Source organism: Macaca nemestrina, chromosome 2 (assembly GCF_043159975.1).
Source record: "Macaca nemestrina isolate mMacNem1 chromosome 2, mMacNem.hap1, whole genome shotgun sequence".
Taxonomy (NCBI): Eukaryota; Metazoa; Chordata; class Mammalia; order Primates; family Cercopithecidae; genus Macaca; species Macaca nemestrina.
Genome location: NC_092126.1, coordinates 48,928,918 through 48,990,783, shown reverse-complemented (window position 1 = coordinate 48,990,783; position 61,866 = coordinate 48,928,918). Strand labels below are relative to the sequence as shown.

Here is a 61,866-nt window from a genome sequence, read left to right as displayed (position 1 = left end):
TTTTATTTTCGGCTTCATTTGTGGCAGTGTCCTGCTTTATTTCACAGATCACAAACCTGTTATTATACCAGGTCTACCCCTATGCTTCTAGGTTTTGGGATTTAATATTTGGAGACTTATATGCACTGAAGTGAAGAGCAATTCTGAGTTACAGCCACATGTGGACTTATTTGTGTTCCGTTGGAGGAAGGTCTTAGGAGAAATTTGCTCTACAAATGAAGAAAGAGAATAAATAATTTGAAACATGTCAAGTGCATTGACCGGCTTGCTCACTAAGAATCTCAGTCTTCTTTTTTCTCTTGCTGGCTCAAGTCAGAACCAGTGTAGCTTATAAATTATGCAGTGCATAGCTGTTCCAACTTGGTCTGCTAAGTGGAACCATGTATAACCAGTTCCATCAATGGGAAACCCGGAAACTGGAATGATGAAAGTTTATTTTCTGATGACTGTGATAACATCAGTCATAGCAGTCTTCACTTAGGTTGCTGTCCCTGTCCTCTCTATTTACCAGGAATTTCAGCCACCTGCAGGCTGGGTGGGTGGAGAAAAAGGAGTCACAATTTATATAAATAAGAAATAAAGAAAAAAAAACCCACAAAAACACTTTGTGTGGGATTTGGATCAGCTACATTCATTGGCCAGTTTTCTAATCTGTGACTCAAAATCTAAAATATCACCCTGGAGTCTAAAATATCACCCTGGACACTTGAATTCTCAAGCAATTCCTACAGATTCCTATTGGTTTTCTTGTTTAATATTACCCATGCCAGATCACACTCTGACTTCTAGGCATGAATGATGTGAACAAGATTCTCTCAGAGAAACTCCTCATGGAGGTGCCAGCCAGAATGGGTAGAACAAGGTAACCCTGATGCCAATAGAAGATTAAAGACAATATCTTATATCTATGCACTTGTATGTCTCTGAGAGCTTTGTTTTATGACTCATATTGACCAGAACTGAATCTGTTAGCCAGGGCTCATGACTCAGCTGCCTGCTGGGGCCAGGCAAATAATATAAATACACGATACTGTAGATGTCTTAAAAGACAGACAAGAATAACAAAGGTAGGACACTGAAAGTGCAGCTCAGCTAATGTCCCTCAAATTAAAAACAAAGACACAAAACTATTTTTCTGGCTAAGCCCTCACCTGTTCTGGCCTGATTTGACCCAAAGGTCCCCATTTGCACTGACCTACCAATTGTGTTGTCCCACCCATTCACTACTTTCAGGAGCAGATGACTTAAAAACACATGCAAGTATTCATAGAACTAATTACCTTCAAAATTCTGAATGGAATGTTTATTGTTGTGGTTGCTTGGATCGGCCCATCTTAGACTCTTCCTAACAGCAACTTTGAGACACAGTGGGTTGTGGGCCAGGCAGAGGACCAACGCGTTTCAACTTACCTGTCAGGTACCCAATTCCACATGTAGTTTCCAGAAACTATTCTGTTTCAAATGTTGATGTCCATAACTGACAACTACCCTGTGTTTATGTCTATAGTCCTTTTCATTTCTGATCTAATTGAGATTTTATGTAACTCGCACCAAGAAATAGTAGTCTTCAGGCTAAAGAATCTATAACCTTTCTGATGCTTCATTGCTGCTGATCTAATATGAGATAAAATCCTGCTCTTTTTTTGTAGAATATGCCTAGGTTTCTGGGTTTAATATACTATAAATATGAGACACCCACATATATCTTTGGTATACAAAGTAAGAAGCAGATATTTATGTTTGTATCTAGGGAACACAGAAATAAACAACATAGATGCAGAGTAAAAAAGCCTTCAACCCCATCTTTCTTCTGATTTATGATTAAACATTTGAGTAAAATATATATGTACAGGCCTCTTTTTTCTTGCCTTGATACATTTTCTCCATCTATACTCCCCACTCTTCTTCCATGACCCATCACAGCTGCTTCTGCTGTTTCTCTTCAGGATATCTGAGTTCTCTTTTTAGCTCTTCCATTAATAAATCTAAGTGACCACACAATATATCTAAGGGTTATGTTTTTGATCTATTAAACTGAGATGAGAGTTGAACTAGGAATAATCTATAAGGTCCCACACTGAACCAACTACAAATCTTGTTTGTATGTATGAGATTTCATGAATTCAGCCAGAATTTTCTTCTAGAATTAACAAACCTATAATTTGGCTGAAGCATAATACAATATGCCTATTCTCTCTAAGGATTCAGGTAAATTATCTATTTTATATAATTATGTGATCATCATTGTTGTTGAAGATCCATGACATAGAAAGTATTTAAATCATGACAATGTTTAAAAATTGTTTGTATTTAATGTTCACCAGCAGCAATATATCGCTTTATTAAACTAGAGATAATCAATACTAGAGCAACAATTTAAAGTTGAGATTCTTTGAGAAAACATTTGAAAGATAACCAATTTATCAGCATGATTGCTTTATGTCTTTTTGCTTGGTTACGAGTGTTAAAAAAATCAACACAGCGTTACTTAGCAAACATTAAAAACACATATATTTATATGTACATATACAACTATATATATATACAATATTATACTGTATGAAACCAATACATTTATTGAAAATATAGAAAAATTAATAAGTGGGTAAATGAAAATTTTTAGAAGTGTATTTGTCGTTTATATATTTGTATATTAACCAGTGCACACAGATGCTATATTTTGATTTGTTTCCTAGTAATAGTCTCCCTGCATATGTTGATTATTTTACACAAATTTAGAGTGAGGGTATCTGAAAATCTGCTCCTCAATAAAAGCAATCAGAACACTGGTAAAACTTGTCAACATCAATTTTCAGAACTTGGAAAATTAACCAAAGGCTTGCAACAATCCGAAGAAGATTTATTCAAGAAAAATGGGAAAATCTCAGTAAGAAGAGTGAGCTTTGTAACATTTCGATTTACTTTATTTCCATCACCTTCTCTTCAGCATTACAGAAGCCTTGAAAATCAACTACCTTGAAGTCACAGTAGCCAAGATGTGACTGATAGAATAATGGTCCCCAATGATGTGCATATCGCAATCCCCCAAAGCTATAATTACTTTGTCCTAAATGACAAAAGTAACTGTGCATGTGTGATTAAGTTAAGGCTCCTAATATGGAGAAATTATCTTGTATTATCTATGAGGCCTTGATATAATCACAGGTATCCTTACAGGATGAAGGCAGAAAGTAAAAGAGGGAAGGAGACACTACGCTGCTGACTGTGAAGATGGAGGAAGGGGGCCACAAACCAAGGGATGCAGGCAGTCTCTGGAAGATGGATAAGGCCACAAAACAAAACAAAACAAAACCTGCAACAAAACATAGTTTTTCTTTCCTTAGAGGCCCTAGAAAGAACAGAGTCCTGCTGATTCAATTTAGATTTCTTAACTTCATAACTGCAATATCATACCTGTGTTGTTTTAAGCCACTAAGTATGTAGTGTAGTGATGTGTTATAGCAGCAATAGGAAATGAATACAGGTTTTGGTACCTGGAAGTGGGACATTGTTTTCTGTAGCAAGTACCTAAAAATACATAAGTCGCTTTGTAATTGTGTAACGGGTTAAAGCTGGAAGAACTTTGAGGAGCATAATGGAACATTCCTGGATTACTTTACAAGACTGTTAGTGGAAATATATTTATTAACAGTATTGTATGTGAGAGATCAGAAGGAAGTTACAGGAAACATGAACAAACTGTATTCTTCTTATATAATGATAGAATGCTTAGCTGAACTGTGTCATAATGTTATTTTGAAAGATAAATTTGATTTTTAGTTGAAATTCCAAGCAAAGTGTTGAAATTGTGGTTTGGTTTCTTCCTTTTGCTTATAGCACAATGTGGGGGATAAAAAAAAAGAAGAGAGAGAGAGAAAAAATCTTGAGAGAATATTAAGCAAAAAGGAATCAGGACTTGATGATTTAGAAGATTTTCATCTTATCCAGATTGCACACGACACTAAAATGAGCACATTCAATGTCAGGAAACTGTGCTCTGGAGAGAAGGCAAAGGGAGTGGCTGGACAATCTTCTGCTAGTGCTGCTGAAGTAGCAATATTTCAGAGTATTCAATCACACAAAGGACTCTTTGAAGAATTTAGGTGTGTGACTTTTGGATCTAAGCAGAAACCAGGAAGGGAGTTGGCATTATGAAGGAAATATCAATGGAGGAGCAAATGACAGGGGAAGGAAGAAATAAAATAAATTAACTAGAATTGCAAATGAAAACTGCCTAATAATATTACTTAGCTGAAAACACATGCTTCCCCTTAAGAAAAATGAAGAATGATTCTGAGAGCAGAGCTGCAGGACAAGAGGGCAGAATCCTGAAGCCAGAAGGTGACACTGACAGCCACAGGATTATTTCAAGTCCTCAAAACCTAATAGAACCTCACGTGCTGGATTTCAAAATTATTTGGGTTAATGATTCCTTTTTTCATTCTGTATTCTCCCTCTTTGAACAGAAATACCTCTAACAGGGAAACTATGCCTGTCCTACCGGTGTGTTATGAAAAGAGTAACATGTGTTCTTATTTTACAAGTCAAAGTATGAACAGAAATTTTGACCCATAATGGATCATACCCACAGTCACAACTGATACAAGATTTACATGGTGAGATTTTGGATGTTTAAGCTGATGAGGTTTATTTGAGATTTTGGACTTAAGTAGATACTGGAAAGTGTTGAGATTTTGGAGATTTGATATGGGGTTTGTATGCTTTGCATGTGGGATAACTGTTCCTTTGGGGGAACCAAGAGAGAACTATTGTAGATGAAACAATGGCTCCCCAACATACCTATATCATAATCCAGAGAGCCAATAGATATATTACCTAGATGAAAAAAGGTATTTTTCAAACATAATTACATTAAGGATCTTAAGATCTTTTAACACAGGGCAAATTATGCTGTGTTATCTGAGTGGATCAAATGTCATTAAAAGGCTCCTAATGAGAGAATACAAGATCAGAAGGTAAAACTAGAAAAGAGAAAGAAAAATATAATTCCTACAGCCTCCAGCACGAAGGCAACCCTGAGGACCCATCGCAGACTTCTGACCACCAGAAATTGTAAAGCAATACATTTGTGCTGAATTTTTAAATTGATACTTAATATTTTACATATTTAGATGGTACATGTGAGTATTTGTTAAATGCGGAGAATGTGTAATGATAAAGTTCAAGGTATTTGGAGTTATCCATCACCCTGAATATTTATCATTTCTTTATGTAGAAAATATTTCAAATCCTCTCTTCTAACTACTTTGAAATATACAACACATGTTGCTAACTAAAGTCAGCAAGCTTTCCTTTTGAACATTAGAACCTGTGAAATGGAGTAGCCACTTTGGAAACATTTAGCAGTTTCTCATAAATTTAAACATACAGTTGCTATCTGACCCATCTAAAATAATAACAATAGTAACTCTTAAGTTTGTATCATCCTCTCTTTTGCTAGGATTCTTTCTTTACTTCTCTTTACCTCACCTCTTATTTCATAGTCAGTATGTTTGGAATGCAAACCTGCTATTTAAAATTTACTCTTGTTTTTGGCAGTAAACATTTTTCAAAAGTATGTTTTCTTCTTTGTCATTATTTATATTTGTCTCTTGTCTACGTGTTGTGGCCTCTTAGTTAAAAGTTCAATTTTTTTTTTCTTGTAGCTATTTGAGAGTAGCTCATACAATATTTGCCACAAAATAATGCAGGTTCTGCAATATTTTCAATGTATTTATAGGCACTGTTAAAATCCTCCCCTTAAATTTTGAGCTGGAAACAGGGTTTGTAGATGGATTTATTTTATAAGTTTTATTCTGAGCAACCTAAGGAAAACACAGAGAATAAAAAAATCCTAATTAGGGCCAATTAGAAAATTTGGCTCCATAGAGATTCATTCTAATTTTGTTAGAATCGTGGTGCTGGAGACAGAGACCTACTCAAACCTCATTTTAAGATGATTTATCTTGTCTTTACTTTGGATACAATGTTTCCACATTCACCAATGCTCATTCTTCAAGATTGGTGTGGGTAAAATCCAGCCATTTTCAAATGATTCCGAAACATAAAGATTTAATTTTGTTTAAATAGATTAAAGTCACATGGGAATATCAATTTGCACTCAGTTTATCATGACTGTATTAACTGATACTTGTACTCCTAAAATTCCTTTTTGGTACTTCATAAGAGACGGACTTCATATATAAAGCCACATATATTAAAAACAATTTATAAAATAAGAGATGAATCATGTTTACACCATTAAATGTAGAAAAGCTAAAACTGTAGTTGTATATTCCTGTCTCTAACCAAGTTAATACGTTTTGATAATGTTAGATGTTAAATATTAAAGGCTAAATATTTTCAATTTGTCATACTCTAAAGCACTTACATAATCCAGATTATGGCTATTTATGACCTACGACCCTGGTTGTCTACACCAGAGACAATAACCAGCTGTCCACCTGGATTGGAGTACTTGTATCAGGTATGGCAATGTGCTTCTCAACTTATTTGATCCACAATAACATGAATTTAGATCATTCCAGAATATAATTTGTTATAAACATTTTTGACTATGGATTAAAATACTATGACCTTACCACTAAGATTTTTGTATTTTATTTACATTTAAATTTTTATTTTTGATTGAGATAGTAAACTTACACTTTACGTATTATAATATTGTTACTTACAAATTTACTTCCTAGGAATCTCATTTAAAAATAAATACCTACTTTTGGCCAGATGCGGTGGCTCATGCCTGTAATCCTAGCACTTTGGGAGGCTGAGACAGGTGAATCACGAGGTCAGGAGATCAAGACCATCCTGACTAACACGGTGAAACCCCGTCCTTACTAAAAATATAAAAAATTAGACGGGCATGGTCGTGGGCGCCTGTAGTCCCAGCTACTCGGGAGGCTGAGGCAGGAGAATGGGGTGAACCCAGGGGATGGAGGTTGCAGTGAGCCGAGAGCGCACCACTGAACTCCAGCCTGGGTGACAGAGCAAAACTCCGTCTCAAAATATAAAATAAAGTAAATAAATAAATGCCTACTTTTAAAATAGGAAATTGTATTTTGAGAATGTAACTTATACTAACCTCGAGAATCCTCACTTCATCTATTGCTTGTGCATTAGAAGCCTGGTATGAAAATGTAAAATATAAACATTAATATTAGGAAAATGTCTCTTATTCTGTACTAGATTGAATACAATTAAATTAAAGCTTATGATGTCAATTCTGATTTAATTTCCTGTGATATTGTCTCTTGAATAATTAACTTTGACAATTTAGTTGTCTGTAATCGTTGGCCACATTTTATTTTGTAATACTTTAAAAATAAAATAGTATATATGTAACTTCTTGAAAAGGTTGTTTACATTTTCAATGCTTAATTATAAACTTGTCATAAATTATGATATAAATATAATAAAACCTTTTAACATTTGGGTAAAAACTATATTAAAATATTCAAATGATAGTATAGATATTATCTGAATTTCAAAAATATTTATAATATGTATTTTAAATTTTTGTTAACAAAATTATTGCGTATGTTAACAATTGAGACAAGACAAAACACCTTATAGACTGTAATAATAATTTTTCATTTGCCTGTTCCATGGTGAAGTAAAATAAAATTTAATTTTAGATTACTATGATATACAAGACAAGTGACAGAAAAAATCAGAGATGTTGACAATGGATCAATTACTTTAAATATCCTAAATGTAAATAATAAGTTATCTGTTGATATGTGCTTTAAATGTAGTCTGAGTACTTCATAACCACCTTCTTTATTTTTACTCTAATAGATAAATCAGTTAACAGTGTGCCAATATTTTGATCCTCTGGGAGGTATGTACCAAACACACTGATATATTAATTCTTGAAGTTATAACTTATTTTGTTGTAGTTAGATCAACCCCCATAAATTAAAGTGTTTCTTAAGGAAACTAAACCTTGCAAACATGAAGAGAGTGTATAGAAGGTCGTTAGATAATGAGAAGGTAAATGCAGCAATAGTCTTCTCATGGGAAAGGAAAAAAATACTTTTTTTTCTTATACTTTGCTTTCTCTTAAAGTAGATCCTTTCAGGATCATTCCTGCCCTTTTAGTATGCTAAACATAGGTACAACTCCTGAAATGGTTTGCCCACCCTGATTTCTTCAAATACAGGTATTTTAGAGAAACAATAATTCTAAATTCTTCAGAAATTTTGTTAATAGAAGCAGAATGCAGGTAAGTTTCTGGATAGTCCAATTGTGCTCCCAAGTCTGAAAAATTAAACTGTCCTTTAGAATTTAACTGTTTACCTTTATCTCAACTTAGTATGAGTATTTCTTTTATGTGGATGAAACTAAAATGCATGGAAATGAGTATCTAGTTACAAAAAAAAAAAAATAGTACTATCATTGCCTTTCTTATGCGTTAGCGATCTAAAACTAACATGGGCATTGATGATTTGTTTAACTCATGAAAGCTTTTCCATTTTGGCATATTATAAAAGAATGCTTTCTTTTTTTTTTTTTTCTTGCTGAATTTATACTAAATTGCTTTAATTTATGAAAGATCATTTACTACAGAAACACCATATGTTATTACAACAAACAAGGCATATGATACTCATTTTGAGAGAATCAAGGAAGAGTCAGATCCAGGCTTGCACTGAAGAACTTCCTCTGAAGTGTGAGGAATTAATATATTTGCTGTAGTTTCAAGGTGTTCGCCAAAGTTCATGTGCTGGAAACTTAACCATCAATGTAATGGTGTTGACAGGTTGAACCTTTAAGAGGTGATTAGGTCATGAGGGCTCTGCCCTTATGCATGAATTAATGCCTTTATCTCGGGAGTTGGGTTAGTTACTGTGGGAGTGGATTCCTGATAAAAGGATGCATCTGATCTCCTTCCTCCCCCTCTCTCTTACACATTCTTAGCATGTGATGCCTTCCACTACCATATGATGGAGCAGGAAGGCTCTCACCAGGTGCCAGCCCCACCTTCTTGGACTTCACCGCCTCCAGAACTTTAGAAATAAATCTCTCTTCTTTATATATTACCCAGTCTGTGGTATTATTTTATTGAAATACCAAACAGACTAAGATAGAAAATTGATACCTGAAAATGTGGAAGCAGCTTTGGAACTGGGTCATGGGTAGAGGCTGGAAGAGTTTGGAGAAGGAAGCTAGAAAAAGGCTAGATTGCCATCAGTGGAAAATTAAGGGTGATTCTGGTGAGGACCCAGAAGAGAATAGCTATAAGGAAGTCTGAGACTTCTTAGAAATTACTTAAGTGACTATGATCAGAGCATTGGTAGAAAGATACACAGCAAAGGCAATTCTGATGAGTCGTAGATAGAAATGAAAAACAAGGTGTTGCAAACTGGGGTGAAGGCCATATTTATTATACAATTGCTGAGAACTTGGCAGAGTTATGTCCATGCCCTTGAGCTTTAGGGAAGGTAGAATTTAAGTATAATGAATGAGGATATCTAGCAGAAGAAATTTCTATGCAAAATATTGAAGGAGCTGCATGATTAGTTTTCACCACTTTCAGTAAGATGCAAGAGGATAGAAATGACTTAAAAAGGAATTTATAATTAAAAGAGAAACAGAATGGAAAACTATGGAGATTTCGCAGAGTACCCATATAAAGAGTAAAAAGGTATGCTTAGGAGAGCAAACCAAAAGTGTAGCCAAGCAGTGGTTTGTTAAGGAGATTAGTAAAAATAGAAGGGAGCCAAGTACTATTCATCAAGACAATGGGAGAATGGCCTTGAAGGCATTTCAGAGAGCTTTGAGGCTTCCCCTCCCATCACAGGCCCAGAGTTCCAGGAGCACCAAATGTTTTTGGAAGATGGATCCAAACAACACTCTACAAGCTCACTGCTCAGGGCTGTCTTGGTTCTGTTAAATATAGTGAACTCCATGTTTCTCTTCAAAGAATCAGTATGTTAGTATGTTCAGCTCTCTTATTCTTTGTTCTCCATTTTAAAGTTTAACTTCCTGGTTCTCTTTGCCCTCTTGCTTCTAGTTTCAGTAAACAACTTTCCCGCCAGTTCTAATCAGTAGTTCACATCTGTTCCCCTGGTTACCTATTCCGTTCTGAGTCACCCCTGCTCACCTGCTCTGACCTGAATCATCCTGAGTCACCTGTTCTGTAACTGTCCTTCCTGACAAACTACTCACCCCACCACTCCAACTAACACCCCTGCTCTCTTTAAAATAGCCAATCAGAATTAGCTTAGACTGTGCAGTCCAACCCTAGCCAATAGGGGAATGACACAGCAGTAGGGGCTATCTGCATCAGGAATAAGAGCCTCTTCCTCTCCCTTGTTCAGGTGTGCTCTTGCCATTGCTCTATCCACGAATCATACCCTTTTATAGAAGTAAAATTGCCTTGCTGAGAAAATTAAATTTATGTTCGAGTGCTATTTCATTTGTGGCACCGAAAATTTATTTATGATAGTTCTCTAATCCCAATACCTCACTGAAGTACTCCTTGGCCACCTCAGCCATGGCTCAAGCAGGCCCAAGTGCAACTCATGCTGCAACTCCAGAGGTCACAAGTGGTAAGCATTGGTGACATCCAAATGGTGCTTAGTCTTCAGATGTGCAGAGTGAATGAGCTGTGGGGCCATGGAAGCCTCCATGTAGATTTCAAAGGATGTCACAGACAACCTGGGGGCCCAGGGAAAGACTTGTCACAGGAGCAAAGTCAATACAGAAAGCCTGCACTAGAGCAATGCCCAGTGGAGTGGTCAAAGTGGTCAGCATCGGAGACCACATAACTGTAGGTTCACTAGCAAGCAACTCCAGCCTGAGAAAGGTGCAGGCTTCAGAATGCAACTCATGAGAGCTACTGCATGGACTGAAACCAGTAAAGCCATAGGGATAGGGTTGCCTGAGATCTTAAGGATCAAACCTCCCCACTCCGAGTATGCCCAGACTGCAAGACATAGAATCAAAGGAGATTATTCTCCTGCTTTAAGACTTAATGTTATTTTTCCTATTGGACTTAGGACTTACTTGGGACCAGTTAACCCCTTTTTTTCTTGCCTATTTCTTCCTTTCGAAAGGGAAATGTTTGTCCTATGCCTATTCCACCATATTTTTTTGGAAGTAGATAACTTTATTTCATAGGCTAGTAGCTGGAAAGGAATTTGCCTTGGGACAAATTGTGCCTGGAGTCTCACCAATGTCTGATTCAGATGACCTTGTAAGGTGATGCTTGAGTGAGTTAAGACTTTGAGGCTATTGGAGTGGAATGAATGTTATTTCACATATGAGAAGAATGTAAATTTCGGTGGCCAGAGGTGGAATGCTGTGGTTTGAATTGATCCCCCAAACTTCATGTGCTGAAAACTGAATTTTCAATGCAATAGTGCTGTGATGTGGGACCTTTAAGAAGTGATTAGGTCATGAGGGCTCTTCCTACCAGCATAGATTGTTGCCATTATGGTAGGAGCATGTTTGTTATTGAAGGAGTGGATTCCTGATAAAAGGATGAGTTTGGACCCCTTCCTTCTTTCTCTTATATGTTCACTCACCATATGATGCCTTCCATCATATTATGATTGTTATAAATAAAGTTTTGGTGCCTCAAAAGAAATAGCACTCAAATATAAAATTTTCTTTGTAATTCTCAGCAAGGCAAGGTACTTCTATAGAAGGGTGTGCCCTTACAGATGGAGCAATGGTGAGTGCACATTTGGACAAGGGAGGGAAAGCAGTTCTTATTCCTGACACACGGGGTCCCTACTGCTGTATCATTCCTCTATTGGCTAGTGTTAGAACACACAGGCTAAACTAATTCTGATTGACTAATTTAAAGAGAGTGACGTGGTGAGTGGTTTGGCGGGAAAAATGGTTATGAAATGAGTCAGGGTGGAGTAGGTAATCGGAAAAGGTTGCTTTACGAAGAAGTTAAGTTTAAAAGTAGAAGGCAAGGAATTGAACATACTGACATATTAATTCTTTGAAGAGAAATTTGGAATTCATATTTAACATGATGCAGTAAGAAGTCCCTTACCAGATGCCAGCCCCTCAGCCTTGGACTTCCAAGCCTCTAGAACTGTGAGAAATAAATCCAGTTTTTAAATAAATTATTCAATGTGTGATATTCTGCTGTAGTGACACAAAATAAACTAAGACAATACTTAAATATGTAGTATAGAGTCCTAAAAATAATGAGACAGGTAAAAACTAATTGTGGAAATTCAAAGGAGAGAAATAGCCACAGTAACTCATAATTTAAGTCACTAAAATAGCAAAAACATTGGGAATCTAAACATCCTTGAATAGGGAACAATTTCTCCAAACCAGTGACTCTCCAGGTATGATCCCTAGAACAGCAGCATCAACATCACCTGGGAACATGTGAGAAATGCAAGTTCTCAAGCTCCATTACAGACCCATTGTTGATTCAGAAAATCCAGTTTGGGGTCAATAATTTGCTTTATAAAGCCCTCCAGGTGACCTTGATGCAGGCTTAAGAACTACCACTCTAAATGAAGGCACTTTCATGTAACTTAACACCGTGAGTTATTTAAAAGAATTAGACAGCTCTACAGATATGCCAGGAATATTTTCAGAGTATACTGCTAAGTATAAACAACAATTACAAAATAGAGCATATAGTTAGGAGTGTGCATGTGTGTGTGTGTGTGCATGTGTGTTTACAATATGTGTAGTTTTTTTATATGCTTTGTGTATCTCTGAAAGGATGCATATGAAATTCAAAAGGATGGGGAGAGGGTAGGGCTGGAAGAAGAAATTATTTCTAATGTTATACTCCCATTTGCATTTTTAAAATTTGTGCCATACATATGTAATTTCTACTTAAAAATTGATTTTTAAAGCAGAAAGTATTATTTTAATGAGTTATGAATCATGATCTGGTCATCAATATCAAATGAAAATGTGTACCTTTTATATATGTTGGCACGGGATAGAAACAATTACATTTAATGCCTGCAGAATCATTAAAAATAAAGAAATTCTATACTCAACCTGTTTCAAAGTTTAGCCTTAAAATAGAATGTTTAGGCTGGGCACAGGTTCATGCCTGTAATCCCAGCACTTTGGGAGGCTGAGGTGGACAGATCATGAGGTCAGGAGTTCAAGACCAGCCTGGCCAATATGATGCAACCACGTCTCTACTAAAAATACAAAAAGATTAGCTGCGTGTGGTGGTGTGCGCCTGTAGTCTTAGCTACTCAGGAGGCTGAGGCAGGAGAATCACTTGAACCTGGGAGATGAAGGTTGCAGTGAGCTGAGATTGCACCACTGCACTCCAGCCTGGTCAACAGAGCAAGACTCCATCTCAAAACAAAACAAAACAAAACAAAAAAACAAAAAAAAACCCACCAGAACGTTTAATGTATGTTAGAGTAACATGTACTCGTTAAGTGTATACTCATTTCAAAAACAACAGTGAGAGAAAAAAAATCATCCATGCACAACTACTGATACATTTCCTCTGAAGAGGTTTTTAAAATTATTATTTTGTTAGAGTTTTTAAAAAATCACTTTTAATTATCATCCACACTATTTTTCTTAGTCACTTAAGGTTATTTTTTCTTTATCATAAAAACCCAGCATTTTAAAGAGCTACACAGTAATCCTCAATAGGGGATAATAAGTATTGCCTCTTATTGGACACTTTCTTTGTTTTAACTTTGTTTTTTCTGTTCTAAATAGTGCAGTAGTGAACATTTGATGCCTAAAACTTTCTTTCTTAAGTTTTAGGATTGTTTTGTTTGCATAATAACAGAAGTAAAATTATTAAAACAAAAGATAACAATATTCTTATTTGCTTGCAAAAGGGGTAAATTTGATTATTACCTTATATAAATAATAGAGTATTTCCTACTTCCCTCAATTTAGTGTAAGTACAATTTTTTTATTTCTACTATCCAGAATGGAGTTCTAATGAAATCTTTTTAAAATTCTGTAATAAGGAAAAGATGAAGAATACAATTTAACATAAAACATAATTGTAATGGGTTAACTTACTTGAAGTTCAAAAAGGTTAACAAAAAGCTATGCATAGAATTTTAGCAGTAAATGGAGCCAAAGAGTACCTAGCCTAGCTCTCATTTTTCTTCATAAGAAGACTAAGATACCAGTGAAAATTAGTTACCTAAATTCAAGCAGTTTATTATCTATTGGGGGAACTCGCCCCCAATAATTCAACATTATTTCATGTAGGTTCTTTTCTATTTCCCTAAATGTTGGCCGGTCTGAGAAACAAAGGGAAAGAGTACAAAAGAGAGAAATTTTAAAGCTGGGTATTTGAGGGAGACATCACATGTCAGCAGGTTCCGTGATGCCAGCAAAGTTTTTATTAGTGATTTTCAAAAGGGGAGGGAGTGTACGAATAGCGTGTGGGTCACGGAGATCACATGCTTCACAAGGTAATAAACTATTACAAGGCAAATGGAGGCAGGGCGAGATCACAGGACCGGGGCAAAATTAAAATTGCTAATGAAGTTTCGGGCATGCATTGTCATTGATAACATCTTATCAGGAGACAGGGTTTGAGAGCAGACAACCGGTCTGACCAAAATTTATTAGGTGAGAATTTCCTCATCCTAATAGGCCTGGGAGCACTACGGGAGACCGGGGCTTATTTCATCCCTTGTCTACAATTGCAAAAGATAAATGTCCCCTGAGCGGCCATTTTAGAGACCTCCCGCTAGGAACGCATTCTCTTTCTCAGGGATGTTCCTTCCTGAGAAAAATAATTCAGCGATATTTCTCCTATTTGCTTTTGGAAGAAGAAAAATATGGCTCTGTTCCGCCCGGCTCTCAGGCAGCCAGACTTAATGGTTATCTCCCTTGTTCCCTGAACATTGCTGTTATCCTATTCTTTTTTCAAGGTGCCCAGATTTCATATTGTTTAAACAATTTGTGCAGTTAACACAATCATCACAGGGTCCTGAGGTGACATACATCCTCAGCTTACGAAGACAACGGGATTAAGAGATTAAAGACAGGCATAGGAAATCACAAGAGTATTGATTGGAGAAGTGAAAAATGTCCATGAAATCTTCAAAATTTATGTTTAGAGATTTCAGTAAAGACAGGCATAAGGAATTATAAAAGTATTAATTTGGAGAAGTAATAAATGTCTATGAAATCTTCACAATTTGTGCTCTTCTGCCATGACTTCAGCCAGTCCTTCTGTTTGGGGTCCCTGACTTCCTGTAACAATTATCCAATATAATTTCCATATTTGAAGGTAATTTGATACCTGTTTACATACATCTTACATCAGTATTAGTAACAAATTCATACATTATTTTATTCTCTAGTCCTCAGAAAATTTGAAACTAGTAAAACCTATGAAATCTTGAACAATCAAGGACAGATAATTTATTTTGCAGAAGAGAGAAATAATTGCTTCCTTCGACACCTTTGTGGATTTTCAAGGCCTTTTACTATTACAATTTATGATAATGTAGGTAGAGATGTACTTGCTCTGCATAAGGCTCTGAAATGTAGCTGCTGCTGGAGTAGATGCTGCCTACAAAAGGTAAGTAAATATTTATACCATCATATCAAAAAAGCCTCGGTGCTGGACAGTATGATAAAGTCTAAACATTGGGATTGGCTGCAAAAGATTTTCTGGAATGAAAAATGTCAGAGAGATCATTGAATTTTTGTACCATGTACCTATAGGCTGAGAATCATGCACAACATTGCAAATTTTTTCTAGGCAATGAAGGTCATAAGATCTTTAGATGTTTTCTGTTCTAAACTATCTAAGCATCCATGCAAGGCTTTTTGTGACCTAAGAAATCTTTTCCTATTGCGAAGTGGCAAAAACTCTATCTCATGTTTCCTATAAAAACTCTATATTTAAATCTACCTCCATTTTTAGTTAATTTTTGTATTCATGTGAGGAAAGTGTTGAGAACCTTTTTTCCCACTTTAATATTTAGTTGTTTAAACACCATTATTTGTAAAAGACTATTCTTTTTCTACTGGATTGCTTTGGCAACATTTCTGAAAATGAATTGCCAATGTATATGTTTACTTATTTCTAGAGTCTACTCTCTTCTATTATTCTACCTATGTGTATACATACAAATATATATACACATGCAGAGCTAAGATCATAAGGACAATATAATATTGGCATAATACCAGCTATAGAGTAAGTCTTAATATCAGGTAATACAAGCCTTCTTATTTTGTTTTGCTTTTGTCAAACCTATTTTGGCTCTCTTAGTTCCTTCACATTTTTATATAAATTTTACAAAAAAAAAAAAAAAAAACCTCTCATATTCAAAAATCCTGCTAAGATACTGAGGGTATTTAATCAATGGATTAATTTGAAAAGAACTTATGTCTTATTAATATTGAATTTTCTGCTCAATGACTATGGTTTATTTCTCCTTCTAGTTAGATCTTCTTTAATAACTCCCAGTAATAGTCATATTCAGTACTTAGGTCTTACAAATATTGTATTACAAATTAATTTAATTATTGTATGTTTCCAGATACAATTATAAATGGTACTTTTTATTTAAACTTTACATTTTTGTCGCTTTTATATAGTATATTGTATATAGAAAATTATTGCTCTGTGTATACTTACTTTACTCTGACCTTGCTAAAACTTACTTATAAATTCTAGTAGCTTTTTGGTGGATTCCCTAAAGTTTCCTACAATTATAGATATGAAAAATGAAAATATAGATTTTACTTCTTCCTTTCTCTTTTTTTTTTTTTTTTTTTTTGAGACAGAGTCTCGCTCTGTCGCCCAGGCTGGAGTGCAGTGGCCGGATCTCAGCTCACTGCAAGCTCCGCCTCCTGGGTTTACGCCATTCTCCTGCCTCAGCCTCCCGAGCAGCTGGGACTACAGGCGCCCGCCACCTCGCCCGGCTAGTTTTTTGTATTTTTTTTTTTTTTTTAGTAGAGACGGGATTTCACCGTGTTAGCCAGGATGGTCTCAATCTCCTGACCTCATGATCCTCCTGTCTTGCTCCCAAAGTGCTGGGATTACAGGCTTGAGTCACCACGCCCGGCCAACTTCTTCCTTTCTCATCTGTATGCTTTTTATTTGTATGTATACATTTATGAATGTATGTATTTATTGTCTGGATTCTGGAAATGTCAGAAACATTTTATCCTTGTCACGTGTTTCACTACATCTACTTATATTTTGAGGCTTGAGGCTTTGTTTTTCCATCTAATTTTGCCATTTAATTTTGTCTAAAGAATTTGACAGTAGTTTTGTTTCGTTTTGCTAGCACACTTGTTCTGTCCTTTTCCATGATAGTTTTTGGGGGGATTTATAAGCCATACCACCATTATCATCAGATTGACTTAGCAGTCTTCCTTTGCCTTTTAATGGCTAATACTTACATATGGTAAGAAAAAGAAAAGGAAAGGAAGGAAAGAAGGAAGGAAGGAGGAAGGAAGGAGAAAGAAAGAAAGAAAGAAAGAAAGAAAGAAAGAAAGAAAGAAAGAAAGAAAGAAAGAAAGAAAGAAAGAAAGAAAGAAAGAAAGAAAGAAAGAAAGAAAGAGAGAGAGAGAGAAAGAAAGAAAGAAAAGAAGGAAGAAGAGAGAGGAAGGAAGGAAAGAGAGAAGGAAGGAAGGAAGGAAGGAAAGAAGGAAGGAGGAAAGAGGAAGGAAGAAAGGAAGGAAGGAAGGAGAAAAGGAAAAGAAAAGGAAAAGGGAAAGGAAAGGAAAGGTCAGAATTCTCTACTTTTCAGAATAGAAAAGGACAGAATATAATGGAAGCATATTCAGGAGAAACAATTTCTCTCAAATGCTTGCTTCCTAGGCCTCCTACATCCCTTTTTAGATACAACTACCATTATAAGTTTCTTATGTATTCTTCCACAGTTATGTTGTGAATATTTGTATAATGTATTATATAAATATAGCATGTTTATGCTATGTGTGTGTGTTTTAACATAATTAGTAGCATATTATTCTACTTTTTAAGCACATAACACTGTAATTTGAGTATTACATCTATGTTTAGAACTTCTTTGTTCCTTTAAATGGCAGCATAATAACCCATTACATGGATATGCCATAATTTATTCAACAAGTCTCTGTTGAGTCTGATTAACTGAGCTTTAAATAAAAATTGGGACAAAATTTAGATTTGCCGTGGCAAAGAGTTATGAAACTGCTTCGCATATTGAGTAATAAGCAGTTTTGGATGAGATTAGAGTTTATGTTGTATTTCATGGGCATTACAATTTAAAAAGTAATTCTCATACATGCCTACAAAGGAAATTATTATTATCCCTCTTTTGCAAATGGAAAGTAAATTTCAGAGACTTTAGTGATTTGTTCACATTTCAAGCAGTTAGTAAGCAGTGAAGTCATGTCTTAGCTCAGGGGACTTTAACATATAAATTCTCACTTCTATGTTTATTCTCAAACATGAGGCATCCCTTAAATACAGAAAGTTCTGTCTAAATATACAAAAAGCTCATTTAAGAGGTCGTACAGAACTAAATAAAGTGTTGCTTACAAGTCTAACATATCCGGTCGGATCAATGATATATTTTCAATCTTTTGTAGCTAAAAGTTGAAGCTCCACCTGGTGAAACAATTGGGTATGTTTATCAATACTTTCACCCATTCTTGCCAAAGTTCAAAATAAAAAATGAGAATAAGGAGGAGGTAATGAAAATTAGAGGCCCATGGTTGGTCTTCAGCTGTCTCAGGGATCTAAATTTTAATGTAAGTAATTAACAATATTTTAATGTCATATTAAAATTAGTTTATTATATTTTTATAATAGATATAATTAGTGAATATGAATAAAGAAAAATAAAAGAATATTATTATGAAAATATTGTAACTATTCACTTTTTTAAAAAATTGGATTACTAATTCACAGCATCCTTATTTAAAAGCTCTATAAGTTTATGTAGCTTATAAGGCAGGTTTTAAAGGTATCAAAAGTTAGTTATTTAACATCTCAAAGAATATTGACAGAGAAATTTAAACTTTATTAAATGGACAACGACCTAATCTGGTACTAATTATAGCTAATGTGTTATATTAATGTTAATTAACACAGTTTCTGCTTTTTATAAAACTTTGAAATTTAATATGTTTTAAAAATTTTTCTATGTGCTTACTAATTTACTTCTCAGATTATAGCCAACATCCAGATAATAATTTGGGAAATTAGCTACTAAACATACTTCATATAGTTAATAAAATTAAATAACTTGTTATATTTATTTAAACCTGAAGATTTCTAAGCAATAGAGAATATTGTGTTGGTTTAACATTATAGTAGATGTGCAAAAAGTCATACTTCCCTAACTTTCATCTAAAACCTGTTTGTTTGTTTGAATATCTAAAATATCTAGTAGAAAATTTGCATACAGCCTAACTAAAATACTACCTAATTTTCCTTCCTTTCTTAGAATTATGTCAATTCATTTTAGTGATTCTGATTCTTACTGGCATCTGCATATACTGATTAAGAAAAATATACTTAATACATTACAAATTAATTGTTAATAATATGGTTAGTTCAGAAAGTAATAATATGACTCCATGGGGCTCTATTTTAAGTTAAAAGCCAAAGTAACAGAGTAGACTTCCAAAGTAAGCATAAAACTCTGGAATCCAAAGCCATTTTTTACTGACACCAAATAATAAAATGCTTTTTGTGCATTATTTTGTATTTCAGAGTATAATATAGCAAATCCTACTCATTGTAATATTTGCAAAACTTTGTCAAAGCTATATAAAACTCTTCCCATTTTTTCTGTTTGAAGCAAAACAATTTTAAAGCTGGTACTCTTGGGTAAGCTCCAAGTAAGAGGAGCAAGAAAGGGAAATCATGATTTTCTAAGAAAGTCATCTTTTCCATGAATGTGGACAATCCTTTTAATACTTTTGGCTATGAATAAGAGGAAAGAGATAAAGTAGTAGCTAGTTACAGGGCCAGAACTAGAATGAGGCAATTGAGGTGTTCATCTCAGGTACAAAATTTAAGGGAGCAACACAAATCTTAGTATTAATGGTAAGTGATAAATGAATGTGTTGCAGTTTTTTTTTAATTAAAATTAATGCAAAACGTTTTTTATGATGAAATACACCAAAAAATTAAGAAAGGAACTGACCATGTACTTGTATTACTTATATCTCTGCAATACCCCAATCCTGTTTCTGGCTTGATGAAGACACGGGTGGAAAGTGAGGTATTTTTCTGAAAAGTATGTCATTATCCCTTTGATTGTAAAAGAACAGAGCCAAATGAGAGAAAGTGTGGAGATACAAAAGAGGCTGAATACTTGGTGAACCCGGTTTCTTATTTGGTATGGGACTAAGACACATGTAGAGAATTAGCTTCGTATAGAGATGGCCCATTCACCATAACAGGAAGGAGGCCGGAAATGTTGATACGAATACGTTCTGTTTGTAGGGCTGGTGTCTGAGTGTGAATTCCTGTTCCACAGCTTTTATTTTTTCTGTAATATAAGAGATAAGATATTTTGTTGAGAATGAGGAGGAATGATGGGTTCAGAGTTCTGAAAAGGGTGAAGAACTTTGGGCATATTTAAAACACTTTGATATTTCTCATTTCCCATATTCCTTAGCACTACTCACAAGGCTGTGTATGAGCAGCCCTGCTAACCTCTCTGGTCTCACTAATTTTCTGCTATTAGCCGCCTCCCTCACTTCACTCCAGCTATGCTCCCTCCTAACTCGGGGCCTTTTCACATGTTAACTTTCTCTGGAATGCTGTCTGTCTTCCTATTTCTCTTGTCACTAATTCCTTCTGGTCCTCTAAGTCTCAGCTTAAATGATGCTGTCCCCAAGCAGCTTACTCTAAAACCATGCCCCTACCGTTTGTGTAGTCTGCTTATTAGCTCCCAATTGTACTACATGATAGTACCCTACCCTTCCCTTATGGCCCTCATTACAAGGCAGGTACTATGATTCATCCCAGGTTTGTTGTTTTATATTTACATGAGTATCTCTTATTCTGAAGGAATTAGTGTGAGTTGGTATGAGAAATGATGCTCTAGGAGGTTTAGATAAGTAACAGAGAAAAAAAATGAGGAAAAAGTAAAGACAACCAGAAAATAAAAGAACTTCTGAAGGAGTTGGGAAGCTGTGTAATGAGCTGAGAAGCTAGTGGTTTTCATTTTATAATGAAATTCATGCTCATGTTAAATTAAAGCAAATTATATGAATTAACTATATATGTGTGTATACATAGACATAGAAATAGATATAATCAGTTGTATGCAATTTGAAAATCTACTTTTAGATAGGAATTGCCTATAAATTTTACCAGGCTATTATGTGTCCATGTTGCATATTTTGTAAATTCTTGGGTACAATCAGTATGATTATAATTCATAAAGGTCATAATTAGTTAATAAATTTGGTACAGGAATAACTTTTTATCTCATAGATAAAGGTTATATATTTTTCCATTTTAGTTATTGACTGTGGATGAGGAAATGGTTATTGGAAAGATTTCAAAACAGTACTCTGGATTTGTAAGGGGAATATTAACCAATGGTGAGAAATTTGGGATCCAGTTTCCATTTGATCTTGATGTTAAAATTAAAGCATTGATGCTTGGAGCAACTTTCCTCATTGTGAGTCTATTTTTACTCTATTTAGCTGAAAAAATTATATTTTCTGAGATTACCATTGCACTTTTGCTAATATTTCTCCTTGAATCATCTGAATTAACTGCGAATTGTGCCTTTCTGGCCATCCTCAGTCCCCAAATGACATCATGGATTCAGTATTCACATTGCAAAGGAAGCAAAAATTAGAGTGTTCTAGAAACATGATGATTCAGGTTTAAATCCTTAGCCTTCATGAAAAATCAGACTGTCACTGAAAATAGGAAAAATATGGTTCATTCAATGTGACTTATAGTTATCTCTTACAATGTAAAATTAATACATGCTTGTTACACTTTATTGAAATGGTAATATATTGTTAATTTGGAAACTATAGATATTATTTCATTTAGCTCTATCTCTTGAGCAATACAAAGACCTTAAAAACATCTTAATTCTAATCTCTCTCTCACAACTTATATACTTTTGTTGACTAGTGTTTTAGTTTTGCTTCTTTTTAAATTCACAAATTAAATATGTGCTATTAGTTTATTTTTCTAATAAAATCACAGATATGTTTAGCATTTTATTTATTCTCAAATTTTATTGAACTTTAGATGAGCACTCCAAGGTTATGTTCCTTTTTCCTAATCCTCACTTAATGTCATTGTATTAGTTCATTTCCCACTGCTATAAAGAAATACCCAAAACTGGGTAATTTATAGAGGAAAGAGGTTTAATTGACTTACAGTTACACATGGCTAGGGAGGCTTCAGGAAACTTACAATTATGGTAGAAGGTGAAGAGGAAGCAGGCACCTTTTCCACAAGGCGGCAGGAAACAGTGAGTACAAGCACGGGACATGCCAGATGCATATAAGATCATCAGATCTCCTGAGAACTCACTGGCTATCAAAAGAACAGCCCGAGGGAAACCACTCCCATGATCCAATCACTGCCCTCCCTCCCAACTTGGGGATTACAGGACCCTGCCTCGACACATAGGGATTATAATTCAAGATAAGATTTGGGTGGAGACACAGAGCCAAACCACATCTGTCTTCGATGGGCTCTTGGAAACTGCAAATTTAAGCACAATGATATAGAATAAAACTAATTATTTTTGCCATCAACATTATAACAAAATGACACTGAACAAAATGACATTTTTGTAAATTTTCTGTAATTACCAGTTGACAGAAATTGTTAAATTGGGCTGGGAGCGGTGGCTCATGCCTGTAATCCCAGCACTTTGGGATGAGGTCGGGAGTTCGAGACCAGCCTGACCAACATGGAGAAACCTGGTCTCTACTAAAAATACAAAATTAGTCGAGCAGGTGGCACGTGCCTGCAATCCCAACTACTCGGGAGGTTGAGGCAGGAGAATTGCTTGAACCTGAGAGGTGGAGGTTGTGGTGAGCTGACATTGCCCATTGCACTCCAGCCTGGGCAACAAGAGTGAAACTCCATCTCAAAAAAAAAAAAAAGAATAGTTAAATTGGATTTTTAGAGTGTCTGTAGTCTCTTTTAAAAAGACAAACCTAAATTAATGACCAAAAAATTGAAAGAAAGAGAATATGGATAAATACCACAAGAAAGCTAGGGAAGCTAAATTAATAGCAGGAAAAAAAAAAAAAAAAAAAAAAAAAAAAAAAAAAAAGACATTAAGACTCCAAAAAATAGAAACAGAAACAAAATGGGTTCCTATGATGATAAAGTTTCTATTCAAACAAGGTGTAATAATTCTAGGCTTGTATGCATGTAATATTAACTTCAAAATATAGAGACAAGTGGCTGGGTGCGGTGGCTCATGCCTGTAATCCCAGCACTTTGGGAGGCCAAGGTGGGCGAATCACCTGAGGTCGGGTGTTCGAGACCAGCCTAACCAACATAGAGCAATCCCGTCTCCTAAAAATACAAAATTAGCCAGGCATGGTGGTGCACACCTGTAATCCCAGCTTCTAGGGAGGCTGAGGCAGGAGAATCACTTGAACCTGGGAGGCAGAGGTTGCAGTGAGCCGAGATCACGCCATTGCATTCCAGCCTGGGCAACAAGAGCGAAACTCCGTCTCAAAAAACAACAACAACAAAACAAAATATAGAGACAAGTGTTAAAAATTAGAGTGACAAACCCATCATAAAAATGGGGAATTTACTCATATCTCTTCATTTATACTAGATATAAGAGACAGAACATTAGTAAAGTTATTTAAAATTTGAACAACAAAATGAATACGCTTGATTTAATGGTCTTATTTAGACCTTTTTTTGTTGTTGTTGTTGTTGTTGTTTGAGACGGAGTCTCTGTCACTAGGCTAGAGTGCAGTGGCACAATCTCAGTTCACTGCAACCTCCGCCTCCCGGGTTCAAGCGATTCTCCTGCCTCAGTCTCCCGAGTAGCTGGGACTACAAGCGCCCGCCACCACGCCCAGCTAACTTTTGTATTTTTAGTAGAGAAGCGGTTTCACCATGTTGGCCAGGATGGTCTCAGTCTCTTGACCTCGTGATCTGCCCGCCTCAGCCTCCCAAAGTGCTGGGATTACAGGCATGAGCCACCGTGCCCCGCCGAACTTTTACCAAACAATTAGACAATACACACTTTTCTCAAATAAACATTGTTTACAAAATTGATATAATAGTGGGCCAAGAAGCAAGTCTCAACAAATTACAGAGAATCATTATCATTTAGACCTTAGTATATGAGCAAACGACACTCCCATGTAATATTTTATTACATATTTTAAAGTATTTAAAAATTTTTGTTATGGCTTTTTAAAAATAATTGGGGAATAAACCAATTATTTTTAAAAAGCCATAACAAAAATTTTTAAATACTTTAAAATATGTAATAAAATATTACATGTCAAAACTCTTGGTATGCAACTAAAGATATTAAAATATATAGCTATAAATAATTATTGAAGAAAAGAGAAAAATTAATAAGTTAAATTAATTAGCTAAAACTATAAAGTTAGAAAAAAATAAGAAAAAGAATAAACCCAAGAAATTGAAGGAGATATTGAACAATTAAGCAAACAAAAATAAACAGAGTACCCATACTTGGACTCTAGACAAATAGGTCTTTTGAAGCAAGAAAATCATAAAGTAACAGACTACTACATTTAAATAGCTTAAATTTCTGTACCCCATAAAACCTCATAATATTAAATATTTAAAAGCAAATAATAAATTAAGGAAAATATGGGAAATAAGGAAAACAATAAATTAAGGAAATACACAACAAATATGACCAACGAATAATATTCTTATGTTAATAAAAATGATATTTAAATAAGAAAAATATCAAATACTTAATGAAAATGTACAAATATTATGAAAAATAATTCAAATAACTATCAAAGAGGGAATAAAAATAAACACTCAACCTAAGAAAGCATTTCCAAAAACACACAAGAGAAGCAAAAAATAAAGGATAAAATACCATTTTTAAAATCATATATTAATGTTTTCATTTTTAATGATGTATGCTCCATGCTGATGAAGATTTAAGGAATCAAGTGCTCATGAACTCTAGGTACAACTTTTAGAGGAATGAATTAAAAACATTTGTCAAAAATGTAATGTTTATATTCTTTCAGATGCAGACAAATAATGATGTACAATCTTTATAGTAACTAGCAATATATACTCTATGTAGCAAATTTCACTCAAATAAACAGTAAAAGTTAAAACAACATAAAATGTGTGAGTGTGAGATTTACTAAATACATTATGAGACATCTCTAGAACAGAGTAATAAACAGATATCAAAATAAACTAAAAAACTAAATACTTTTAAGGACCTTTAATGACACAAATACTCAGAATAGTTTACGCAGTGAAAAAAGCCAGGGTATGAGCACATTATAACAGCAATTATGTACGTCTTGGAGGAATTTGTACCAAAATACTTACGGTAGATTTTGGTATTGATTGAAAATATAAACGTTTTCCTTCTCTTTTCCTCCAGTTTTCTAAGATGCGTATATGAATGAAAAAACATATATAAGTAAAATGAGGTAGTATTAGTTGCTGATCTCTAAGGGCCTTTAGTGATGCACAAATCTATTATTTTGATGTATTTAAGGGCAAACAGTCATTCTTATGCCCTTGGAAATTTGTTCCTCACGGGTCTGCTCCTCAGACACTTGCTTTTTAATATGTTTTGTGATCATGATATTATAATATAGGGACCTTAAAAAGCATTCTCATGTCTAATGCCTGCAGTTGTTTCTACTATTAAACCAACCTAATTGTATTTTTCATTTTCATTCTAGGACTACATGTATTTTGAACTGTGGCCATAAGAACTACCCTGAAAGAATATGTCAGAGGCCACTGGCATTTATTTTTGCCAGTCCTCCACAAAACTAAGCAACTTTAACTGAAAATATCTAAATACATTTTATTTTACTAAAACTGTTCATATATATTCTTTCTGCATAATAAACTGTACCAAAATTTTTTAACTTCAAATAATCATTGTGTTTAGCTTAGGATTCTGTTGTATAGTTCTCCTGTTCAGAACCTGGCTCACTCATGCATTTTGAGTCAATTATCAGATTGGTTGGGATTGTCTCATCCCAGATGGCTTCATTCACATGTCAGGCTATTGGCTGAGGGAATGGGGGCAATAGGTCACATATTTTTCATCATCTAGGAGTCTAGCCAAAGCTTTTACACATGACTGTGTTACAAAAGCAACAAGAAAGCAAGTTCAAATGTTCAAACTCATTTCAAGCCTCTGCTTCTATTATGCTTAGTAATATCCCATTGACCAAAGCAAATCACATAGCCAAGCCCACATTCAAGGGGTGGAAAAATAGACTCAATTTTTTTAATGACAGTTGCTGCAAAATAATGTGACCTTTCTTCCTCCAACACAATTTATCACTGTCTTCTCTCTGGTTCCAATTATTTACATTCTCCCCAAACACAAAATATCCTTAACCCCATGAAGACTCCCAACAAGTCTCTTTCAATTACAGCATTAAGCTCAAGTCCAGTATGATGTGATCTGTTACCTTCTGTAAATGTGAGTGAGGATACTTGGATGCAGCTTCTCTTGATTCAGAGACTTCAGAACAAAAAAGCCCACTTTACACGTAATGCTGAGCAAAGGTCAAAATAGCCACAATGAACAAATAAAATTCATGTAGTAGTAGCTGGTCAATAGAAATTATAGAAGTCAGAAGGGATATGTTTCTAGTTCCCCTTACTCTGGTGACAGAGAAAATGCTGCTCCCTGGGAGTGGCTTTCTAGTCCATTGTTCTACTCTGATCTCTGGAATTTTGTGTCTGCCTTCTGAAACAATTTTTTCTTTTCTAAATGAAATTACCATGTTTTTAGCTGAGTAACTTTTATAGGTTTCTGTCTACAAATATTGAAAACAGAGATCTCTTCACTTTAGAATGTCTTAGTCTCTTTTAGTTTATGCTTATACAACTCCCTTAAAAACTGTGTGGATTTCTACTTACCAGATTTAGTCCACTTCATTGGAAAAAAGTCACATCCATTATTCTTTTTAGGACAGGCTTCTTTCTCTGGACTTATTCACACCTAGCTTAGCTTCATTATATCACAGGTGGGTTGCAAACGGAGCCAGAGAACACATCCTTAATGCACAAGCACATTTCAAACCTGTTTGCATCATGTCTGTTAATGTCCCATTGACCAAATCAAGTAACATGGCTAAATCCCCGTTCAAGGGATGTTGAAAGAGATCTCACTTCTTGATGGGAAGAGCTCTAAAATATCATGGACTTTTTTTTTTTTTTTTTTTTTTAACAATCTAGCACACTATTTAACAGGTGATTTTTTTAAATTCATATTACCTATGAAATATCTTTGAATTTGGAATATTTTCAATTATATATCACTATTTAATTAACTAAAATATTTATGATAATTCATAGGTATTATTGGTTTCAATGAATGATAATATCCAAATAACAGGTCATCCTACATCAGAACTACACAGACACTCTCTTAAAGGGATCAAAAGAGATAAAGACTCAGTGAAATATAATAAAACAAGCCGTGGATACTTCCATAGAAAAGCTATTCTTCTTTCTTATAAAAGTATCTGGATAGAGCAGTCCTAATTATACAAGTGTTACCATTTAATGTTTTGGATAAATCCCCCCCTTGTGGTTAGGATTTCTGCCCACAGAAGAAAATAACAGATTTTTGTTTGCAAAAGTTTATGCTTAAAAGGGTATAGTCTAGGTCATTCTAGAAAGACTTGGAATCAAAAATTTAAAGCCAGCAGAAGTGGTTCACTCAAAGGGAGAGGCAACAGACTTGAGGCACATGTTGCCAAGGTGCAGGGATCTGTCCCTTACTCCCCTTCAAAGATCCAGAGGCAAATGGACCCACATGTATGCCTGAAGATGTTTGTTGGGTGCACTGTCCTGGTAGACTCACATAAAGAACCTCATACTCTGGGGTGGCCAGGAGGAAGTGGAAATTCCTATCTTCCAGGGGACTACAAGACCCTAGTCTATAAGCTTACCCCAGTTCTCTACGCTTTGTAACATTTCTTAGGAATCTTTTAGGACATTTTATTGGGAAAATGGCACACACCACTTTTTCTCAAGAAAAAAAATTTAAAAATCATAAAATGGAATTTCTCATACATTAATGAAAAGAAACTTGAAACAAAATTAATTTAAACAAGAAAATAAATAACATATTTTCTGCTACAGAATTCTCGGGAAGCAATCTCATTTCCAAATTATGTGTCTTGTTCATAATTTCTTTTATGAAACTTCCCTGCCTACATCCCCTGGAAGACAGACGAATTTTTCCCTCTCTATACAGATCTGACAGAATCAGGGTTTGGAATATAAAATTAGGTAATTTTCATTATAATGCATGATACATACTGAATGCTTAGTATATATTAGACAGTGTTATTACAGTCATGTTCAATTGAATGCTGATACTTCAGATATGCTAGCTCACACAGAACATTTGTACATGACGAAAGTTAGAAATTTTCACATACGGTTATCTTGTTGGTTTGCCCCGTTCATAGAGATTCAAACTTTTTTTAGAGGAAGAAAACTTTGGTTGAAGTTGTTAACAGAATTTTTTAATGGAACATTTTCTGCTTGTTTTTTGGTCAAGCTTGCAAACACTAAGCACAGAAGATAAAATTTCATTGCTCACATTCCAGAACAAGGTTCTAAACCATTTATATAGGTTATGTTAAAAAAATGAAGTTGTCCTCAGCGCAACTATTCCAATACAGTTCATGTAACAAAACAGTTACAGGAGGGCGAGAAGAAAGTATATACTATGGTGTCTAGTCTCATCCTTTGTGTTTTGAGTATTGAGGATTAGAAGTTGGTAACATTGCTCAAGAAGAGACCACGTAGCCTTCTTGACACAGGTGAAACTGTTTCAGGGACAAAGTTTACCTCTCACATTGTAGATTAATTGATGCTCATCTAGCACCCTAAGGATTGGAAGCTTTGACAGCACTTATACCCAGTGACATTCCCATAACAAATCATAGCACAAGTGAAGTTTCTTCAGATGACTTGGTAGGCATTAGGGATGATTAAGTGGGAGCAAGGGCACAAGAAGCAAAGACAGCCTCTAGCAGGGGGAATTAGATGTACAGACTGGCTTTTGAAAACATAAAATACGCCATTCACTGAAATAGTGATTTTCAACTTTAGCATGTATCAAAATCACCTGGAGCGTCTTTCAAACCACAGATTGCTGCATCTCATCCCCAGAATATTTGATTCAACATGTCTTGGGTGTGCTGATAATTTCCATTTTAACAAGTTACCAGGTGAAGCTGCTGCTACTACTAATGGGAACCACACTTGAACATTTTGGCACTCGAGCAAATTACCAGACTTCAGCCAGAATTCTGTGAGCTGCTTGCTAAAGGCAGCAAGTTGAGAAAATTATGAAGGCTTATGGAACATTTTAGAGGACCACTGGAATCATCTAAATCACCCCATCTGTATGCAGTATGGCTGGGGATCTTCAGGTATATCCTCCTTCTTTTATCTTCAGTCTCCCTCTCTGGAATATAATGTCACTCTAAGTGTGGCTTTGAGTCAGCAACATTAATGTAATCTGGGAACTTCCAAAAAGGCAAACGAATGAGTCCTCCCCTAGACCTAGTCAATCAGTAACTCTGAGGATGAGACCCAGCAATCTGTTTTTTATTAATAACAAATTCTCAAGATAATTTTTATTGTGAGAAATGTTAGAATAATGCAGCGCTTCTCAGACTTAGCTATACATTGGAATCACCTGGAAGCTTTAAAAAACTATTGATGCTTTGGTCTTAACTCCAGAGAATGATTTCATTTATCTAAAGTACAATTGGGGCATTGGATATTTTTAAATAAGTAGTTTTAGGCTCACAGCAAAATTGGCTGGAATGTACACAGATTTCATATATATTCCTATCACCATGCCACATACAGGCACTAAAATTTTTAAAAGTTTTCCAGATGATTCTTGTGCACAGCCAAGTTTGGGAACGTTTTTTATTTAAACGTGCTGAGGACCTTATTTTAAACAAAGTTTCCTTTGATCGCATAGCTACCTTCACTTTTAACATTTTTGTTGTTGTTGTTGTTTTCATTTTAAGCTTCTTCAACTTTCTCTACTTTCTTTTTCCACTTCCTTGCCTCGTATTCACCACAAGTCTACTGTGATTTCTCTTGCATATCTACGATGACCTTATTTTTACCAAGGGGTACTTTTAAATTTCACCTTAATTGGATTCTGTACAGCATTTAGTATTGTTGACCATTCCTTCCTAAACTCTTTCATTGGTTTACAGAAAGCTCATTCTCTGAGATTATTTTATTCTTGCCACGCATCCTTAGGCTCTATTAAATCTTCTCGTGTACCCATTCATTAAACACTGATGTTTCTCAACATTGTATCTTTGGATCTTTTCTGGACTATCTAGCTTATCACGTAGCAGGGAAATTGAAGGTACATTAAAAACTTTTAAAATTAATTTTTATTTATCAAAGTAAAACATTTGAATAGTCTAAAATGCCAAACACTGCTGAAAGACTTATTACACAATCAATAGCATCTGGCTACTCCCCTCTACCCACTTTCTACATTACAAACAAAAAACCCCAGTAGAACTTCTATTTGGATTTTTATTGAATTTTTAGATAAATTTATGGAGAAATGGAGAACTGATATTTTGACAATATTGAAACATCTAATATGAAAACATGATATATTTCTCTTTTACTTAGGGCTCCTTTAATCTCCGTCATCTAAGTTTTGTAGTTAGCACAGTACAAAAAAAAAGTTCCTTACATATTTCTTATTACTTTTATTACCAGATATCTAACGTTTTCATGCTTTTGGACATGGCATCTTTCAACTATATTTTCTAGTTTTTTATTTCTAGTATATGGAAATACAATTGATTTTGTACATTGGCTAATACTGTTACCTTTGTCAACCTAAATAGCAAACTAAAAAAAAAGAAAAAGATATGTATTTGGGAGTAGGGCATTGTAATGGGTGTATGTGTGCCATAGTAAACTATGTGCATATTCAGGGAAGTAAAGGAAGACAAAGGTTTTTAAAGAAAAAATGAAGACGATCACATAATTCTTATATAAGTATCTTTAGCTACAAGAATCAATAACAAGAGTGACACTAGTTTGATGTTGAATAGGCAGTTGTTAGACAGATGTCTTTTCAGAATTATTCTTTGTGTGAAGTTGTAATAGCCTTTGTTCAAGGCTGCAGAATTTGCAGTCTTTTGTGATCATTTTTATCAGGCATTTATACATGGGAACCCTCTCTTCGTAGCCTTTCCTGGCTCAATTTTTAAGGTTTCATTTTTAACACAAGCAACTCTATTTTTATTCTGACAACTTTCTCATTTCCCCCTGTTGATCAAGCTATTTCTCTGAAAACATCATTGATCAATCATCCTTGTTATCTCTTAGTGCCAGAATGAACCTATTCCAGTTTATTGGTCTGGTCCCATGTTGGGAAGAATGGTGCGTAGGAGTCAGTGTCAGAACTCTTTTAACTGCATTTGAATAACAATGGTGGTTTGAAAGAAGTGGCTCTCAGGCTAACCCTACCTAGAGTTCATTATTAAGTTCAATTTTGTCTCTTCTGTAGTCTTTTGCTATCATCTCAAATAACTGGGCCAGTATTATTTTGTTAAGAGTTGCACTTCTGCAGAATTTTAGCAAGTGGCAAATACAAAGTTTAAAACTGGAAAATACAAAGTGAAATTAATAGTCATGTAACAATCTCCATCTGCATAATGGTTTAGAGCCATGAATCCAGACTTAAAGGCAACTAATTGAGTGAATCAGATATCTATTATCCTGCCAAGTGAAAAAGGTGCATTAAGAGGGGTAAGAATCTCATTATGACATGGAGTCTTGCTCTGGCATCCGTGGAAAACTGTCTACTGCATGAAAATGTCAACTTCTTGTCCCAGTTTGCAATTTGCGTGTCTCTTGGTTATGGCATCAGGTGAGTTTGGTAAACATTTTGTGTGGCCAATACATTAGGTACAAGTCTTGCTCCTTAAAATTATTATAGTTTTAGCATATAAGGCATTAGGAACACAGCAGTTCCCATTTTTAATAACTCCATGAAAGAAAGTTAGATTGGAAGAATCTAAAAGAATTCAGGATCTAGTCTAGTCTATTGTTAGATAACAAGAACTTGAAAACAATGCCCAGGGCTACAGCTTAATAATAGGTATTATTGTAGCTTTTCTTTGGAAATATGATTTTTTCCCATATGTTGATTATAAAGGAATCTCAGAAAACCTCTTGAGACTAGAAAGCCAAACCAAGGCAGACTTTAGATTTGACATATACTCTTTAAGGTTTCTGGGCCTGCCAAGAAGTAACCATTTTTATCTGCTAGGAAGGTGGCTGTACTGTAGGAACCCTTGAAACCAGGCATTCTCAAATGTGATATTTCAGTCGAAGACTTGGTAATATAATCAGTGTTTCAAATTGTATCCTGCTATACAGAGAGAGCAGATTTTTACTGGACTTATGCAAGTAACTATATTGTCATAAGAATAATCTTGAACATTTTTGAATTTTGGTGGAATCAAAGAGAGAGAAAAAGCAAATTCTTCTATCTTTGTTTTAAAAAGTATATTTTACCAAATTTCTGTAAAGTTCAAATAGTTTGAGAGAACAAAAATTTCTTAAATTTGGAAAAAAATAACATTTAATAAAGAATCAACAATGTTTTAAATGTCATAAAAACATTATATTCATTAGTTGTTCAATCTCATGTAATTAATTTTTGTTCTGCTTGTTCTTGATTAGAAATTTTATAAACTCATCAGTTTCTTCATTAAAGTTTTGAAAAAAATTTATTTTGCCCATTGATCTTAAACATATTAGAAACCTATATTTAAGAGGACATATAAGTACCTGTTAGTCTTTTCCGTGAATCTGATTGCAAATACTTTTAGAGAATAATTCAAAATAATCCCTGTGGGTGACAAAAACTTAGAATAGCCATGGTTAAAAATCTGGTGGAAGTTTATTATAATCAGCATTTGACAAGATAATTTAGTTATTTTTGTGGCATACAATATGATAGCCACAATTATGATGGATAACATCTTAGGTTTCTAAGAGTTTTATCCAAATTTGGAATATGCATAATAATAACATATCCATAAGTGTAATTGAAACATCTGGATAGATACTCTTATCAGGTTGAATACATTTAATTATATTTTTCAATTGCTGAGATTTTTATTAACCTGATTAATGAGTTTGAAGATTGATTCTATTACTTATAAAACTATATATAGTTATAAAAATTGTTCTAAAACTAGAAATTTAGATGTATTACATATTAAAATATATATAACATTTATTAACGTGGAAAAATTATTTTGTTACAATGAAGATGGCCTCAATCACATTGTGTCATTCAAGAGACACTAATTTCACATATAAGCGCAGTATTCCAGGACAAAGAAAATCAAATGAGAAAAGGGCAAAAGGCATTTTATGATCCTGCTGTCTGATAAATCAATTTGTGGTTGCCTACCTAATTATCAATGGTTTTTGTCAAATGCTATTGGAGAAAGATTTATGCTGATAGTGATTCACTTTACCTTATGCTAGGACATTAATAAGTGGATCAGTTTCTCTTTAGCTAAAACATTAGCTAAATCGCATTGGGAAAATAAAACCCAGAAGCGGAAACTAATGGGAAACATTGCTTTTAGGTAATGAAGCACTTACATATCTGTTTTGAGGATTCATTAGTTTTAGTTTGGGGAAGTTTCTACATAACTCACCTGAAAAAATGCATAATAGTCATTGAAATATATACTGCCAAAGTTACTGAATAAAGGGGGAACTTTGGCATTTTATTTCATTTCATTTTAATAAACACTCATCAAAGTTTGGGCTAAATTTCAGGCTCTAAAGATAAAAAAAAAAAAAAAAAAAAAAAAAGATGATCAAGGCTATATCCTACTACTTAAGGAACCTAGTAGGGGAGGAGAAACACAATTAAACCAACAACAACTCTACCAGGTAATAAGGGCTATTAAAGACATTTGCATAATGTGCTACAGAAACACAATGAGATCAAAATTGTACATTCTTTCTAGGTGGGAGATATAGTCTATTGATAGTGTTTTAACACCTCTTTGTCTCTCTTTCCCATAGGCTTAGTATTTTGAAGATAGATGCAGGAAGGGCCAAAGTATCCCCTCAGTAAACTAGAGGAAGTTAAAACTGCCCCTGTGGTTTGCTAAAAGGTTTGCATAAACCAAATGAAGAGCATTCTAGGCAGGTACAGAAGGGCTCAGTAGAGTATTTTCCTTTGAAGAACTTTCAGGAAGCATCATTATGGGTGGAGAGCTCTTCAGCAACGAGCAAGCACATTTGGGGTCAATAAGTGCAATTGTCATAGGTAACAGAATCTGGTATCTGAGACATGAAGCTGTTTTACTAATAATGAAAAGAAAAGGATCAGTCATGGTTGTCCCATGACAATTTTTCTTATTAATTAGAACAGGTTGTATCACATTCATTACAAACACAGAGACTATTTAAAGAGATGTTAAGATATTTTCCAGAAGCAGGACTAGCTACATAATTTGTTGAGCTCAGTGAAAACTAAAATGTGATGTTCCTTCTTCAAATATTATGAAGAATTCAGAATGGAAACAGCAGCACATTCATGCAAGCACAGGGCCCCATGTGACTTCCTGGCAGTCAGGCCTATGAAGCCAGCAGCAGTCAGAGGGCAGTATCGGTTTGTATATTGTAGCAAGCTAAATATTTCTAGAATGAGAAACCATAACTTTGAACTACAGCAAATGCAGATCTGAGTTCTAGCTCTATCACATATTACCTACTGTATATTGAACAAGTTATAAAACTTTCTACTTCCTCATTGAAATGTGGCCATGCAAATTAAAACTTCCACTTAAGCTCCAATATTATATACAAATGCACATGTAAATTTTCTTCTGCTGAATATACAAAAAACTGATTTTGTTATTTAAAAAAGAATGTATCCAAATTAGTGGCTTTCAAATATTGCTGCTGATTTTAGAAATATAATTTTATTAAAGTAAAACCATTTGTTCATTTTCAGTTATTATTTTAATTTCCTTGGCCTTTGATTCCACCACTCACCCCAGTTGTACACTAAAGATTCACCATTAAAAAGATTATTTTAAGATTGGATTTGTAAATATTTAAATAGCTAAGTGCAGTGGCTCATGCTTGTAATCCCAGTGATTTAGGAGGTAGCAGGATCCTGTGAGCCCAGGAGTTTGAAATTAGAGTCAGGTATGATTGCACCACTGTACTCCAGCCTGCACAACAGAGTGAGACCTCGTCTCTAAAAATAAATAAATGAATAAAATACTTAAATAGAATTAATCTATTGAAGATTAAGAACATAATATTCATGTGTGTTTTATAATCTCCACACAGAAAATTGCATTCTTCATTTTAATATTTCATTATTACTTTTTGATATTCAGAGATAGACTCAATTAATTTATGTAATGCTTTACCATTTTAACAATATATTACTTACATTTTGTCCTTTAATTATATGAAGAGAAGGAATGCTGGAGCATTTTCTCTGGGTGGCCGGGCAAATTCCTTCACCATCTCCAAGTGCTAGACAGCTGGCTTTTGCCAGCACATCATTAGAAAACTTGCTCTGGGCCGGGCGCGGTGGCTCAAGCCTGTAATCCCAGCACTTTGGGAGGCCGAGACGGGCGGATCACGAGGTCAGGAGATCGAGACCATCCTGGCTAACATGGTGAAACCCCGTCTCTACTAAAAATACAAAAAACTAGCCGGGCGAGGTGGCGGGCGCCTGTAGTCCCAGCTACTCTGGAGGCTGAGCCAGGAGAATGGCGTAAACCCGGGAGGTGGAGCTTGCAGTGAGCTGAGATCCGGCCACTGCACTCCAGCCCGGGCTACAGAGCAAGACTCCGTCTCAAAAAAAAAAAAAAAAAACTTGCTCTGAACCTTAAAGTATCTGTTCCCCTGAGAAACATCATTGTTATACTTACTCAATTAAAAATAGAAAGCAGCAGAAGGCAGATGACCTCTGTCAGCACCCAGTCCCATTGTCTAAGCACATCTCTCCAGACTATTGCAAAAACAGAGACCTGTGTTCCTGCTCACCCTTAGCCTGTGAGTGCCTACCTGCATTATGTGATGTTTGCTGTCGTGTACCATTAGTACAGGCAGGAGGCAGAGAAATTCTAGGCAGATAGGGGCAGATCTCCAGTGAAATCCCACATTCAAGCCAAAGTAGCCTGAAACCTGTGGCCCAAAGTGAGAATTTCTATTCTTGTTTGCATATTCTCTCCTGATTGGTACTTTCTGAATAATGCAGTTTTACCAATTGAATGTTGCCTTTTCCAAAACTACCTATGGCCCGCCCCATTCCCATCCTTTGCCTATAAAGACCCTAGACTTGGTCAGTAAAGGGAGAGAGGCAGTTTGACTTCAGCAAGATGGCTTGACTTTGGAGATAAAATGGCTGGACTTTGCCAACGAAGAGATGGCTTGATTTTGGGGAAGACATGGCTGGACTTCAGCGAGAGCTGTCTGCCCTTCCCGTTGCCTCTGCAGCTCTCCTCTCCACTGAGAGCCATTCCCATTGCTCAATAAAATTATTCACGTTCAGCATCCTTCAAGTGTCCATGCGACCTCATTCTTCTTGGACACCAGACAAGAACTCAGGAGCCACTGAGTGCAGGTACCCAAAACAGGCTGTCACACCAGCCCTTTGCCCTCTCTGGTGGAGGGCAGCTGCCCCACACAATGAGACAAGGGACAAACTCAGCTGTTAACACATAGCCATCCATAACCAGTGGAACTAAAGGAGCATTGTATCACCTCTTCTGGGGCCTCAGGGTCACAGGCACCCCACCTGGTCACTTCCGCACAGAGCTTGCTCATGTTGGCTCCCGGAATGGCTGGCTTGATCCCTCACACACTTGCTCATGTGCTCCCTCCTTCAAGGAGGAGCATAGTTGGCCAAGTAAATGGGGCTCCCCTGTTGCGAGCCTGATGAAGAGGCCGAGAAACATTCTGTACCACCATGAACCTTCACAAGAGAAAAACCTATCAAGTCATTGTGGGATAATGGGGACAGGAATTATTAATCTCATTTTACCAGTGAAAAATATAAAGTCACATGGATCATGTAAAATGCCCAAGATCACAAATCTAGTGATGCGCCTTGATGTGGCACTTGAACTTCCTATTCAAAGATAAATTATCAGTGATATAGGCCTCTGAAAACAAAACAGCTAGCACATTATTTACTTTCTACCAGCTCCTTTCATGAGTACTTCACATTTATTGACACAGTTAAGCCTACAATAAACCTCTCAGGTAACAATGTGACCCCTTTTTTACAGTGGAAAATACTGAGACAAAAGAAAGTTTGGTGACTTCCTCAAAGTCACCTTACTGTTAGTGAGTTGGAAAGTAGGGGGTTAAATCATCCAGAGTTCGTGCTCTTTTTTTGTTGCTACGCTGAAACTCACATGCCGACTTAGAAACCCTTTCTCAGAGCTAGGAGAGCTACCCAAACATTGCTATCCATGAGCCGTATAACCAGTTGGTTTTGAGAAAAAGAAAGAGAAGAATCTCCTCATCAGTGGTCAAGTTGGCATGTAGGCTAATTCAAGATGTATTAACTGGGAGTTTTTGTAATATTGAAGCTCTTTTTGTGGTTTTAATTGAGATCGACTCTATGACTAAAACTACAAATGTTTCAGTTGTTAAACTGTGTACCTATTACTCACAGGTCCTTAAATGTTAACACAATATCTTGGGGATATATAGGACTAACAGTAAAGTAGCATGTCCAACCTGTAACACAGCCAGAAGTATGAGATATTATGGGATATTAACATAACCAGAAGTATGAGATATAGGCGCAATAGAACTAAGAGAGAGGCAGAAATATTATACCACTTTTCTTAATCTGAAAAGCATCATGCTACACCTATCTCTGAAAGCAAGGACTTTATTTTTCTATTCTTGGGTATTCAAACTCGTCAAAACTATAAAAACATAATCCATAATTTATATTTTTATGAATTTAGTGATAAGATCATTGTATTTTCTTCAAATTATTCTCTATAAAGTATCATTTATAATTATTTTAAATACATACATTTTGTAGACTTAAATACTTCTTCTCTCTTTTCTTACCAGCATGAAGCTTAGTCACCTCCTGATTTACTCAATTTAAGATGTATTCAGACCTTCAGAAAATAAGAAATATTCAAAACAAAAATATTTTATAATGGATTTCATCAGCTCATGGGTGAATCTCAGTCTTATTTTGTGGTATACATGGTAACATTTCTCACAAATTTTTCTGTGTCCCAAAGCATTATAATTTTGTTAGCGTCCACTTCGTGTTAAATAAAAAGGAACCTTATCTTTGGATGGCTATCATAGTAATGAAGAGAGAATTATCAGACAAATTGACATAGAAACATTTAATTTAACAATGATTCACTCAGTGTGTTGTTAGTTTTCAGAATGCATTTTAACATGTTCTTTATCTTAATAAAAGTAAAATGAGGTGTGTTTTAGTCCATTTTCATGCTGCTGTAAAGAACTTCCTGAGACTGAGTAATTTATTAAAAAAAGTTTAACTCACAGCTCCTCATGGCAGAGGAGGCCTCAGGAAACCATCATGGCAGAAGGCAAAGGGGAAGCAAGGAAGGCACCTATTACATGGCGGCAGGAGAGAGAGAGAGAGAATTAGGGGAAGTGCCACACTTTTAACCATCAGATCTCGTGAGAACTCACTCATTATCATGAGAACAGCATAAGGAAACAGCTCCTGTGATCCAATCACCTCCCACCAGGTCCCTCCTTCAACACATGGGGATTTGGGATGAGATTTGGGTGGGAACACAGAACCAAGTCATATCAAGATGAAATGAAGAAAAATGGAACAAGCAATATGTCTTGACAATGGGATAGTCTAGCCTAAGTTTACGTAATAGAGTAGCTGACTGCCTGAAGTCATAGGAAAAGAAAACAAAACACCTCACATGCTTTTTCTTTTCTTTTAGTATAATAAATTCTAAAATTATGCTAACATTAAAGATAAATCAACCTTTCAGTGGCAAAGTGCCAGTTTTGTCATTTGTATGTTCAAGTAAACAAGATAACCTGAATGGGGAAGAAACAGCTGCCACCTGGATTCCACATCTCCTTGAGTACCCACCTTTATTTGTCTATTCTCAGAACCCCAAATTTCTCCTTTCTTTTTGCTTGCTGCAGAAAAATGTTAAAAGAATAACTGTAAGCCTCACCATGTGCCCTAATTCTGAGGATTTCCTAAGCTTATGGAAAACTTAGAAACTGAGAGACTAAAGATAAACTAAAGATAGACTAAACTAAAGGTAGATATATCTATGTAGCTATCTTTATATAGCTATCTATCTACTTATAGTGTTCGTTATGTTTCTCTGGAGAACCCAAAGTAATACACATTATGAACAAAACAAAAATTGATGGGATAGAGATACTGAAGAAAAACATGACTAAATTTAATAAATAGAAAATGGACAGAGATTCTTTCTTTGTAACAATTCAGACAGCAATAAACTCATATGTAACATGTGATAATTCTAAAAAAAACTTTAAAAATAGAATTAAATTCTACATCTTCACTGGAAATAAACAACTTAAAATATTCCATTATTTTTACTCTTTATTTCTATAACCTGCAGACAATTTCTAAACTACAAAATATTTTGAATCTTTGTTCTTCAAATTCACAACACACCGCTGTATAATTAGGATGAAAAAAATACACTGTGGGTTGAACAAGAGAAGATATTAGCAAACCCTTTTAACACTTGTCATGTATTTGTGAGTCTAAAGCATTGAGAAGCTACACTTTGAAAGCTAATCAAATGGACTGAATTACTCATGGAAATGGACTGGAAAAATCACTTCTTGTGCAGAATCACTAATGTGGAAAATAATCAGATTCCATTACTTTGAATTATCATTTAAATTATATTTTCAATATTTTCCTTGCCTATTGTGGAAAATATTGGGGGAGGTTATTTCTCCCATAATTTGAATATCATTTTAGATAATTTTTTAAATGCTGGGATTATTATGTATTAAATTAATACATTAAATTTGAACGAGTTCACTTTATCTTTAGTGATCCTATTCAAAAGCATTGGTTACATTTTCAACATTCATTAAAATTTCACTTTCTAATGAATATCTTCATTTCTAAGTTTATTCTTAAATTCTAAATCTGTCTTTCCAGTGCATGAATTTTTATTTTTATTTTATTTTTGCTTTTCTAGACCTGTAGAAGCTTGTATTCCTTGCGGGAGGCAGAAGACAAATTTAATAAATACCTTTGTAAGCTAAACAAATTTTAAAGAAACAAGATATATGGCGTTTGACAAAACAATCTGTAAAAGTACTTGAAAAAGTTATAAGTGCATTAGGTAAAAAACAAGAAACCAGGAAAACCCATACACTGTGGGGTTGTAATTTTAAGTGGAATGATTGGGAAAAAGTTTTATATTTAATGGAAAATTTGAGGAGGACCAGAGAGCAAAACGTGTGGGCATCTGGGAAGAGCATTCCAATCAGAAGATGTAGCATTTGCAAAGACCCTGAGGTGGGAGTATGCTGCAGATGCTCACAAAACAGAAAAAGGCCAATGTGGCTAGAGTAAAAGCAAGAAATTAGAGAGAATGAGAGATGAGGTCTGAACTGCGAAACTGTGCAGGTCGTTATAAAGATATTGATATGTATTCTGAGAAGACTGTATAATAAAAGCAGGGGAGTCACCTGTCTCCTTCTGAGGAAGTTGGAAGAAGATTTTCAACACCCAAATCTACTAGGACTTTCCTAGACAGAGGGGCATGAAGGTCAAGTTCTTGTGATCTGTGCTATGCAAGTCCTGGCTTACAGAGATTATCAAGCCCAAATGATACATGGTTCTGCATTAGTTGTCCAAACCAACATCTCACATACACACACACCAGTGGGCCTAAGAATTTCAGGAAAGAGTTCTTAGGAACTCAGGGAGGAGTCACTGACGCATATAAGTAGGTAGTGGAGGAAAGGGTACTACTGTGCAGTCACCATCTTCATAGAATCCTGTGTTCCAGAATTTCTAACTATATTTAGCTCAATTCAATTCCACAAATTCTCTTCATTTCCCTTTCTATATCCTGGAGAAGACAAAAAGTCACAAATCAAAATTATTTCTGTATTTTAACAGATAGCATTCAAGTAATTTATTTGACCTTGGTACTCTAAATTGAACTTTGTACAAAACACAATATTGTTCAACAAACAGTATTTTACTTTAGATGACTTGCAAACCAGCAATCCAAAAAGTCTTGGCTGTGTACAAAGAAGCTCTAGCTCCTTCACAGAGCTATTCGTGACTGTGGAATCACCGTTGTTTGAAATAATGAACATGAATATAATAAAAATGACAAATATTTTTAGCGCCTTCTGTTTGCCAAGTATTCTGCTAAATATTTTATATATGTGGTTACCTCAATTCTCAAAACAATGCAGTGTGGTATTACTGATATTTTACTACCACAGAGGAGGAAATATATAGATGCAAACACATGCCAGGTGGCAGAGCTGGTCTTGTCTTACTCCAAATCTAGGAGACTTAACGCCTATTCATTGTTTACAAAACCACTGAAAAAGTTGGAGTTATCCAAATGAAAAAGATGCATAGCATTTACAAGAAGCTGTATTGCAAAGTTCTCCAGTCTAGTTGACCTATTCAGATAGACAAGAAGAGCAGTTCAAGGCTTATTTTAGTGAGCATGATGCAGCTTTCTACAAAAGAAAGTCGTGAAGAAACAGCTGTCTATTGTCTATTCTATTTTCAAACCATCCTCTGCAATGATACTGCAGAGCAATTACATTTTTAGTTGCAGGGCACTTAAAGATGCAGCTTCTGTACAGAGGACACTTTACTCTGTCTCTGCTTTTTATTCTGTCTCCTGAAAACCAAAGAGTATTTTTAAATGGTGAAATGTATTATATCAATTTAAAATTCTCAAAAGAAAGTGAGAAAAACAATAGAATCTATGCATTTTCCACTTTCCTAAATGTGAAAACACCAGCTTTGGCATAATTTATTCACATTATTGTTATCATCATCATCATCATCATTGTCATCAGTATTTGTAGATAAGTTCATTCCATGATTAAAGTATTGTGTCTGATCTACTGCACTAAGAAGTGAAGCGCTCTCATCTTCCCTTCTCAGATAATTTTGCCAGGGCTGGGCAGGGACCACGTATATCCGGAATCCTCTGTATAATATACTTGCTAGGAGGCCCTTTGTGATTATGCATAAGGCAGTCATTAGTTTTTAAAACCTAAATGTCATACTTCTTAGTAATTTAATTTTATGTCATGAGTTTCCCTCAACTATTTTAGTGCTAGTAATAGCTGTTTGGAAACAAAAATAGATAGGGTAACAATTTGATTAAAGATACAATAACCAAATTGATTGGACTGACAGAGAAGCAACTCAAGTCTTGTTCATTAAAACTTGAAGTCCCAAAGAAGATGGGGGATAGGAGGCAGGACTAGCTTGCATCTCCTTCTTGGACAGACCGAGCAGCGTGTGGAGATTCACATCGTGAACATCTAAGACTTACCACAGGAACATACCAGGAAAGCTGAGAGAATCCAAAGACACTTTGAAGAAACTGGATCGCCACTGTAGGCTGCCTGAGATGCCGAAGGACTTGCTTTCTCAGTGGGGAGGCTGATGATCTGGGGCAAGTTCTCAGCCCTGGTCACTGGCTGCCTGGAAATACACTCGATACTGTTGGAGGAGCAAGGTGGGAGTGAGATCAGCCTTTGGGATTGCAGGCTGTGTGGGAGTGGGGTGAGGCCTGGGACTGCCGGCTTTCCCCCACTTCCCTGGCAACCTGTATGACACAGCATAGGCAGCCATAATCCCGCTGAGAACATAACTCCTCTGGTCTGGGAATCACACTCCCATTGCCCACAGCAGCCACAGTAAGCCCCGCTTAAGAAATTCTGAGCTCAGACATGCCTATACCTGCCCCCACCTGGTGGTCTTTCTCTACTTACCCTGGTTGCCAGAGACAAAGGAAATAATCTCTTGGGAGCTCTATGGCCATACCCACCACCTGAGAAACATGAATACATAACCAGGCAACCTAGGGCAAGTTTGCATCTTCTCTATAGTACTGCAGCTGATGTGCTGTTGAAAACACCACCTCCAGGCTGGAGGTTAACCAACACAAAATCAGCACACTAAACAAAAACACAACAAAGGACACTCACAGAGTTCACTTCATTCCCTTGCTACCTCCACCAGAGGAGGTGATGGTATCCATGGCCAAAAGACCTGAAGACAGATTATATTACAAGACTCTTTGCAGACAGTCCCCAGTGTGAGCCCCAAGCCTGGTAGCTCCATTGGGTAGCTAGACCCCAGAGGAGCAAAAACAATCACTGCACTTTGGCTCTCAGGAAGCCCCATTCCTAGGGGAAGAGGGAGAACACCACATCAAGGGAGCACCCCATAGGACAAAAGAATCTGAATGGCAGCACTTGAGTATCAGATCTTCCCTCTGGAATAGTCTATCCAAATGAGAAGGAACTAGAAAACCAATTCTGACAATATGACTAAATGAGGTTTTAACACCCCAAGGCATCACACCAGCTTACCAGCAATGGATTCAAACCAAGCTGAAATGTCTAAATTGTCAGAAAAAAATTCAGAAGGTTGATTATTAAGCTAATCAAGGAGCCACCAGAGAAATGTGAAGTACAACTTCAAGAAATCGAAAACATGATACAGAATATGAAAGGAAAAAAAACCTCAGTGAAATCACATAAATAAAAAAAAATCACAATTTCTGGAAGTCAAGGACACACTTAGAGAAATGGACTAGAAAATGTACTAGAAAGTCTCAGCAATAGAATCAAACAAGCAGAAGAAAAAAACTTCAGAGCTTGAAGACAAGGCTTTCAAATTCACTCAATCCATCAAAGACAAGAAAAAACAGTTTTAAACAAATGAACAAAGCCTCCAAGAAGTTTGGGACTATGGTAAGTGTTCCAAACCTAAGAATCACTGGTGCCCCCAAAGAAGAAGAGAAATTTAAAAGTTGGGAAAATATATTTGAGGGAATAATCAAAGAAAACTTCCCTGGCCTTTCTAGAGATCTAGACATACAAATATAAGAAGTTCAAAGAACACCTGGAAAATTCATCACAAAAAGATTATAGCCTAGGCACACAGTCATCAGGTTATCTGAAGTTACGATGAAGGAAAGAATCCTAAGAGCTATGAGGAAAAAGCATCAGGTAACCTCTAAAGGAAAACCTATCAAAGTAACAGCAGATTTCTCAGTGGAAACCCTACAAGCTAAAAGGAATTGGGGTCCTATTTTTAGCCCCCTTAAACAAAACAATTATCAGCCAAGAATTTTGTATCCAAGGAAACCTAGCTTCACAGAAGGAAAGATACAGTCTTTTCCAGACAAACAAATGCTGAGAGAATTCACCTCTACCAAGTCATCACTACAAGAACTGCTAAAAAGAGCTCTAAATCTTGAAACAAATACTCAAAATACACCCAAATAGAACTCCCTTAAAGCATAAATCTCACAGGACCTATATAACAATAACACAATGAAGAAAAAAAAAACACAAAAACAAGGTATTCAGGCAACAAATAGCACAATTAATAGAATAGTACCTCACATCTCAATATTAACATTGAATGTAAATAGTCTAATGCTCCACTTAAAAGATATAGAATGACAGAACGGATAAGAATTCACCAACCAAGTTTCTTCTGTCTTCAAGAGACTCACCTAACAAATAAGGGCTCACATAAACTTAAGGTAAATTTTATGACATTTTATGCAAATGGACACCGAAAATAAGCAGCAGTAGCTATTTTTACATAAGACAAAACAGACTGTAAAGCAACAGTAGTTTAAAAAGACACATGGGGGTCGTTATATAATGATAAAAAGACTAGTTCAACAGGAAACTATCACAATCCCAAATATATATTCACCTAACACTGGAGCTCTGAAATCTACATAACAATTACTACTGGACACAAGAAATGGGATAGACAGCAACACAATAATAGTGGGGGACTTTAACACTCCACTGACAGCACTAGACAGGTCATCAAGACAGAAAGTCAACAACAACAAAAAATAAAACAATGGACTTAAACTATACACTACAATAAATGGACTTAACAGATATTTACAGATCATCCTACCCAACAACTGCAGAATATATTTCTATTCATCAGCACATGAAGCATTATTCAAGATAGACCATGTGACAGGCCACAAAACAAATCTCAGTAAATTTAAGAAAATTGAAATTGTATCACGTACTCTCAGACCACAGTGGAATAAAATTGGAAATCAATTCCAAAAGGAACCCTCAGAACCCTACAAATACATGGAAATTAAATAGCTTGCTCCTATATTATCATTGGGTCACGAATGAAATCAAGATGGAAATCAAAAAATTATTTGAGCTGAACAATAGGGACACAACCTGTCAAAACCTCTGGGATACAGCAAAAGCACTGCTAAGAGGAAAGTTTGTAGAGTTAAAGGCCTACATCAAAAAGTCTGAAAGAGTACATATAGACCATCTAAGTTCCTGCCTCATGGAACTGGAGAAACAAGAACAATCCAAACCCAAACTCAGCAGAAGAAAAGAAATAACAAAGATCAGAGCAGAATTAAATGAGACTGAAACAAACCAAACACACACACACACACACACACACACACACACACAAACATACACACACACAAAAGACAAATGAAACAAAAAGCTGGTTCTTTGAAAAAGTAAATAATATTGATAGATTGTTAGTGAATTAGCCAAGAAGAGAAAACCAAATTAAATACTCATGTTACAAAAGAGAAAAGTCTCAAATCAATCATCTAAATTTGGACCTCAAGAAATTAGAGGTAAATTAAGTCCAATATAAGCGTTATGTGGAATCCAAAGTCTATTTTTGCTTATAGCTTCCATCCTTACCATTATCCTTTTCTAGTTGTTATCTTCTGATTTTGAAAAAAAAAATTTTTTCTTATCCTCAGGACATCTGTCTCCAGGGAATCTCAACATAGATGAGAGAATTCAAGATTGGTCCCCCAATAATTTACTTCTGCTTCTCCACGATGAATTTAAGACAATACAGTATTTCCCTGGCTTCCTCCTCCAGAGACCAATGCCAGCAGAGCTTCCTAAGTGTAATTAGTTTCCCCAGATGTAGATGAAAGTGATATTTTCATCCAATTTACTTGCCCAATATATGGAAATCACATTGGTACACTCGATGAGAAAATGCATATCAAAAATTCATTTTTGAATTTATCATTTTTTCCTGAAAAGAGCAATTCTCAAAGTGTTGTTTGTTAGATTTGTCTGAAACTACTTTTGGCTTCCTTTTTCTCTTCAAGCCTTAGACCAAATTTTTATCTTTCTCATTCTTTGATGAGCTTTTCACATTTGTCTTCTGGCATTGGCTCCAGCTTTTTCGAAATACAATAGAGAATTTATGCAGATTTATCACAATTTGTTTTTACGTTTATAGTCCCCTCTCTTCAATTTGTTTCATAGTTCTCAATATCCAAAGTAAAAAGGAACAGCATTTCATCACTCAGTTTTGTTGTGTTATTGCTTTTCTTCATCTCCTGCTGAAAGAGGAATATAGTTATAGGTACAAAGGGCATCTTTACATAGTTCAAATTTTGCCTATTACATACAGCAAATTGCTTAGTCATGAAAATAATCATACTACCATGGTCAATCCAAATATTTCCTTGACCTACACAATAAAAATATAATCACCATGCCACTATTCTTTAATGAGATTTTTCCATTTTTCTTATGCTCACCCAGACACTTGGTACCTTCTCCTTCAAGGTTCTCTCTAACCATGTATCTGTAAATCTGTATAGCTTAGTAACTATCACCACACCCATGTACCTTGAAATCAGATTCCATTACAGTTAGTAGTTCTTTCTTGGAATACAGTGTTCTCACATCGCATTTGTTTAATTGGTTGTTTTTGTGCAGTACATTTTGATTCTCTTGAATCTGCCAGAAAAACAGCAAAGAAAATTTGTTCTTTCAGTTCTCAAGATTGTTTAGAACTCAACAGTGAGATAATGCCCAATTTTACTTTTCTAGTAAAAAATTCTTTAATGTGGATCACCTTAGCTTTTTCGTTTTGCTTTTGTTTAATTATCTCATTCTAATGGTTTATCCCGCAGAATTAATGTCACATTTCTTTTCTCACTCTAAACTCTGTGCTGATTTTGCAAGAGCAGAAATTTGTCTTTTGATGCAAATTTAACGTGTCAGAAAATGTATGGGTTTCTGCAAACCTTTAATTTATTGGTTTTCCAAGAGCTCTGAAATAAAACATTGATGGATGGGGGCAAATTCTTAGATCATTTTATAAGTGGACAGATTCACTGTTTTCAAAAAGTCTAGAAGAACTTGTCCAAAGTTTGTAGAAAAGGGATGTTTTAATATACTCTCCCACTGGAGTAAAAGTTTGTTCTAAAATTTTGCAGAAATTATTGATTCTATAAGCTCAGAAGTGATGGCCAGGAAATCTGAACAAGTAAAGCACAATTAATCAAACTGAAAAGCTAGAAATATTCAAAAGAGAAATGTTCTTTCCAATCTTACTAAAAGAAAAAAAACCTTTAAAAAACCTTTAATTTGAACAACTATTCAGTTATGAAATTTTCAGCAAGTACTTATTAATTGCTTACTGTTTCAGGACTGTGCTAATCCCTGGAGACATAGAGATAGAGACGGTGCCCTCTTGAAATATGCAGCCTTATGTCATTTAATCTTCACAAAGATTCTTTGTAATAAATGAGTTGATATTATTATGTAAATAATAGATAAGAATCAAAATTAAATGGCTTGTTCAGGATCAAACTGGAACTTAAATCTTCATATTCTTTTTTTTTGGTATTTTTAATATATGAAAAAGGAATTATATCATAATTTTAAAATATCTTCAGTATCAAAATATTAAGGATAAACCAAGAAAGAAAATTTTAAAAAAATAGAACCATTTGTTTTTGTTTTTTTTTACTTGGATAATTTATACACTAAATTACTGGAAATTGGTTGCTTATTGCAGGAACTGCTTCCCCATGCAAACTATTCCTTGCTTTCTATTTCGATTCGTTCTTTTTCTACAGACAACTTTTGTGAGATAGGTATCAGATACTATATTTGGTTTCACTCCAACATATCTTAAGATAATGAAAGAACCAGCACACGCCAACCCCACATTTTCCCTCTGTACAGACCAAGCAGAGGTTCTCTATAAGGGCTCTGCCTCTGTGACAGGTCTCTGCCTGCGCACCCAGGCTTTCTCATACATCCTCAGAAAATTAGGTGGAAACTGCCGTGCCTCCTTCACTCTTGCATTCTGCGCACCCACAACCTTGCCACTGCATAGAAGCTGCCAAGGTTTATAGAAACTTGCGTTCTCAAAAGTGACAGCCTGAGAAATATCTGGGGCCCTTTGAACCAAGGCTGGAACAAGAACAGCTGGGACTTGGGGAGCAGTGTTTCAAGGCTGTGCAGGGCAGTGGGGCCCTGGCCCTGGCCCAGAAAATTATCCTTTCACCCTAGGTCTCCGCCTGTGATGAGAGGGACTGCCTCAGAGATTTCTGAAATGTTTTCTAGACCCTTTTCCCATTATCTTGGATATTAGCACTTGACCCCCTTTTAGTCACGCTAATCTCTCTAGCAAATGGCTGCTCTGCAGCCTAACTGCATTTCTCTCCTGAAAAAGCCTTTTCCTTTTCTATCACATGGCCAGGATGCAAATTTTTCACATTTTTATACTCTACTTGCCTTTCAAATATAAGCTGCAACTTTAAGTCATTTATTTGCTCTGGTACCTGAAGATAGGCTGTTAGATGCACCCAGGCTTCATCTTGAATGCTTTGCTGCTCAGGAATTTCTTTCACCAGATACCCTAGGCGTATCAGTCTATTCTTGCACTGCTATAAAGAAATACTTGAGACTGGGTAATTTATAAAGAAGAACAATTTCATTGGCTCATGGTTCTGCAGGCTGTACAGGAAGCATGCCAGCTTCTGCTTAGTGTCTGTGAGGCCTCAGGAAACTTGGAATCATGGCAGAAGGTGAAGGGGGAAGCATGCACATCATGACTGGAGCTCACAGAAAAGAAGGAGAGAGAGGGAGGAGGTGCTACACACTTTTAAACAACTAGGTCTCACAATAACTCACTCACTATTATGAGGAAAACACTAAGGGGATGATACTAAATGATTCATGAGAACTCTGCCCACATGATCCAATCACCTTTCACACAGGATTACAATTTGATCTCCAACACTGCAGGTTACAATTTGACATGAGATTTGGGCAGGGGCACAAATCCAAACCATATCACCAGGTCATCACTCTTGAATTCAAACTTCCACAGATCCCTTGGTCATAAACACAATGCAGCCAAGTTATTTGCTAGGGCATAATATGGGTGGCCTTTGCTTTAGTTCTTAATAAATTCCTCATTTCCATCTAAGACCTGATCAGCCTGAACTTTACTGTCCATATTTCTGCCAGCATTTTGGTCACAACCATTTAAACAGTCTCCGAGAGGTTCCAAACTTTCCCTTATCTTCCTGTCCTCTTCTGAGCCTTCCAAACTCTTCCAACCTCTGCCCATTACCCAGTTCCAAAGCTGCTTCCACATTTTCAAGTATACTTGTAGCAAGACCCCATTCCTGGTACCAATTGTCTGTATTAGGCTATTCTTGTGTTGCTATAAAGAAATGCCTGAGCCTGGGTAATTTATAAAGAAAAGAAGTTTAATTGGCTCACAATTCTGTAGGCTGTACAAAAGGCATGGTGTCAGAATTTGTTCCTGGTGAGGGCCTCAGGAAGCTTATAGTCATGATAAAAGATAAAGTGGAGCAGGCACATTTCACAGCAAGAGCAGACAAGAGAAAAGGGGGAGGTGTCACACTCTTTTAAACAAGCAGATCTCATGTGAAGCTAGAGTGAAAACTCACTCATTACCATGGAAATGCCATGAAGCCATTCATGAGGGATCTGCCACTGTAACCCAAATATCTCCTACCAGATCCCATCTTCAGCAGCAAGGAATACGTTTAAAAATGAGATGTGGAGGTGACACATATCCTAACCATATCACTGCAGTATAACCCATAACATTTTCAGACTGCGCAGTCTCACACTGCCTCTCCATTCCCTTACCTTCCTCTGTTCTTCTCTAACCACAAAGTGTGATGAGATTGAGCTGTTGCTGAAAAATGGAAGATAATAGTAACCACAGTTCTTTTACTTTTCCTTTCACAGGACCACTATTTTTTATCTTTCTGATTTAATATATAGCGTATTCATCCAACCCCAGCAGCTCTCAGTAGGTGGATAGTAAAGTATTAATATGGAAGAGATTTGAAGCTGGGAACTGATAGTGAGAGTGAATACTGAGGAATATTGAGGTACAATGGGAGCAAGTGGTGGCTAGAGGGGAGACGAGCAGTAATTATTGCATCATTAGAGTCACAAGAGCTGATATAGTTTGAATGTGTCTCCTCACGCATATCTCATTTTGAAACATAATCCCCAATGTTGTAGGTGGGCCTTGGAGGGAGGGACTAGATCCTGGGGATGGATTTCTCATGAATGGTTTAACACCCTCCTCTTTGGTACTATTCTTGTGATAGTGAGTGAGTTTTAATGAGATCTGGTTGTTTAAAAGTGTGTAGCAATTCCCCCCTTGCTCTCTCATTCCTACACTGGCCACATAACATACCTGCTTCCCCTTCACCTTCTGCTATGATTGTAAGTTTCCTGAGGCCTCCCCAGAAGCTGCGCAGATACCAGCCTCATGCTTCCTGTACAGTCTGCAAAACGTTGAGCCAATTAAAACTCTTATCTTTATAAATTACCCAGTCTCAGGTATTTCATTATAGCAATGCAAGAATGGACTAATACAAGGGGAGTGTCTATCACCTATACTCAACTCAGAGCCTCCATTACTCAGATCTTCACAGATGTAAAACAGAGACCATATACTTCTGGGTAAGTTTTTATTATTTCATTTTTTTGAAAAAACTTTTCTTTTAAGTTTTGTGCTTTCAAAAGAGACATTATTTGACTACTCATCTTGATTTTGATGTCAAATAAATCTAAATATATGGCTCATAGAAGATATTTAAAATATCTGGTAAATGACATTATAATAGAAAAGTAATTTGATATGTTTTAACTTCCTTGTTCTATTAGAGTTCCAAAGCCTGAATTTATTACCTTTCCAAATTCTGATATCTAAATATCTAAGTTTGACAGTTACATATTGAGTGTAACCTTTTTCGTAAATGCATTCTATTATTATTTATTTTTTTCAGCTTAGGTATATTGACAAAAACTATATATGTTTAAAGTATACAATGTAATCTTTCGATATAAATAAATATTGTGAAATGATTACCACAATCAAGCTAATTAAGATATCCATCGTCTCACTGAGTTACCACTGTGTGTGTATGTGTGTGGTGAAAATACTTTTTTGTTCTCAGCAAATTTCAAGTATACAATGAATTATTATCAAGCATAGTCATTTTGCTAAACATTAGATCTCCAGAATCTATTTTATAACTCAAAGTTTATATCGTTTGACCAAAATCTCCCCACATTCTCCACCTCCCCAACCACCAATCTACTTGCTGTCAAATGGTTCTTTTATATGTGAACTAATGTCATAAAACTAAAAATTCATAAACACACATTTCATTTAAAGAATAATGACTGATCATCTCTATTTCTTAAGACTATCAGCAGAAAGAGTCTCTTGTTCCTCTTCACCCCTCTCCAAAGATAACCATTGTGTTTTGTGTTTCTCTTCATTCCCCAGCTTTCTTTTTAACTTCATACTTGCATCTGGAAAAAAAATATTTAGTTTTTCTGCTCTCAAACATTTTAAAATAAAATATTATCTTCTCCAGTGACTTGCGTCTGTTTCTCAGTTTGATATTTTTGAGCTTTATTCATGATGATGCATGTGGCTATATTTTTGTTTGTTTTCACTAGTGTACTATTATACGATTATACCACATCAAGTCTACTGTTGATGGACATCATAAATGTTTTCAGTTTCTCTTTATATGAACAATGGTGTTGAGAATATTCTCATACGTATCCTTTGTGTACATGTGTAAATTTTTAAGGGTGTATACCTAAGAATGACCAGAATTGAAGGTTCCATAAATATTTGTTTCTTTCCAAAATACCAGAAATTTTTATCATTGAAGGTTAAGACCAATCCTTGAACTACTTTGGCTGTCCAATAATTGAGACATGCTTTTTGATGTGTCCCAGAATACTTTTATACCTCTTGATACTATACAACTAACTCAAGCTCCAGTGAGAAAGTGGAAATAGTCCAAGCCTAATTGGCCTCTTTCTCCCATACATAGCAAGACACACATTTGGGCTGAAAATCTACATATTGGCTTATGACTCGGTGAATTTCTTAAGTCAAATCAGTATCAATATGCTGTTCTAATCCTTCCTTGACCTACTCTACCTCAGCAGCTTTCCATCTCACTTGGGCTACACAAATGAACACAATCTAAACACTGATAAACAGGATAACATAGTAGAAAGAATATGGTGACTATAGTCAATAATAATTAAGCTGTATATTTTAAAATAACTTAAAGAATGTAAATGGATTGTTTGTAACTCAAAGGATAAATGTTTGCGGGGATGGATACCCCATTCTCCATGATATGCTTATTTCACATGGCATGCCAGTATCAAAACATCTCATGTACCCCATAAATATATACAACTACCATGTACTTACAAAAATTTTTTTTAAATTTTAAAAATGTACGAAAAAGAACGTGAGCTTTGGATTCAAAGTTACTTGACTTTAGTGGGCTTAATCATTTACTAAGCTATACAGTTAAATTTATATTCCTCTGAGCTCATTTTCTCATCTATAAAATTGGGCAAATGGTATGTATCTTGGAGACATATTATAATTAGAGACAATGTAGGCAAACTGCTTAGCTGAGTGCCTGACACTTGATAAACAGGCAGTAAATTATAGCCTTAGTTGACATTGTTCCTGTTTGTCATCACCTAGAACTTGGAAATATGAAAATTCTAAAATATTGAAATTTCATTCTTTGAAGATAACATATATTTTCTATATATATATGTGTGCATGTGTGTGTGTGTATATATGTCTATGTACATATGCGTATGTTTGTGTGTGTGTGTGTGTGAATATATTTGGCCAAATGGAATCCAGTACATCTGCCCCCCGTGCTTCTTTCAAAACTCATCTCAACTTCTAGTTTTCTACCCTTGAGTTATTCCCATAATGTTGCAGATACATATTTTTTATTTAAATGTTTAACTTACCTTCTTTTGGCCTCTCATTAAACATAACATGCCCCAGTCTAAACTTTTGATTCTCACCCTCCTCAATCCCCACCATTTCCCCTACTGTTTTCCTCTCTAGTTTTGTTAAGAGCATCACCATCAACTCAGTTACCTTGGGCTATAACTTAGAACTCTCTCTGACTCCTCTCTTTTATTTAGTCCATCAGCAACTCCTGGAGGCCCTGCTTCCAAACCGTGTCATGCCTCTGACCACTCCTAATCCTCTGTAGTGTCACCTCCCCCATCTAAGCTGGCGTCAGCTCTCACCTGGATTGCTGCTGCCATCCCTCACTGCTTCCTGCTTCTATTCTTGCTATCATTCTATGGTGTCGGTCAGATCTGATCACTCCACTGACTGAATTCTCCAGACTTCCCAGTTCCAAACACCAAAAATGCCAACCACCTTGCCATGACCTTCAGATGAGATTAGACCTCTCTGTCTCCATGTCTTACCTCAGTTCCCTTCACTCACTGTGACCCAGTCACTTCTAACTGCTTTTTCTTTCTCTCCCTTGAGTATCCCAAGCTCATTGCCACCTCTGATCCTTCGCACTAATCTCCTATCTTCCTGGAACTCTCTTTCCACAATTTTAGTGTGATGTTTCCTTTTCATAGTTCAAATAGCTCAAAGGGCACCTCTCAAGAATGGTTTTTCCTGACTCTCTTAGAACTAACCATCCATGTTTCTCTTAAGCCTGTAACTTTGTTTTCCTCATAACTGTACTATCTAAACATAAATATCTGTTGACATTTTTAAAATCTCACCCCATGTAATCTCCAGCAGAGTGGCATTTTGTCTGCCTGGCTTATTGCTATATTCTCATCATCTATAATAGTGCCTGGTATATAATAGATACTCAGTAAATATTTATTGCATTAATGAAGGAATGAATAAAAGGTAACTGGAAATGAGATAATGTACACTCTTTCTCTAAACTTTTAGCAATTATTGTGAAATAAAGTTATTCTTGCTTTTCCAGTGGCTGGAAAGAGACCCTGCCACCTTCCTAGGAAGCCTATTTTCACAGGAATGGGGATGAGGAGGTGCTCATTGTTACTGCTTGGCTGGAGTTCAGGCTCCCTACTGGTCCTCCACTTGCACTATCTTGGCTAGGGGAGGGAAGGGGATGAGAGAAAAATGATACCACTGCTCTATTTAAGAGACATTTGATAAAGGAACAGCAACTAAAGTCATATATTAGTGGTATATTCATATGATTATGATTATGAGTGCTTCTCTTCTTAAACTGTTACGTTTTCTTAACAAAATCTGATTTCCTTGACTATGATCTTATTTATATTGACAAAGTTAATAGTTAACTGCTCCCATGTTGGAGGTGAGCTGTCTGAGAACCAGACGATGTTCATATAAATAAGTGACTGAGTCAGAGGCAACATAACACAGTCTTAAAATCACCACTTTGAGACTAAGACCTAATTTCAAATCCCAGTGTCATCACTTTCTATCTATGTGAACTTGAATAATAATAATAATGAACATAATAGAAATTTGCATAGTGCTGAGTTTATGCCATGCCCTGTGCTGACTCTGCAACTGCCTGATGAGATAGTTGTAGAGAGATATTGACAATCTCCTCAATCTTAGTTTTTGCACTTGTGAAATTGGTATACCTAATTTCATATGGTTTAAGAGGATTGTATTTCTTCATGATCTGGAAATCTCCCTACTAGGCTTTTTGTATATAGGATGCTATGTCCTCAGAAAGTGGAGACTTCTGTTATAGCTAAAAAGCTGTCATGTGACCCATGTCATCTACAAATAAAAAGTCATGCCATGACCTAAAATATTGTAACTTTAAATATACATAATTATTTCATTGTTTCAATTATTTCATTTGTCAGCTGTCTCTCCACCTGGAGGCTTCCACAGCAGCCCAGTATCTTCCCCTTGTATCAGTCAACTATCCCATCCTATCCATTATCAGCTGGGTAAATATCCTATGCCAAATCAGCCTGTTCCAATAACACAGAAGCCAAAGCCAAGTCCTTTGGCAAACTGCCCTCCTGGTCTAGAATATTTAGCTCAGGTACTCCATGCTTTGGCAAACTGTCCTCCTGGTCTGGAATATTTAGCCCATACAAATCCAAGTTATTTTTCTATGAAATATGACCATAGTGATCCAATAAGGAGAGAGAAAACACAGGACAGAGTGAATAAAGCAGATGGGTCAATGTTAACATGTCTAGTTTGTGAGACTGTAAGAATGGTGGTACTAACTTCAGAAATGTAAAGGGGAAGCAAAAAGTATAGAGATGTTTTTGGTGGGATGAGTATGGAGTTTATATGATTCAGGTTTACCGTTAAGATATTCAGGATGTCCTCTTAAAAAAAAGTAGATAAATAGAAACAAGAATAGAAAAAAAAAAAAACTGTCTTAGAGGCTAGCTTGTGTTTCATTTACTTGGAACAGCGACTGTCCAAAAAAAGACATATAAAAGGAACAGAAAAATTAGTGGCTGAATCACTAAGTGCCTTGGCCCTTTGACTTCCTTCACCACCTATAATTTCCATCAGCTATTCCAGACGTCCCCCCACCAATATCTATTTTCCATGTAAAAACAGGGTGCTGACAAAGTACATATAGCAGCAGGTCAAGTCCTTGAGGTCCCTTCTCAAGTGGTGATACCCTACTTCTCTTCTCTATAAACATTATGGAGCCACCGTGACACTCAGGTCAGAAACTTAGGGAATAGGAATATTTGGTAAACCAAATGGTATAAATAAATAAATTAAATTAAAGGTAGTATTAAAAACTATTCTATAACCCTTGACCCTTTTGGTTTAAGAAAGAGGAGACATTTAAATTCGTTATATGTAAGGAACTCCCTAATTCAATACTTGCCTTCCCACATAATCAAGTATTTCTTGGAGTTCACACAAGGTCCTCTTTGCAATTCCACATATTACTAATTCTGTGCATTCAAAACTATTGGTGCAATACTACAGAGTTGATGTGTGAATTGAATTAGAAAATTGGAATTTTCTTGAGCCAAAAATTTTATTAAACTGCTCTCTTAATAAAATAACAAAAAGGAGTGGGGCCAAGATGGCCAAATAGAAGCAACTCCAGTGTGGCTCTCACAGACAGGAATGAAAGGGGCGAGTAAATACAACACCTTCAACTGAAATATCCAGGCACGCATTTGCATTGAGACTGATCAGGGAAGCAGCTGGACCCACGGAGAATGGAGGAAAGCAGGGAAGGGTAACAGTCCACCTAGAAGAAATACGAAGCCAAGGGAACCTCTCTCCACCCCCAGGGAAGCGGTGAGTGGATGTGTGATCTTGGGAAACCATTCTTCTCCCATGGATCTTTGCAACCCTTGGGTCTTAAGGTCTCTTCCTGAACCCACTCCACCAGGGCCTTTGGTCTGACACACAGGGCTGTGTGAAGTCTTGGCAGAGCAGCTGCTCAGGCACATGCAGAGTTCCAGGAGCTCTACTTACTTTGGCGCCAGGAAACCTGGCAAAGGTGACTCCAACTGAGTCAAGGAGGGAAGTTGGGTGTTCCTACACATCCCTAGGGGAATAGCTAAATTCAGGGAGCCAAGCAGTGCAGGTCCACAGGCCCCACTTCCACAGTGCCTCACAGGACAAATCCCACTGACTTGGAATTCCAGCCAGCCCCCAGAAACAGTGTTGCACCTACTTGGGATGAGACAGAGTTCCCAGAAAGAGGGGCAGGCTGCCATCTTTGCTGTTTGGACAACTCAGCCATTCCAGCCTGGGGGTTTAGGAGAGTCCAAACCAAACCAGCCAGGGATGGAAGGGACCCCTCCTAGCACAGCATACCTGCTCTACCAAACTGCAGTCGGACTGCTTCAAGTGGGACCCTGATCCATTCCTCATCTCAGGGCAGGGCCCCCCAACAGGGGCCTCCAGCAAGCGCTACCCATATTCTCTGACAGACAGAGTTTTAATTTCTCCCTTGGACGGAGTGCCCAAGGGGAGGAGCAGTTTGGACAACTCAGCTGTTCCAGGAAGTGGGCTTAGGAGAGTACAAATTGTCTGAGGCAGAAAGGAGCCAACAGCAATGCACAGCTGCTCTACCAAAATGCTGTCAGACTTCTTCTTTAAGTGGGTTCATGATCTGCTCCTTATCTCTGGGTGGGACTTTCCAACTGGGGCCTCCAGCCACCCCCACCCATATTCTCCGGCAGACAGTTTTGATTTCTGCCTTGGATGGAGCACCTGAAGGGAGGGGTGGCCAACCATCTTTGCTGTTTAGACAACTCAGCTGTTCCAGTCGGTGGGCTCACGAGAGTACAAACCACCTGAGAATGGAAGTGGTACCCCAGCAGGGCACAGCTACTCTACAAAAGCACGATCAGACTGCCCATCAGACTTTCATCTTGTGAGTGATTCCTAAGTAAAACCAGGATTAAAAGTTTACCTAATGTTTTTCCCAAATTCATTTTTCATGTAATACCACCCCAGAATGTGTTCTCTCCTTTGTGCCAGCTTCATTCACATGCTTCTGCCATCTTCGACCCTCTCCTTATTATCCCATGCACCTAGGGAAAACTGCCATTATTAACTCAAGTGAATGGAAGTCAATACATTAATCTCTCAGAGGTACTCATGAAATAATTCAAAATTGGTCACTTTTTGAGATTCACCTTAGCTGACTTACTCTCCCTAAGCTATTGAAAAAAATTGCACTCTCTATAATTGGTCCATGTAAAACCATGCTGAACTTCCTGATCAAATCCAAATGGCAGGTGATATGTCAGAGAGACCAGTGAGTAGTAACTGAGCAAGAAACAATCTAGGTATACACAGCTATTTTTAGATGTTGCTCTAGCAAGTTAATGCTTTTCTGATATTTTAGATAAAACTTTCAGTCTTATACAGTGGAACTGGAGGAAACTGTTTTTCCTATTTGAACAGCCCTTTTAATGTCTGTATGACCAGGTGAAAATAGGCTAATTTCAGTTGATAACACATATTTTTAATTAATTTCATTCATACTCAAAAATTGTTTTAGAACTCAGTTGATTCATTGTGATACATCTATCATCAATTTCTTTCTTAGTGCTAACTTAATTCTCTTATTTCTTCTCTCTCAATAGTTGGACAACATGCATGTTTTTCAGCATTTGGAGCCCCTGCAAAGTATATATAATTTAGTAGGGTTCAGCAGTATTTGAATCAGGTGGAAATTGACATTATTAAACAGGCAGTTACTTTTTACAGCAATCACTTTTTTCAGTGGTTCAAACAGAAAACACTGTTCTCTAAAATTAAAAGAGAATTATTTTGTATAATTTTATTTATTTACAAATTATATAATCATTAGCTCTTAGATTAAGAAAGATCTTATATATTATCTGGTCAATGTCCCCTTACACTTACACCTTCTATCCACCCATCATTTAACTTTCACAGATGAGGAAAAGAAAGAGCAGAGGAATGAAATGACTTAGTGAGGGTCAAGCAGAATCTAGACTTGCTGAAGTGTAGTGCGGTGCCTTTGCTTTGGAGGCAGGAAGAAACGAGCATGGTAAACATGAAGCCTAACCTCTGTTCATCAATAGAGTGTGGCTGACTCTTAAAGCAGCAGCTCTACACATTCATTTGACAACACAAAGTCTTCAACTCCTCTTGGTTACTTTTTCTATTTGCAATTAGTAGTGACCCTGATCATCTTACTGAGCTGGATAATTTATGCTCTAATGTATAAAATAATTAAAATATTTTATAGTTAAAGTCTTCTGAATGCAGGTAATATAAAAGACATAATCATCCTTATACAAGATGACTTTTACCTTTTACATGGAAAACTCTTAAGTCATCTTGCACTAAAATTAAAATAAGCACTTTAAATTCTAAAGCATATTAACATTTATAAGGTGATGAAATAGTTTGATGTTCCCATCAGTTGTTTATGTTTCAACTGAAATTTTTAAAAGGCTCTTTTGCCTTACACCCTGTGAAATGATTCATGATGACCTACCTCTTGAGGGCAGACTTAACTGCTAATAATTTAAAGATGACTTTCTCATTTCATTTTCTAGTGACGACAGATTTTGAAACTAATAATAGAAATGATGTTAAAAACAACTCAGACCAGATGGTTTTCATTGTAACTGAAGACACACATATCTTTACTACGAATGTGTATTGGACACTAAGGCCCTTCATCCTCCGATCACTGAATGCATGGGCTGAAAAATCATGACCATACAGAGACCTTTCAAATGTACCTGCTGTTGCCCCTCTGCCAGGCAAGAGGTTAAACAATGAATTTCCAATCCACAGTTTCCTTCTGATCCAACTTTTCACAGCAGTTTACTCCTTCCACATAAAAGGGATTTTCCCTGGCCCGTCCAATCAGAATGGGAGAAGATAGTGGAGAGGGAGGAAACCAAATTGCCTCACCTAAGGAAAATCACAGAGAACCTTTTTATGTGGGTTACTGCTCTTTAGTGCTGATTGGTGGGTCAAGCACAATTAGGGTTGTTTAGTTAATAATCATGATTCCATCAGTTGCATCTATTCAATTAGAAATTTACCTGCCATGTAGAATAGTCACATACATTTATCTAAATATACCTACATATTACCGGATAAGGTAATGTAAATATAAACATATGCTTTTAGAATTGGAAGGGACTCCAGATTCCTTTATACTACTCATCACAACCCACACCTTTCTGTTTTTTGTTTTTTGTTTCTTTTGAGACAGAATCTTACTCTGTTACCCAGACTGGAGTGCAGTGGCACAATCTCAGCTCACTGCAACCTCTCTCTCCCGGGTTCAAGCGATTCTCCTGCCTCAGTCTCCCAAGTAGCTGGGACTACAGGCGCACACCACCACGGCTGGCTAATTTTTGTATTTTTACTAGAGACGGGGTTTCATCATATTGGTCAGGCTGGTCTCGAACTCCTGACCTTGTGGCCTGCCCGCCTCAGCCTCCCAAAGTGCCGGGATTACAGGTGTGAGCCACCTTGCCCAGCCCCACAACCCACACCTTTCTACAGAGAAAGAAAGAGTGGCAGAAAAAGATTAAGTGCCTGAGAAGTTGTTACACTTGACTGTGCCAGAATCTCAATGGAGGTGTGCTGCGTTACAATCCGGTTACTCTTATATAACCTGCATCATTCTAGGAGTGTTGTTTACTACAGGAAAAAGAAAAGCAGTTTTGGAGCAGCCAACAAGAGTTTAAATTCTAGATACGACACCCACTTAAATTTATACAATTTACTTAACCTATTTGGGCTCAATCTTCTGGTACATAAAATATGCATACAATACCCCATAGGTTTACTGGGATATTAAAAGACATATTAAGTACCAGCATTTACTAATCTTAATGTATTACAATACTCTCTTTTCTTTGATTTCCTCAGTTGTAAAATAGAGATAATATAGTACATATCACATAGGAGCTTTTGAGATTTAAGTAGTAACTTAACGTTACATGCTTAGGACAGCACCTGGCAGATAGTCTACTACTCAAAGAATGTTAGTTGTTGTTCTTAGATATCTTATTCCCCTATCGTTATGTTTTAATCCTAACAGTCTTATATTTGAGATGAATCTTCACCTCTGTTATTCATTCTTTTAACTGTATTAGGAATTTTTCTTCATATTCATGACTTGCATTGTCTCCTCAAATCCTTTGAGTGCAGCCTTCCAAATTAAAAAAGCTATGATGTAGAAAAGATAATCAAAATTACAAACTTATCCAATTTATAGAACATTTATCTCAAATATTATTCAGATTTTATTCTTATTTCTTCAGTTTTACTTGTTTTCATGTTTGACTGTGTCTATTTAGTTCTGTGTAATTTCAGCAGCTGTTCAGATTTCTGCATCCACCACCACAGCATAGATAACCTGGTGAGGCAAGCTGATGTCCTAACCCTGTTTTCCTAGTTGCCAGGAGTGAGCTGGTGGTCAGCATCAACTGGTGTTTAAGTGAGGGGTAGGAAGTGTTCTAGGGCTGGGATAAGCATGATGTACCATCTCTGAAGTAAAAGCTGTATTCACTTCACTCAACCGTGTATATATATGTTAGATTATACATTCAAAACACATGTTCTGAATTCTGAGGAATCAAAATATGTAGACAGCAACATAAATATATTTATGAAGTAAATAATTTACTTTGAAAACCATATATATAAGAACAAAGAGTAAATAGTAAATTCTAAAAACATATGCTATCATTAGTTAGCTTAA

At 36.1% G+C, this 61,866-nt stretch overlaps 1 protein-coding gene across 2 annotated transcripts; it reads left to right on the top strand.

The window, feature by feature from the left end:
• Positions 1-1,333: 1,333 nt before the first annotated feature.
• On the top strand, positions 1,334-26,047 carry LOC105470019 (phospholipid scramblase 1-like). 2 transcript variants are annotated; one of them, XM_071091085.1, is made up of 8 exons: positions 1,334-1,417; positions 6,385-6,487; positions 7,819-7,861; positions 15,321-15,541; positions 18,556-18,717; positions 21,450-21,611; positions 23,375-23,376; positions 25,861-26,047. In XM_071091085.1, exons 2-8 carry the CDS (start codon positions 6,404-6,406, stop codon positions 25,955-25,957), a joined length of 771 nt encoding a protein of 256 aa, XP_070947186.1. In that variant the 5' UTR covers positions 1,334-1,417; positions 6,385-6,403; the 3' UTR covers positions 25,958-26,047. The 2 variants fall into 2 exon arrangements, with proteins under 2 accessions (XP_070947186.1, XP_011720023.1); XM_011721721.2 differs by lacking the exon at positions 23,375-23,376.
• The last annotated feature ends 35,819 nt before the right edge of the window (positions 26,048-61,866 follow it).

Bases quoted from the DNA above. Each gene is read 5' to 3' on its own strand.
- LOC105470019 (XM_071091085.1), top strand. From the start codon at position 6,404: ATGGCTATTTATGACCTACGACCCTGGTTGTCTACACCAGAGACAATA. The intron at 6,488-7,818 runs GTATGGCAATGT...TTACTCTAATAG, and splicing joins GATTGGAGTACTTGTATCAG to ATAAATCAGTTAACAGTGTG. The intron at 7,862-15,320 runs GTATGTACCAAA...TTTATTCTCTAG, and splicing joins ATATTTTGATCCTCTGGGAG to TCCTCAGAAAATTTGAAACT.